This window comes from Nomascus leucogenys, chromosome 11 (genome assembly GCF_006542625.1).
Source record: "Nomascus leucogenys isolate Asia chromosome 11, Asia_NLE_v1, whole genome shotgun sequence".
NCBI lineage: Eukaryota > Metazoa > Chordata > Mammalia > Primates > Hylobatidae > Nomascus > Nomascus leucogenys.
In genome coordinates this window covers 101,931,841-102,003,929 of record NC_044391.1, presented here as the reverse complement: position 1 = coordinate 102,003,929, position 72,089 = coordinate 101,931,841, and the positions used below count along the sequence as shown (strand labels likewise).

At 37.6% G+C, this 72,089-nt stretch overlaps 1 pseudogene; it reads left to right on the top strand.

Annotated features, from left to right (window-relative positions):
- Positions 1-22,733: 22,733 nt before the first annotated feature.
- On the top strand, positions 22,734-61,424 carry LOC100587996 (annotated as a pseudogene).
- The last annotated feature ends 10,665 nt before the right edge of the window (positions 61,425-72,089 follow it).

Here is a 72,089-nt window from a genome sequence, read left to right as displayed (position 1 = left end):
CTGTTATCCCTTCGATTATTTATCACTTATGTTTCCATCAATTTAAAAAGTGTATTTGATATTCAAACATGAAACCTTAGCCTCCAAGTGTAAATCTGTTAATATAAGCAGTGAGTGAGTCTTTGCGGAAATATTATCATAAAAAATTTCTATAAATATTAGTGTCCTGACAAGTTGAACAATTATGAAGACATCTGTACATTGATTTTTAATAACTGAAATACTGTTAAAGTATTTCTATAATGAAAGAAAAATTTTAAGTGGTATATTTTGTTTCAAATAACATTGAGATTTTTTTTTTTTTTTACATAGTAGACGGGTAATACATCTCATTGAGAGCAGATTTTTCTCCTCTATTTTGTTCTGCTGCTGCCATCTAGAGTAAAAGTGAAGCAAAGGAAGCAGACCTCCACCAAATGGTGCAGATTCTAGATTCAGTCAGGAATAGGGAAGAGCTTAAACTATTTTTCTTAATTTTTAATTGAAAAATAATAATTGTATATATTTATGGGGTACAATGTGATGTTTTAATGCATCTATACATTGTGGAGTAAGCAAATTAGGCCAATTAGCATATCCGTCACCTCACATACTTATCACTTTTTTGTGGTAAGAACATTTAAAATCCACCGTTTTAGAAATTTTTGAAATATACAATACGTTATTACTAACTAAAGTCACCCTGCTGTGCAAAACATCACCAGAACTTATTCCTCATGTCTAACTGGAACTTTATACCCTCTCACCAACATTTCCCCTTTCCCCCTCCACCCTTTTCACCCCGCCCAACTTCCAATAACTACCATTCTACTCTGTGATTTTTTTAGATATCAAATGTAAGTGAGACTACATGATATTTGTCTTTCTGTGCCTGGCTTATTTCACTTAACACAGTGTCCTCTAGATTCACTCGTGTTGTTGCAAATTTTTCTGCTTTTTTATGGCTGAGTAGTATTTCACTGTGTGTGTGTGTGTGTGTGTGTGTGTGTGTGTGTGTGTGTGTATAAACCGTTAAAAAAATTCATTTAGCCAGGCGCGGTGGCTCACATCTGTAATCCCTGCACTTTGGGAGGCCGAGGCGGGCGGATCACAAGGTCAGAAGTTCGAGACCAGCCTGGCCAACATGGTGAAACCCCGTCTCTACTAAAAATACACAAAAATTAACCAGGCACAGTGGTGTGCACCTGTAATCCCAGCTACTTGGTAGGCTGAGGCAGAAGAATCACTTGAACCCGGGAGGCAGAGGTTGCAGTGAGCTGAGATCGTGCCATTGCACTCCAGTCTGGGTGACAGGGCAAGACTCTGTCTCAAAATAAAAAATGTATTCATCTGTTGCTGGACACTTAGATTGGTTTCATATCTTGGCTATTGTGAATAGTGTGGCAATAAACACAGGGGTACAGGTATTTCATTTACATATTAATTTCACTTCCTTTAGATATATACCCAGTAGTAGTAATGCGGAATAATATAGTAATTCTATTGTGAGTTTTTGGAGGAACCTCCATACCGTTTCCAAAATGGCTCCACAAATTAACATTCCCACAAAATGTACAAGGGCTCCCTTTCATCCACATCTGCAGCAACACTTACCTTTTTGATAATGTTTGATAATTTTTGATTTGATAATGTTTGATAATGTTTGATAATTAGTCCTATCGTCTTTTTGATAATGTCCACTCTAACAGGTACGAGGTGCTATCTCATTGTGATTTTGATTTGTATTTCCCTGGTGATTCAAGATGTTAAGCATTAAAAAAAATTTTTTTTTTATTTCAATAGGTTTTTGGGGAACAGGTAGTGTTTGATTACATGAATAACTTCTTTAGTGGAGATTTCTGAGATTTTTGTGCACCCATCACCCGAACAGTGTACACTGTACCCAGTGTGTAATCTTTTATCCCTTACCCCCTTCCTACCCTTTCCCCCAAGGCCCCAAACTCCATTGTATCATTCTTATGCCTCTGCACCCTCATAGCTTAGCTCCCACTTATGAGTGAGAACACACAGTGTTTGGTTTTCCATTCCTGAGTCACTTCACTTAGAATAATGGTCTCCTATTATGTCCAGGTTACTGTGAATGCCACTATTTTGTTCCTTTTATGGCAGGGCAGTATTCCATGGTACATATATACCACAATTTCTTTACCCAATCGTTGATTGATGGGCATTTGGGCTGGTTCCATATTTTTGCAATTGCGAATTGTGCTGCTATAAACGTGTGTGCAAGTATATTTTTTGTATAATGACTTCTTTTCCTCTGGGTAAATATCCAAAATGGGATTGCTGAATCAAATGATAGTTCTACTTTTATTTCTTTAAGGAATCTCCGCACTATTTTCCTTAGTGGTTGTACTAGTTTACATTCCCAGCAGCAGTGTAGAAGTGTTCCCTTTTTACCACATCCACGCCAACATCTATTATATTTTAATTTTTTGAGCATGGCTATTCTTGCAGGAGTAAGGTAGTATTGCATTGTGGTTTTGATTTGTTTTTCCCTGATCATTACTGATGTTGAACATTTTTTCATATGTTTGTTGCTGATTTGTATATTTTCTTTTGAGAGTTGTCTATTCATGTCCTTAGCCCACTTTTTGATGGGATTGTTTGTTTTTTTTTTACTGCTGATTTGTTTGAGTTTTGTAGATTCTGGGTATTAGTCCTTTGTCAGATGTATAGATTGTGAAGATTTTCTCCCACTCTGTGGGTTTTTTACTCTACTGACTGTTCCCTTTGCTGTACAGAAGCTTTTTAATTAAGTCCCATCTATTTAATTTTGTTTTTATTGCATTTGCTTTTGGGTTCTTGGTCATGAAGTCTTTGCCTAAGCCAATGTCCAAAAGGGTTTTTCCAAAGTTATCTTCTAAAATTTTTATGGTTTTAGGTCTTAAATTTAAGTCTTTGATCCATCTTGAGTTGATTTTTGTATAAGGTGAGAGATGAGGATCCGGTTTCATCCTTCTACATGTGGCTTGCCAATTATCCCAGCACCACTGGTTGAATAGGGTGTTCTTTCCCTACTTTATGTTTTTGTTTGCTTTGTTGAAGATCAGTTGGCTGTAAGTATTTGGCTTTATTTCTGGATTATCTATTCTGTTCCATTGGTCTGTGTGCCTATTTTTATACCAGTATCATACTGTTTTGGTGACCGTGGCCTTATAGTATAAAGTCAGGTAATGTGATGCCTCCAGATTTGTTCTTTTTGCTTCTTCTTCCTTTCACTATGCAGGCTCTTTTTTGGTTCCAAATGAATTTTAGGATGTTTTTGCTAGTTCTGTGAAGAATGATGGTGGTACTTTGATGGGCATTGCATTGACTTTGTCGATTGCTTTGGGCAGTGTGGTCATTTTCACAATATAGATTCTACCCATCCATGAGCATGAGATGTGTTTCCATTTGTTTGTGTCATCTGTGATTTCTTTCAGCAGTGTTTTGTAGTTTTCCTTGTAGAGGTCTTTCACCTCCTTGGTTAGGTATTTAATATATTCCTAAGTATTTTAGTTTTTTTTTTTTTTTTGGCAGCTATTGTAAAAGGGATTGAGTTCTTGATTCTCAGCTTGTCACTGTTGGTGTATAGCAGAGCTTCTGATTTGTGTGTATTGATTTTGTGTCCTGAAACTTTGCTGAATTCATTTATCAGTTCTAGGAGCTTTTTGCAGAAGTCTTTAGGATTTTCTAGGTATACAGTCATATCATCAGCAAACAGCGACAGTTTGACTTCCTCTTTATCAATTTGGATGCCCTTTCTTTCTTTCTCTTGTCTGTTTGCTCTGGCTAGGAGTTCCAGTACTATGTTAAATATGGTGAGAGTGGGCATCCTTGTCTTGCTCCAGTTCTTAGGGGGAATGCTTTGAACTTTTTTGGTTCCAAATGGATTTTAGGATTTTTTTCTAGCTCTGTGAATAATGATGGTGGTATTTTGATGGAAATTGCATTGAATTTATAGATTGCTTTTGGCAGTATGGTCATTTTCACAATATTGGTTTTACTCATCCATGAGCATGTATGGATGAGTAGAATCAATATTCTGTATTGATTCAGGTGCAGAATCATTCAGTATTAGGTTGATTGTGGGTTTGTCATAGATGGCTTTTATTACATTAAGGTATGTCCTTCTGTGCTGCCTTTGCTGAGGATTTTAATCCTAAAGAGATGCTAGATTTTGTCAAATGCTTTTTCTGTGTCTGTTGAGATGATCATGTAATGTTTGTTTTTAATTCTATTTATGTAGTGTATCATGTTTATTGACTTGTGTATGTTAAAACATCCCTGCATCCCTGGTATGAAACCCACTTGATCATGGTGGATTATCTTTTTGATATGCTGTTTGATTCAGTTAGTATGTTGTTAAGTATTTCTGCATCTATATTCATCAGGAATGTTGGTCTGTAGTTTTAGGTGAGGTGGCATTAGGGTGAGACTGACTTCATAGAATCTCTGTCTTGTGGAATAGTGCCAATAAGATTGTTACTAATTCTTCTATGAATATCCGATAGAATTCAGCTGCGAATCCATCTGGTCCCAAACTTTTTTTTCTTGGTAATTTTTAAATTGCCATTTCAATCTCACTGCTTGTTATTGGTCTGTTCAGAGTTTCTATTTCTTCCTAGTTTAATCTAGGAGGATTGTATATTTCCAGGAACATATATATGTCTTCTAGGTTTTCTAGTTTATGCTCGTTCATAGTAGCCTTGAATGATCTTTTGTATTTTTGTGGCATTGGTTGTAATATCTCCTGTTTTGTTTCTAATTGAGCTCATTTGGATCTTCCCTCTTCCTTGTTAATCTTGCTAATGGTCTATCAATTTTATTTATCTATTCAAAGAAGCAGCTTTTCATTTAATTTATCTTTTGTATTTTTTTTTTTAGTTTCAATTTTATTTAGTTCTGCTCTGATCTTGGTTATTTCTTTTCTACTGCTGGGTTTGGGTTTGGTTTGTTTTTGTTTCTCTAGTTTCTTGAGGTGTATTCTTAGATTGTCTATTTGTGCTCTTTCAGACTTTTTGATGTATGGCTATGAACTTTCCTCTTAGTCCTGCCTTTGTTGTATCCCAGGGGTTTTGATAGGTTGTGTAACTATTATTGTTCAGTTGAAATAATTTTTTTATATTTCCATCTTGATTTCATGTTTGACTCAGTGATTGTTCAGGAGCAGGTTATTTAATTTCCATGTATTTGCATGGTTTTGAGGATTCCTTCTGTAGTTAATTTCCAATTTTATTCCACTGTGGTCTGAGAGAATACTTGATATAATTTTAATTTTCTTAAATTTGTTGAGACTTGTTTTGTGGCCTGTCATATGGTCCATCTTGAAGAATGTCCCATGTGCTGATTAATAGAATGTATATTCTGCAGTTGTGGGGTAGAAATGTTCTGAAATACCTGTTAAGTCCATTTGTTCTAGAGTATAGTTTAAATCCATTATTTCTTTGTTGACAGTCTTAATGACCTGTCTAGTGCTGTCAGTGGAGTATTGAAGTCCCCCACTTTATTGTGTTCCTATCTCATTTCTTAGGTCTAGTAGTAGTTGTTTTATAAATTTTGGGAGCTCTAGTGTTAGGTGCATGTATATATAGAACTGTGATATTTTCCTGTTGGACTAGTCCTCTTATCATTATATAATGTCCCTCTTTGTCTTTTTTAACTGCTCTTGCTTTAAAGTTAGTTTTGTCTGATGGAAGAATAGCTACTCCTGCTCATTTTTGGTGTCCATTTGCATAGAATATCTTTTCCACCCCTTTACCTTAAGTTTATGTGAGTCATTATATGTTAGGTGAGTCTCTTGAAGACAGCATATACTTGGTTGGTGAATTCTTATCCATTCTGCCATTCTGCATTTTTTAAGTGGGACACTTAGGCCATTTACATTCAATGTTAGGATTGAGATGTGAGGTACTATTCTATTCTTCATGATATTTCTTGCTTGAATACCTTTTTTTTTAATTGTGGTTTTGTTGTATAAGTCCTGTGAGATTTATGCTTTCAGGAGGTTCTATTTTGGTGTATTTTGAGGATTTGTTTCAAGATTTAGAGCTCCTTTTAACAGTTCTTATAATGCTGACTTGGTAGTGGTGAATTCTCTCAGCATTTGTTTGTCTGAAAAAACTGTATCTTTCCTTCATTTATGAAGCTTAATTTCACTGGATACAAAATTCTTGGCTGATAATTATTTTGTTTAAGGAGGCTAAAGACAGGGCCCAAATCCTTTCTAGCTTACAGGGTTTCTGCTGAGAAATCTGCTGTTAATGTGATAGGCTTTCCTCTGTGGGTTACCTGGTGCTTTTGCCTCACAGCTCGTAAGATTCTTTCTTTCCTTCATCTTGACTTTAGATAACCTGATGACTATGTGCTTAGGTGACGATCTTTGTGAGATAAATTTCCCAGGTGTTCTTTGAGCTTCTTGTATTTGAATGTCTAGATCTCTAGCAAGGCCAGGGATGTTTTCCTCAATTATTCTCTCAAGTAAGTTTTCCAAACTTTTAGATTTCTCTTCTTCCTCAGGAACACCAATTTTTCTTAGGTTTGGTAATTTAACATAATCCCAAACTCTTGGAGGCTTTGTTCATTTTTTTAAATTCTTTTTTGTCTTTGTTGAATTGGGTTAATTTGAAAACCTTGTCTTTGAGCTCTGAAGTTCTTTGTTTGATTCTATTATGGAGACTTAATAGTGTATTTTGCATTTCTCTAAGTGTGTCTTTCATTTCCAGAAACTGTGATTGTTTTTTATTGATGCCATCTAATTTCACTGAAGGGCTTTACCTTCATATCTTGTATCATTTTCTGTTTTTTTTATTTCATTAAGTTGGACTTCACCTTTCTCTGGTGCCTCCTTGATTAGCCTAATAATCAACCTTCTGAATACTTTTTCTGGCAATTCAGGGATTTCTTCTTGGTTTGGATCCATTGCTCATGAGCTAGTGCGATCTTTTGGGGGTGGTAAAGAGTCTTCTTTTGTCATATTACCAGAATTGTTTTTCTAGTTCCTTCTCATTTGGGTGGACAATGTCAGAGGGAAGATCTGAGACTCAAGCGCTGCTCTTCAGATTCTTTTGTCCCACGAGTGCTTCTTTGATATATTGCTCCTCCCCTTCCCCTAGAGATGTGGCTTCCTGAGAGCCAAACTGCAGTGATTGTTCACACAGCAGAGCTACCAAGTTCCAGGCTAGTACAGGGGAGTGTCTGCACAGAGTACTGTGATGAAAGTCCCATCTTCAAATCTATGAAAAATAATGATAGCTATAGCAACCTGTTAAGAAATAGGTAATATAAAAATAATATAAATTGAGGCAACTAAAAGCCAAAATGTAGGGGGATAGAGTTAAAGTATAGAATTTTTTCTTTTTTAAAAATTTGTTTCTATACCTTTCTTTTGATCTAAGATAAGTTGTCATCACTTTGAAATAACTTGTTATATACATAAGATGTTTTATGTAAGCCTCATGGTAGCCACAATATAAAAACCTATAATAGATTCACTAAAAATAAAAAGCAACAAATTAAAACATACTAGTAGAGAAAAATCACTTAACCACAAAAGAAGACAGTTAAAATGGAAAAGAGGAGTTAAAAAATAACCAAAACCAAGCAACAAAATAGCAGTAGTAGGTCCTTACTTATCAAGAATAATGTTAAATGTAAATGAATTCAGTTTTCGAATTAAAAGGCATACTATGGTTGAAAAATAAACAAGTTTCAACTATATGCTGCCTACAGAAAACCCACTTCACCTATAAAGACATGAATAGTCTGAAAGAAAAAGGGTGGGAAAAGATATTCTATGCAACTGGAAACCAAAAAGGAGCAGAAGTAGATAGACTAAAAATCAAAGACTATTAAAAGAAACAAGGTCACTATAAGATGATCAAGGGGTAAACTCAGCAAAGGATGTAACAATTACAAGTATCTATCCATCTAACACTGGAGCTGCAACTATATAAAGTGAACATTAATAGATAGATTGCACAATGCTAATTTTAGATTTCAACATCCCACTTTCAGCAATGGACAGATCATCCAGACAGAAAATCAGCAAAGAAACATTGGAGTGAAACCCCACACTAGACCTAATAGGCCTAACTGACATATACAGAACAATTAACCCAACTGCTGTAGAATACACATTTTTCTCATCAATTCATGGAACATTCTGCAGAATAGATCATATATTAGGCTACAAAACATTTCTCAAGGAATTCAAAAAAGTAGAACTCATATTAAATATTTTTTCTCAACAATAATGGAATTAAACTAGAAATAAATAACAAGAGGAATGTTGGAAATGACACAAATTAGGCAAAATGCTCCTGAGCAACCAATGGGACAATGAAGAAATTAAGAAGGAAATTAAAAAATTTATTGAAACAAAAGAAACTGGAAATACAACATACTGAAATCTATGGGATATGACAAAAGTAGTTCTAAGAGGGAAATCTATAACAATAAATGCTTAAATTTAAAAACTAGGAAGATTTCAAATAAATAACCTAACAATGTACCACAAGGAACTAGAAAAGCAAGAACCAGCCAAACCCAAAATTAGTAGAAGGAATGAAATAATAAAGATCAGAGCAGAAATAAATAAAATTGAGACTAAAAAAAAATACAGATGATCAACAAAATGAAAAGTTGGGCCTTTTTTAAAAAAAAAAAAAGATACACAAAATTAACAGACTTTTAGCTAAACTAGGAAAAAGAGAAGACCCAAATAAATAAAACAGAAAACAACTGAGACCACAGAAATACAAAGAATGGAGTGGGCGTGGTCACTCATGCCTATGACAGTACTTTGGGAAGCCGAGGCAGGTGGATCATTTGAGGTCAGGAGTTGAAGACCAGCATGCCCAACGTGGTGAAACCCAGTCTCTACTAAAAGTACAAAACTTAGCCGGGTGTGGTGGCATATGCCTGTAGTCCCAGCTACTTGGGAGGCTGAGGCACGACAATCACTCAAACCCGGGAGATGGAGGTTGCAATGAGCCAAGATTGTGCCACTGCACTCCAGCCTACACAACAGAGCTAGACACTTTCTCCTGTCTCAACAACAACAACAACAACAACAAAAAAACAAAAACAAAGAATGATGAGAGACTATTATTGTATTAGTTTGTTTCCATGATGCTGATAAAGGCATACCCAAGGCCCAGCATGGTGGCCCACACCTGTAATCCCAGCACTTTGGGAGGCCGAGGTGGGCAGATCACCTGAGGTCGGGAGTTTGAGACCAACCTGGCTAACATGGTGAAACCCTGTCTCTCTCTACTGAAACAAAACAAAACAAAACAAAAAAACCATACCCAAGACTGGGTAATTTACAAAAGAAAGAGGTTTATTGGACTTACAGCTCCACGTGGCTTGGGAAGCCTCACAATCATGGCAGAAGGTAAAAGGTACGTCTCATATGGTGGCAGACAAGACAAGAGAGCTTGTGCAGGGAAACTCCCGTTTTTTAAAACCATCAGATCTCATGAGGCTTATTCACTCTCACAAGAACAGCACAAGAAATACCCACCACCATAATTCAATTACCTCCCACCAAGTTCCTCCCATGACACGTGGGAATTGTGGGTGTTACAATTCAAGATGATATTGGGTGGGGAAGCCAAACCAAATCAATTATGAACAACAATACACAAAAAAATTGGAAAATCTAGAAGAAATGAATACATTTTTGGACACATACCAACTATCACCATTGAACCATAAATAAATAGAAAACCTCAACAAACCAATAATGAATAATGAGATTGAAATCATAACAAAAAGTCACCCACTAGTGAAAAGCCCATGATCTGATGGCTACACTGCTGAGTTTTATCAAACGTTTAAAGAACTAATAACAATCCTTCTCAAAATCTTCCAAAAAATTGAAAAGAACACTTTCAAACTCATTCTGTGAGGCCAGCATTATTCAGATTTCAAAACCCAGCACACAACAAAAGAAAACTGTAGGACAGGACAACATCACTGATGCACACAGATGAAAAAATAATCAGCAAAACACTAACAAAGTGAATTCAACAATACATTAAAAAGATCATTCACCATGATAAAGTGGGATTCATCCAAGGGATGTGAGGATGGTTTAAAACATATGCAAATCAATAAATGTGATACATCACATGAACAGAAACAAGAACAAAAAACCATATGATTACTTCAGTAGATGACAGAAAAGCATTTAATAAAATTCAACATCCTGGTATGATACAAACCCTCAACAAACCATGTGTAGAAGGAACATACCTCAAAATAAGGAAGACCATATTTGATAAACTCATAGCTAACATCATACTAAATAGGGAAAAATTGAAGGCCTTTCCTCTAAGATCTGGAAGAAGACAAGGATGCCCTCTTTCATCACTTTTATTTGCCACAATACTGGAAGCCCTGGCTAGAGTAATTAAGGAAGAGAAAGAAAAAAAAATGACATTCCGATTGGAAAGGTAGAGTCAACTTAGCCTTGTTCACAGAAAACATGATCTTATACTTAGAAAAACCTAAAGACTCCACCAAAAAAATGGTTAAAATTTATAAATGAATTCAATAAAGTTGTAGGATACAAAATCAACATACAAAAATCAGTAGCATTTATATATGTCAACAACAAACAATCTGAAAGAGAAAGCAATCTCATTTACAATAGCTACAAAGAATATTAAAAAACTAGGATTCAATTTAACCAAAATGAAAGATCTATACAAGGAAAACTATTAGTCCATTCTCACATTACCATAATGAACTACCTAGGCCGGGCACAGTGGCTTATGCCTGTAATCCCAGCACTTTGGGAGGCTGACGTGGGTGGATGATGAGGTCAGGAGTTCAAGACCAGCCTGGTCAGTATGGTGAAACCCTGTCTCTACTAAAAATACAAAAAAAATTAGCCAAGCATGGTGGCGCATGCCTGTAATAACAGCTACTTGGGAGGCTGAGGCAGGAGAATTGCTTAAACCTGGGAGGCAGAGGTTTCAGTGAGCCGAGATCGTGCCACTGCTCTCCAGGCTGGGTGACAGAGCAAGATTCCGTCTCAAAAAACAAACAAACTACCTGAGACCGTGTGATTTATAAAGAAAAGAGGTTTAATTGACTCACACTTCCACAGGCTGTACAAGAAGCATGGCTAGGGAGGCTTTGGGAAATTTACAATCATGGTGGAAGGCAAAGAGGAAGGAGTCATGTCCTACATGGCTGGAGAAGGAGGAAGAGAGAGTGGAGGGGAAAGTGCTAAACACTTTTAAACAACCAGATCTCATGAGAACTCACTCACTATCACAAGAACAGCAAAGGGGAAGTCCACCCCTATGATTAAATCACCTCCCACCAGGCCCCTCCTCCAATACTAGGAATAACAATTCGACGAGATTTAGGTGGGGATACAGAGCCAAACCATATCAACAACTATAAAACAATGATGGAAGAAATTGCAGAGGACATAAAAAATAGATATTCCATGCTCATGGATTGGAAAAATTAATATTGTTAAAATGACACTACTGAAATCAATTTATAGATTCAATGCAATCTCTGTCAAACTACCAATGAAATTCTTCAAAGAGATAGAAAATAAATTCCAAAATTTATATGAAACTACAAGAGACCCTGGATTGCCAAAGCAATCCCGAGCAAAAAGAGCAAAGCTGGAGGCATTACACTACCTGACTTCAAAACCTACTACTATAGTAACCAAATCAGCATGGTACTGGCATTAAAACAGACATGTAGACTAGTGGACCAGATATAAATCCATGTATTTACAGCCAATTCATCTTTGACAGAGGTGCCAAAAACATACAATGGGAAAAGGACAGTGTCTCCAATAAACAGGATTTTATAATTTTCTTTCTTTCTTTTTTTTTTTTTTTTTTTTTTGAGACGGAGTCTCGCTCTGTCACCCAGCCTGGAGTGCAGTGGCACGATCTCGGCTCACTGCAAGCTCCACCTCCCAAGTTCACGCCATTCTCCTGCCTCAGCCTCCTGAGTAGCTGGGACGACAGGCGCCTGCTACCACGCCTGGCTAGTTTTTTTGTTTTTTTAGTAGAGATGGGGTTTCACCATGTTAGCCAGGATGGTCTCAATCTCCTGACCTCGTGATTCACCCGCCTCGGCCTCCCAAAGTGCTGGGATTACAGGCGTGAGCCACTGTGCCCAGACCCGGATTTTATAATTTTCAAATAGACTATATATATATATATACACACATATAAATTTAGTCTGTATGCTGTCTACTTTTCAAATGTTTTGAGATTTTCTAACTGGCCTATATGTGATCACGTATTTTCATTTTTGGCAGTGAAAAGTTTTATATGAAATCATTAGTGCAAACCACTAGTGACATAACCCAAATTTTTTAATATCTTTATTTATTTTCCATCAACTTGATCTGTAGACTTTAAGAGAATCATATTAAGTGCCTCCTTGCATCTCCTTTCTCTTTTTATTACTGAATATTTCAAATATATACGATAGCACAGAGAAAGTATAATGGACACCTGAGTACCCATCATCCTTCCTTTTCATATCTTATCGTTTGTCACATATACTCCTGAAAGTATTGTTTTTATTTTAGCTGTTTATTATGAGTTACACTTACCAAGAGAGCAGGTAGTATGAATGTACAGTTTAAATGGTATTAGCTATTGAATACATATGTATGTAACTACCACTTTGCTGGAGAAATAGAAAATTACCAACAACTATGAAGCCATTTGGGTATCCCTCCTCAATTGTGCCCTCTCTTTTTTCCCTGAGGTACAACTACCCTGGGTTTTGTCTTCATCATTACCTAACTTTTTTTGAAGGTTTATTGCACATGTATGAATAATAAACATTGTATTGTTAAGTTTTGCCTGTTTTTCCACTTTATATAAATGGAGGGTACTTTTTGCACTCTTCTGACTTGGTTTTTTTTTTTTTTTTTTGAGACAGTTTTGCTCTGTCACCCAGGCTGGAATGCAGTGGTGCAATCTTGGCTCGCTACATTCTGGGTTCAAGCGATTCTCCTGCCTTAGCCTCCTGAGTAGCTGGGATTGAAGGTGTGTGTCACTACACCCGGCTAATTTTTGTATTTTTAGTAGAGACAGGGTTTCACCATGTTGGCCAGGCTGGTATCGAACTGCTGACCTCAAGTGATCCACCTGCCTTGGCCTCCCAAAGTGCTGGGATTACAGGCGTGAGCCACTGCACCTGGCCCTGACTTGCCTTTTTCCTCATATGTTTTTGAGATTCTTCCACATCAATGTGTATAGCTGTAATTAATTCATCTTCATTGCTGTATAATATTACAAATATTAACTTCCCGTGATTTATTTTCCACATAATTGTTGATAAACATTGGAGTTGTTTTCTGATTTTCTTCTTTCAGTTGGAGAATTTAGTCCTTTTAGATTTATTGGAATTATTGATATATTTGATTTTTTTTTAATGGACCAAAGTGTGAGTTGGTAAGTATTGGCAGTTTGCACTCCAGAATTTCTCTGCCAATATACTTTCACCATCAGTGCATGTGGATCACCATTTTCCCACATCTTTAACAACATTTGATCTTACCTGAATTTCTAATATTTGCCATTATTTTGGGCATAAAGTCATATGTTGTTTTAATTTGCATTTCTAAGATAACTGGGATGATTGCACCAATATTGTGCTTATTTTAAGAAATACAGCTGATATTGTGTGGATGTGTATATGTAATTATTTTCTGAACTACCTGAGAGTAGGGTGCATATATCATACCTCTTTACCATCTTAAACTGTCTGTAATTTTACTGTGAATGACAATATCTATTTATATGACAGCAATATAGCTATCAAATTATGGGAATTTAATATTGACATAATACTTTAATCTACTGTCTATGTTACAGTTTTGTCAATTCTCAATGTTGTCTTTTATAACATTTTTTTTCCAGGAAAGCATTCAGTCCAGGATTACATATTGCATTTGGTTATCACATCTCCTTGAATTTGAAATAGTTCAGCAGCCTTTCTTTGTCTTTGCTGACATTAATATTTTTGAAGAATATGGGCTAGTTATTTATAACAGAATGCCTCAATTTGAATTTGTGTGAGGCATCCCTTTTTAACTGAGTTTCCTCAGGAGAACTAAGCCCTGAAGCATACATTGTATAGAATGAATTAACCTCTCTCCTATGCATCTAGGATGGAAAATTGAGAAAATAATCACTCAAGTCATTTTCTGTAAGGCTTACATTTGTCATGAAACACTGGGTGAGAAAGTTTCATTGTTTCTTCATGATTTAGTTCAGGTTATACATCACAGACCAGACTACTAAATAAGTGGCATTGTATCCTTCTCAAAATATCACATCTGGGCCAGGCATGGTGGCTCATGCTTGTAATCCCAGCACTTTGGGAGGCTGAGGCAGGAGAATCACTGGAGCCCAAGAGTTCAAGACAAGCCTGGGCAAGTGAGACCTCATCTCTATGAAAAGGTTAAAAAATAAAGTTGGACGATTGCTTGAGCCTGGGAGGTCAAGGCTGCAATGAGCCGTGGTTACTCCACTGCACTTCTGCCTGGGGGATGGGAGTGAGACCCTGTCTCAAAAAAATCACATCTGGTGGCACATAACGTCATTTGTTCCTCATTGATGTTAATTTTGATCATGCAATCGAGGTGTTTTCTAGTTTCTCCGCAATATAGTTACTGCTTTCCTCTTTGCGACTAATACGTAGCCTTGAGAGAAACTTTTTGAGATCATGCAATTATTCAGTTTCGCCTCAAACCTTCCTCTTTTCTAGGTATTCATGAAGGATTCACATTCATTGATGGTAATTGCTCGAACCAGTGATTACCACGATGGTTGCAAAATGGCAAAATATGAAGAAATTACATGGAATACAGCACAGAAAGACAATGATGTAGAAAATAGAAAATATCTGGAAGGTAGCATGTGATCGATCATGTATCCAGTCAGAATTCCTGAAGGAGAGAATAGGGAGGAGGAAGGAAAAGTAATACTAGGAGAGATAATGGCTAAGAATATTTCTAAATGCATGAAAGACGCTTGTCTCAGATATAGGAAGTCTAAGAATATCAAGCAAGACAAATAAAGAGATATCCACACCCAGACACATCATAGTTAAATTACAAACTTCAAACAAAAAGAGAGCATCTTAACAATAGCCAGATAGGAAAGATACGTGCCAGCACCAATTCCTGGCCTCTGGAGGCTCTAGAGGTAAATGCTATTCTGCTTTTTGAGATAATAAATTCTTTGCTTTCAAAAATTTATTTATAATTTTGTTATATGCATTAGTTTCCCAGGATTGCCTTAACAAATATCAGAAACAAAATAATTTTATTTTCTCATAGTTTTGGGTCTGAAATTTAGGTGTTGGCAGAACCATGATATCTCTGAAGCATCTATGGAAGGACCCTTCTTTGCCTTTTCCACCTTCTGGTAGCCCCAGGCATTTCTTGACTTGTGGCAGCATAACTCCAATCCCTGCTTTCATCATAACCTGGTCGTCTTTCTTATGTGTTTTTCTTTTGCTTTTCTAACAAAGACATCAGTCGTATTGGATTATAGTCCACCCTAATGACCTCGTCTTAACTTGATTACATCTGCAAATGTCCCATTTCCAAATAATGTTGCATTCACAGATGCTGGGAGTGAGGACTTCAACAGATACGTTAGGGGAGCAAAATTCAACTCATAACATCATCCTAAGCACTATAGTCTGGTTTTGCCTATTTTTGAACTTTTGATTTCACATAAATAGAATCATATTTTGGACTTGTTTTATGTCGATATTAGGTTTTGTGATTTATTCACATGGTAGTGTGTGGAGTTTCAGTTGTATTCATTTTCATTGTGTTGTAGTATTCAGTTGTATCACTATGCCACAACTTATTCATCAATATTTGATAAGATTTGGGTGGTTTTACAGTTTTTTACTCTTACAGACAATGTTGCTAAGAATATTCTGTACCACTATGTTGGTGCACATACATAAGAATTTCTTTAAAAGATGTATGTAGAAGAAAAACTGCTAGGGCATAGAGTTTGCATATCTTTGACTTTACTAAAATGCTAATTTAATTTTCAAACTTTTGTAGACAATTCACAGACCATCAGCGATGTATAGAATTTCCTTTGTTTCACATCCTTGCCAACCTTTGATATTGTCAGAATTTTTATTTTTGTCAATTTGATGGGTACCCAAAGCTACTTCATACTGGTTTTAATTTGCATATCCTTGATTAACTACTGACACTTAATATTTTGTCATATGTTTATTGATAATTTGGAGTTTCCATTTTGTGAAGTTCTAGACTTTTTCCCATTTTAAAAATTTGTATTTCATTTTTTTCTTACTAATTTTTAGGAGTTCCTTATATTTTCTGAATAGAAGTACTTTTTAGTTATATGTGTTGCAAATATCTTATCCTACTCTGTAGCTTGTATTTTCACTCTTTTATAGTGGCATATGATGAACTGAAGTTTTTAATTTTAATGTGGTCTCACTTCTTAACACTCAAAAAATACTTAGTTCTCTTTGTGTCTTGGTTATGAAAATTTCCCCATTCCAAAATCATGAAGGCATTCTCCTCACTTCTTAGAGCTTTTTAGTTTGTCATTTATGATTGAGTCTTTATTACTCCTGAAGTTGGTGTTTGTGTTTGGTGTGAGATAGAGATACAATTTTACTTTTTTCCATGTGGCTACTCAGTGGGCTCACCACCAAATATCTGTAGTGTGTCTTCAAATATCTGTAGAGTGTGTTTGGGCTCTATTCTGTTCATCAATCTACTTATCCGTTCCTACGCCAATACTTAACATAGCTTTCACTACAGTCATTTTGTAATAAATAAGTCCTGCTATTGGGTAAAGCAAATCTTTCGTCTTCTTTTATAAAGTGTTTGGCTATTCTTGATCCTATATATTTTTTCATTAATTTTAGAATTAGCTTGTCAAGATTCACAAAAAATAAGTTGGGATCTCATATATATATATATATATATATATATATATATGTGTGCATATATATGTGTGTGTGTGTGTGTGTGTGTGTATATATATATATATATATATATATGTTTTTTTTGGTTTTTTTGAGACAGAGTCTCACTCTGTTGCCCAGGCTGGAGTGCAGTGGCATGATCTCGGCTCACTGCCACTCTGCCTCCCAGGTTCAAGCAATTCTCCTGCCTCAGCCTCCCGAGTAGCTGGGATTACAGGCGTGTGCCACCATGCCTGGCTAATTTTTGTATTTTTAGTAGAGACGAGGTCTTGCCATGTTGGCCAGGCTGGTCTTGAACTCCTGACCTCAGGTGATCTGCCCACCTTGGCCTCCCAAAGTGCTGGGATTACAGGTGTGAGCCATTGCACCCAGCAGAGATTCTATATATTTTTGCATTAATCTTAAAATTAACTTGTCAAGATTCACAAAAACAAGTTGAGATTATTGGCTTTTAATTGAATCTAAGTTAAATTAATTGGAGAACATTTACATATTTAAATATTGAGTGTTCTGCTTAATGAGATGATATATCTTTTCATTTATTTAGGACTTATAACCATTAGTAAAATATATATAATAAATTATTATATCCATTAATAAAATTATATAGTTTTCTCCATCGATGTCGCCAAAATTCTTTGTAAGATTTGTTTTTAGGTATTCTGTGTGCTTAATGTTATTAAAAATAACTATTTGTTAAAGGCATATAGAAATATAGCAATTTATTTCTGTAAACTGATTTTATTTCCAGCAATTCTACTAAATTCTCCTACTTATTTTAAAATTATCTGTAGATAGTTTTAGAATTTTTACATCACAATTACATCACGTGTAAGTATCAAGTTTAGTTTCTTCCTTCCAGAACATTAACACTTTTTTTGTGCTTTATTATGCTAGCTAAAATCCTCATACAATGTGGAATTGTAGTGGTGACAGTAGGTATCTTAGTCCATTTGTGTTGCTATACAGGAATATCTGAAGCTGGATAATTTATAAATAAAAGAGGTTTATTTGGCTTATGATTTTTCAGACTGTACAAAAAGCATGGTGTCAGCATTTGTTTCTGGTGAGGGTCTCAGGAAGCTTCCACTCGTGGAAGGCAAAGGGGAGTGGGGATCTCATGGTGAGAGAGGAATAAAGAGAGAGGGAAGGGAGATGCTTGGCTCTTTTCAACAATCAGTTATGGTGGTAATGAATAGTGAGAACTTCCCACTTTGAGAATGACACCAAGCCATTAATAAGGAATCTGCTCCTGGAATCCAAATACCCCCCACCAGGCCTCACCTCTAACACTGGAGGTCAAATTTCAACGTGAGGTCTGATGAGATGTCAAACATCCAAACTACATTAGTAGTCATATTTGTTTTGTTCTTGATTTCAGAGAGAAAGCTTTCAAGAGTTTTATTATGCATAATTTTGCAGCAGCTTTTTGTTTATTTATTCGTAAACATCCATTACTACGTGTATTAGTCAGGGTTCTCTAGAGGGACAGGACAAATAGGATAAGTTCATATATGAAAGGGAGTTTAGCCGGGCGCGGTGGCGCACGCCTATAATCGCAGCACTTTGGGATGCCGAGGTGGGCAGATCACGAGGTCAGAAGATTGAGACCATCCTGGCTAACACGGTGAAACCCCGTCTGTAACTAAAAATACAAAAAAATTAGCTGGGCTTGGTGGCGGGCACCTATAGTCCCAGTTACTCAGGAGGCTGAGGCAGGAGAATGGCGTGAACCCGGAAGGCAGAGCTTGCAGTGAGCCGAGATCACGCCACTGCATTCCAGCCTGGGTGACAGAGTGAGACTCCGTCTCAAAAAAAAAAAAAAAAGAAAAGGAGTTTATTAAGGAGTATTGACTCACATGATCACAAGGTGAAGTACCACAATAGGCTGTCTGCAAGCTGAGAAGCCGTCTCGAGTCCAAAAAACTCAAATGTAGGGAAGCTGACAATGCAGCCTTCAGTCTGTGACCAAAGGCCTGAGGGCTCCTGGCAAACAACTGGTGTAGGTTCAAGAGTCCAAAAGCTGAAGAACTTAGAGTCCAATGTTTGAGGGCAGAAAGCTTCCAGCATGGGAGAAAGATGGAGGCCAGGAGACTTAGCCAGTCTAGTCCTTCCACGTTCCTCTGCCTGCTTTTAGCCTAGCCGTGCTGGCAACTGATTAAATCATGCCCACCCAGATTGAGAGTGGGTCTGCTTCTCCCAGACCACTGATTCAAATGTTAATCTCCTTTGGCAACACCCTCACAGACAGTCCCAGGAACAATGCTTTGCATCCTTCAATCCAATCAAGTTGACAGTATTAACTATCACACTAGGTTAAAGAGATTCTCTTTAATTCTTAGTCAGCCATGAATATATATTATCATGCCTAAATGTTAGATTTTCTGAAGAGCCTTTTTTCTTCACTTAGGCAGAAGATCAAATGCTGTTTCTTTTTTAATCTGCTAATATGGTGAATTACATTAATTGATTTCTTAAGTTAAAACAATCTTTCATTTTTGGAATTAAACCCAACTTACATATAATATATTTTTCATATATTAATGGATCTAGTTTGCTAATATTTAATTTATGGCTTTTATATCTATTTTATGTTATATAAGATGCCATTATTTCATATGTCACTATGAAAGAAAAAAAATACTATCAATGAAACTATGACACAATACTTTTTCACCTTGATTTTTAATTTTATGGAAATAATTTTTGGCTTATTTCAACATAGGTTTTATTATATATCACTCTTATATACAGAAAAATATGTAAGTAAGGAAAATTGGTTGAGATATTCCTAAAACATCTTCACAGCACCCATCATAACTATATTACATTAAATTTAAAATTACACCTTAGTCAATGTCAACTACTGTATTTCAACAAATTGAAGACTCTACCAATTGCCTTAGGTGAAGACATACTCCTCTAATGTGAATTTGCTGTAGCATCTGTCATTGTGAAGACTAGAGTTGTTTTCTCAAATTCTTATTTTATTTTGTTTATTTGAGACAGAGTCTTGCTCTGTCTCCCAGGCTGGAGTGCAGTGGTGCAATCTTGGCTCACTGCAACCTCCACCTCCCGAGTTCAAGTGATTCTCCTGCCTCAGCCTCCCGAGTAGCTGGGATTACAGGTGCACACCACCACGCCCAGCTAATTTTTTGTATCTTTAGTAGAGAGGGAGTTTCATCATGTTGGCAAGGCTGGTCTCAAACTCCTGACCTTGTGATCTGCCTGCCTCAGCCTCCCAAAGTGCTGAGATTACAGGTGTGAGCCAACGTGCCTGGCCCTCAAATTCTTAATGTACATATATTTTAGAATCTTATTTTAGATTCTCTCTTGTTCTATGTATGAATGCTGTGTATTTCTTTTTCAAACTTTAACCTACCTCTAACAATTGTTGGGGAGAGGTGGTATGGGCTGTAGAGTGAGTGAGATATTCTAGGTATGGGGGCTCTTCATACCTTCAGAGAGTTTCCATCTATACTGGGCACTAACCTGCCTCTCAGGACTAAAGATGCTTCACACTCATTGCTTTTGTTTGGGACCTGAGTTCTCTGCTGCTCAGCATTAGATAAATGGGCAGGGTAGGAAAAGTTAGACCTAACTGTCTGCACTTTCCATGGATTCCCCAAAATCACCTTGCTGTTTTCTACAGACCTTCTCCAGCTCCCCATGTATGCTACCTTTGACTTGAAGTACCCTTCAAGCTACTTCTGCACATCTATTAATTTGGAGCTCTGATTTCCTCCTTCAGTAACCTCCCTTGCCTCCTATATTTCAGAGATTTTTTTTATATGCTTTTGAGACTGACACAACAATCCCCTATTGTTATTCTAGGCTGTTGTGGATTTATTAATAGTATTTTTCTATTTCTAGAAATCTGGGTGGGATGTGGGGTTAGAATGTACATTCATTTTGTATTTCTAACAGCATTCAACAATGTTTCTGTCAGGGTAATTTTAAATTTATATTTGGTGTATTTTTAAACTTTTCTATGACATATGTACATTGATTAATTATATTTTTAACTATAAAAGTAAAGTATTCTTGTATAAAATCAAAAGTGAACCTTTCTCTTTTCACCCCCACCTGCAATCCTACTTCTCAGAGTTAACCACTGTCTAGATGATAATTTCACCATCATGGTACTATTGACATATAAGCCAGATGATTCTTTGTTATGGGGAGCTGTCCTATCCGTTGTGAGATGTTTAGCATCATCCTGGACCCCATACCAACTAGATATTATTAGCAACTGCCAAGTTGTGACAACCAAACATATCTTCAGACATCATCAAGTGTCCCTGGGGGGCAAGATGATCTGTGGTTGGAAACTACTGGTCTAGATTTATTTCCATGAATTTGCAAACAAACATGGATATAGAATAACAGTTAAATGGGAAAATAACTCATTATACTGAAATAGTACCTGATAAAACCTGCTGGCTTATGAGCCTTTAAAGTCAGCATTTCCAAAAGTATAGTCTTTGAACACTAGCTTGATGCTAAAGTGTTGTATGAAAAAACAATGTGGTCAAGTAAACTTGGGTAACACCGAGTTAACAAAATTAAACTGTTTTCTTTCTTATATGACTACTCTGAAACTTTAAGACTATGTACAGCAGATTTTAAAACAAGTATAAAGCTGAAACAATAAAAAACAACACAGAACGATTTTATGTTCCCAGTATTCTTCTATCTCCCTACTCTGTCCTAACCCACGCTAAGGAAAATCAAACCATGTGGTTTAGCAGATGAATGAGACAGAAGCAAACAGACTGGCAGGCCCACTTGTCATATAGAAGGTATATGACTCTTTCACTGGTGGGCCAGTTATAATTTAAGGAATGCCACAGGCTGTTGCCAAAGGAATAAAGGATACTAACACCATTTTAGAAGAGGCTTATCTCATGAGAGGCCATAGTAGTTCATATTTCCCCCTCCTCAAGATTCCAGGCCACTATCTTTTTCTCTGTCCTTCTTTGGAAGAGGTGGATAAAGTTACTATTAATATTTTCATCAAAATTATAATGGCACAAATGGCAATTTTATAACCTTCATTGTCTTTCCAATCATTCAATGGAATTTTTTAAATATTAAAACAAGAATCTTTATTAGAGAAAGATAAATAAATAAAAATCTTTTATAATGTTTCCATCAGATTGGTAGTCACTGTTCATTTGTGGTAGCTCTGAGGCATTTGTTGTTGTTGCTAGACAAGACTCAGACTGGACTATAGGGAGTGGGGGAGAGGTGCATTGCAAATAGACGCTATGTATTCATATGAGGGTAGCCTGAGGTCAGTGGGTGTTCTGCAGTATGAAAGAAAGTAGGGATATAAATAAGCACATTTATGTCCTCCTCTCCTTTCCTTTCCTCGTGAAGGAAATAAAAAGATGAAAATAGGCTGAAAAAAAACCACAAAAGCTGAAGATATAAGATGTACAAGGGAATATTCTTGGTATCACTGCATAATTTCCAAGCTGATTATTCAATGTTTATAATTATGAGAAATAGAAACCAATGGAAAAGAGGAGAATATATAAATTCACATGTTTCATTCAGTGGAAAGAGGCCAGGAAGAGTGAAGTCAGTTTCATTCTTATCTAAATAATCTCAATTTCCATTTTCTAAAGAAAAGCAGCATTATGAGAAGAGGAGCCTGTGTTACACATATTTATTCTTATGTATATTGTCACCAGAGGGCACTAGTAAATGTTTATGAAAAGCTAAAACTCCAAAGTTTATAGGAGATGGAGTACAAAGCTGTAAGTATAAATCCTAGTTGTCTATTAGCCACTCTATACTTTTTATTTTTTTATCTATAAATTGAAATATTTATAACTATCCCTAAATGGAGGTCTATAAACTGAACATTTTGTAACTACTCTAAATGAAGGATTCAATTTTCTAATCAAAACTATGTTTTAAAATCAGAGTAATCAAAAACAGGAGCCGACTAGACACAGTCAGGAAGAGCTTCTCCCACCGGGAGACCAGACCAGCAAGAAAACTGGCACCCTCCAAGCAGGTTGTTGAAAGGAAGGCATTGAATGTGGACAGAGGGTGATGCAGACAGTAGGCTGAAGGGTGAAGAAGCTTGGAACCCTGCATTGGGTTACTGAGCACTAGATCTCATTTCTGATCCCGAGTAGCTCCTGGGGAAAATGTGAGTTAAATAGGTATGGAGTGGCCCATTCTCACCAAAGATGTCTGGAATCCTAGCTGCAGGAGACTTTATGGCCCCGTGAACATTTATGCTGGCAGGGAGAGCTGCTTGGAGAGTTGGCAGGAACAGGAGCCCAGCCTGCATGGAGCTCATAGTTTGGCTCAGGAATAGCTGCAGTAGAGTGTGGACAGGGACACCTATCCCCCAAGGCTTCCCATGGTCCTTCAGGTAGCGTTGGCCTTTGTTGACTGTTGGACCTGGACAGAACAAGTCTATCCTGCCACATGGGACAGGGCCAGTCTGATTTGAGTGTCTCTTGTCTGCTAGCCTCTCCCAGGGTTCACACGTGGCTGCACCAATTTGCAACACAGCCTCAGATGCCTAACTGGGGTGCTTCTCAGTGGCTACCACCATAGCTCTTTTGCTGGTAGACACTGCCTAGCCATCAGAGAGCTTTTGCAGATGGACCCCAGCCAGTGCGCATCTGCTTGCAGCCTTCCCCCAGCACTTTGCTGGTGTATGCACATGCGTGTGTGAACTGCACTGCTGCTGTCCTACCACTAGCACATGCATGTGCACAGTCGACCACCCTGCTGCTGCCCTGCTGTTGTCTGCATGTGCTTTGACCGTATTGCCACCCACCCAGTGAAGTGCTTTTGCAGGCACCCCCTGCATCAGAGTGGTGTTGCCAGCAGGGACATCTCAGATCCTTTAGCACAGCAGGTACTTAACCTCAAGGAGCCAGAGAACAAAGCTGTGGGCCTGGTCTCAGCCCCCAGGGTTAGAGCACACAGCCCACGAATGCTGAGCTGAGCCTTGGCCCACTGAAATTATTAAGAAATAAAGCTAGTGAACTAAACCCAACTTATACCACAATCAAACCCTCAAGGGCATCAAAGAATATAAAAGCAAAAAGCCCCATTGGAAGAATGGCACGTTCAAAGATTAAGGAAACATCAGCTCACACAGATGAGAAGGAACCAGCACAAGATCTCTGGCAACTCAAAAAGCCAGTGTCTTCTTACCTCCAAATGACTGCACTAGCTTCCCAGCAATGGTTCTTAACCATAATTAAATGGCTGAAATGACAGACATAGAATTCAAAATCTGGATGGCGATGAAGATCATCGAAATTGAGGAGAAAGTTGAAACCCAATCTAAGGAGTCTAAGAAATCTAGTAAAAGGATTCAAGAGCTGAAAGACAAAATAGCCATTTTAGGAAAGAATCAAATTGATTTGATAGAGCTGAAAAGCTCACTACAAGAATTTCTTAATACAATTAGAAGTATTGGTTGGTGCAAAAGTAATTGCAGTTTTTGTCATTACTTTTAAATAGCAAAAACCACAATTACTTTTGCACCAACCTAATACTAACATCAGAATAGACTAAGCTGAGGAAAGAATCTCAGAGCCTGAATACCAATTCTTTGAATCAACTCAGTCATTTAAACACACAGAAAAAAGAATTTTAAAAAAATGAACAGAATCTCTGAGAAATATGAGATTTTGTGAAGAGACCAAACCTATGACTTATTGGCATCCCTGAGAGAGAAGGAGAGAGAGCAAGCAATTTGGAAAACATACTTAAGAATATTAACCATGAAAATTACCCCAACCTTGCTAGACATGTTGACATTCAAATTCAGGAAATTCAGAGAACCTATCAAGATACTATCCAAGATGACCATCCCCAAGGAAATGGTCATCAGATTCTTCAAGGTCAAAGTAAAAGGAAAAATATTGAGGGCAGCTAGAGAGAGGGGGCAGGTCACCTTCAAAGAGAACCCTATCAGACTAACAGCAGACTTTTAGCAGAAACTCTGTAAGCCAGAAGAGATTAGGGACCTGTATTTAGCATCCTTAAAGACAGTCAATTCCAACCAAGAATTTCCTATCAAGCCAAATTAAGCTTCATAAGTGAAGGAGAAATAAAATCATTTTCAGACAAATGCTAAGGGAATTCATTACCACTAAACTTGCTTTATAAGAGATTCTTAAAGGAATGCTAAACATGGAAACAAAAAGACATTACTGGCCAGCACAAAAACACACTTAAGTACATAGACCATTGATACTATAAAACAACTATAATCAAGTCTACATAGAAACCAAAAACCAATATAATAGGATCAAATCCACATCATATCAATATTAACCTTAATTGTAAACAGGATAAATGTCCCACTTAAAAGGCACAGAGTGGCAAGTTGGATAAAGAAGCAAGGACCAACTGTATGCTGTCTTCAAGAGACCCATCTCACATGCAATGACACCCATAAGCTCAAAGTAAAGAGATGGAGAAAGATCTATCAAGCACATGAAAACAGAAAAGATCAGGAGTTGCTATTTTTATTTCAGGTGAAATAGACTTTAAACCAATAATAATAAAAAAGGACAAAGAAGGGCATTGCATAATGATAAAGGGTTCAACACAACAAGAAGACTTAACTATCTTAAGTATATATGCACCCAACACTGGAGCATCCAGATTCATAAATCAAATTCTTAGAGACCTATGAAGAGATTTAGATAACCACACAATAACAGGAGACTTGAATACCCCAGTGACAGTATTAGATCAGTGAGGCAGAAAATTATCAAAGATATGTGAGATCTAAAACAGATATTTGGGACCTAAACTCACCTGTTGTAAACAGGGATAAGAGGAAAGTTTATAGCACTAATCATCCACATCAAAAAAGGAAGATCTCAAATTAACAACCTAGCATCACTTAGAGGAACTAGAAAAACAAGAGCAAACCACTCCCAAAGCTAGTAGGAGAAAAGAAATAACCAAAATCAGAGGTGAACCGAATGAAATGGAGACATAAAAATCCATACAAAAGACCAATGAAACCAACGGTTGGTTCTTGAAAGAATAAATAAGATTGATAGACTACTAGCTAGATTAATGAAAAAAAGGGAAGACCCAAACAAATGCAATCAGAAATGACAAAGGGGACATTACCACTGACCCTATAGAAGTAAAAAAACCCTCAGAAACTATTAGGAACACCTCTATGCACACAAACTAGAAAACCTAGAAGAAATGAATAAATTCCTGGAAATGTACAGCCTCCTAAGACTGAACCAAGAAGAAATTGAAACCCTGAACAGATCAATAAGGAGTTATGAAATTGAATCAGTAATAAAAATCCTACCAACCAGAAAAGATCCTAGACTAGATGGATTCACAGCTGAATTCTACCAGACATAAAAAGAAGAGCTGATACCAATTCAACAGAAACTATTCCAAATAATTGAGGAGGAGGGTCTCCTCCCTAATGCTTTCTATGAGGCCAACCATCATGCTGATACCAAAGCCTGGTAGAGACACAGCAAAAAAGAAAACTTTAGGCCAATATTCCTGATAAACATAGATGCAAACATTCTCAACAAAATACTAGCAAACCAAGTCCAGCAGCATGTCAAAAAACTAGTCCACCATGATCAAGCAGGCTTTATTCCTGGAATGCAAGGTTGGTTTAACATACACAAATCAATAAATGTGATTAATCAGATAAACAGAACTAAAACCAAAAACCATATGATCATCTTAGTAAATGCAGAAAAGGCTTTTGATAAAATTCAACATTCTTTCATGTTAAAAATCCTCAATAAACTAGGCATACCTCAAAATGAGCCATCTATGACCAACCTACAACTGACATAGTACTGAATAGGTGAAATCTAGAAGCATTCCCCTTGAGAACTGGAACAAGACAAAGATGTCCATTTTCATTACTCCTATTCAACATAGTACCAGATTCCTAGCCAGAGCAATCAGGAAAGAGAACGAAATAAAAGGCATCCAAACAGGAAGAGAGAAAGCCAAACTATTTTTGTTTACAGATGATATGATTCTATACCTAGAAAACACCATAGCCTTTGCTCTAAGGCTCCTAGATCTGACAAACAACTTCAGCAAAGTTTCAAGATACAAAGTCACTGTACAAAAATCTGCAGCATTTCTATACAAGAATAACATCCAAGCTGAGTGCCAAGTGAAGAACACAATCGTATTCACAATAGCCACAAAAAGAATAAAATGCTTAGAAATATAGCTAGCCAGAGAAGTGAAGTATCTCTACAATGAGAATTACAAAACACTGCTGAAAGAAATCAGAGACAACACAAATAAAAAAAATTCCATGCTCATGTACAGGAAGATTCAATATTTTTAAAATGTTTATACTGCCTGATATAGTTTGGCTGTGTCCCCACCCAAGTCTCATCTTGAATTGTAGCTTTCTTAATTCCCATGTGTTGTGGGAGGAACCTGGTGGGAGATAATTAAATCATGGGGCCAGTTTCTGTCAGACTATTCTCATGGTAGTGAATAAGTCTCATGAGGTCTGATGGTTTTATAAGGGATTTCCCCTTTCACATGGCTCTCATTCACTCTTGCCTGCCCCCATGTAAGATGTACCTTTTGCCTTCCACTGTGATTATAAGTCCTTTCCAGCCACGTGGAACTGTGAGTCCACTGAACCTCTTTTTCTTTATAAATTACCCAGTCTCAGGTATGTCTTTATCAGCAGCATGAAAATGAACTAATACAGTAAATTGGTACCAGGAGTGGGGCACTGCTGTAAAGATACCTGAAAATGTGGGAGCAACTTTGGAACTGGGTAACAGGCAGAGGTTGGAACAGTGTGGGGGGCTCAGAAGAAGACAGGAAAATGTGGGAAAGTTTGGAACTCCCTACAGACTTGTTGAATGGCCTTGACCAAAATGCTGATAATGACATGGACAATGAAATCCAGGCTGAGGTAGTCTCAGATGGTGATGAGGAACTTGTTGGGAACTGGAGTAAAGGTGACCCTTGCTATGTTTTAGCAAAGAGACTAGTGACGTTTTACACCTGCCCTAGAGATTTGTGAAACTTTGAACTTGAGGGAGATGATTTACGGTATCTGGTGGAAGACGTTTCTAAGCAGCAAAGCATTCAAGAGGTGATTTGAGTGCTGTTAAAAGCATTCAGTTTTAAAAGGGAAACAGATCATACAAGTTTGGAAAATTTCTAGCCTGATGATGTGGAGGAAAAGAAAAACCCATTTTCTGAGGAGAAATTCAAGCCAGCTATAGATATTTGCATAAGTAATAAGGAGCCAAATGTTAATCACCAAGACAATGGGGAAAATGTCTCCAGGGCATGTCATAGGGCATTCATGGTCTACCCTATCATCACAGGCCTGGAGGCCTAGGAGGATAAAATGGTTTCCTTTGCCAAGCCCAGGCCCCCCGGTGTGTGCAGCCTAGGGACTTTGTGCCCTGCATCCCAGCCACTCTAGCCATGGCTAAAAGGGGCCAAGGTACAGCTCGACCTGTGGCTTCAGAGGATGCAAGCCCCAAGTCTTGGCAGCTTCCATGTGGTGTTGAGCCTATGGGTGCGCAGAGGTCAAAAATTGAGGTTTAGGAACCTCTGCCTAGATTTCAGAGGATGTGTAGAAATGCTTGGATGTCTAGGCAGAAGTCTGCTGCAGGAGCAGGGCCCTCATGGAGAACTTCAGCTAGGGCAATGCAGAAGGGAAATGTGAGCTTGAAGCCCCCACACAGAGTCCCCACTTGGGCACTGGCTAGCAGAGCTGTGAGAAGAGGGCCACCACCCTCCAGACCCCAGAATGGTAGATCCACTGACAGCTTGCATCATGCACCTGGAAAAGCCACTGACACTCAACATCAGCTCATGAAAGCAGCTGGGAGGGAGGCTGTACCCTGCAAAGCCACAGAGGTGGAGCTGCCCAAGACCATGGGAACCCACCTCTTGCATTAGCATGACCCAGATGTGAGACATGGAGTCAAAGGAGATCATTTTGGACTTTAAGGCCCTACTGGATTTCAGACTGCATGGGTACTTTAGCCCATTTGTTTTGGCCAATTTCTCCCATTTGGAATGAGTGTATTTATTCAATGCCTGTACCCCCATTGTATCTAGGAAGTAACTAAACCTGCTTTTGATTTTATAGGCTTATAGGTGGAAGGGACTTGCCTTGTCTCAGATAAGACTTTGGACTGTGGACTTTTGAGTTAATGCTGAAATGAGTTAAGGCTTTGGGGGACTGTTTGGAAGGCATGATTGGCTTTGAAATGTGAGGGCATGAGATTTAGGAGGGGCCAGTCTTAGCTGTGTCCCCACCCAAATCTCATCTTGAATTGGAGCTCCCATAATTCCCATGTGTTGTTGGAGGGACTCAGTGGTAGATAATTGAATCATGGGGGCAGTTTTCTCCGTACTGTTCTCATGGTAGTGAATAAGTCTCACAAGATCTCACAGTTTTATAACTGGTTTCCCCCTTTGCTTGGCTCTCATTTTCTCTTGCTGCTGCCATGTAAGATTTGCCTTTTGCCTTCTCCCATAATTGTGAGGCCTCTCCAGCCATGTAGAACTCTGAGTCCATTAAACTTCTTTTTCTTTATAAATTACCCAGTCTCAGATATGTCTTTATCAGTAGCATGAAAATGGACTAATACACTGCCCAAAGCAATGTACAGTTCAATGCTATTCCTATTAAACAACCAATGACATTTTTTACAGAATTAGAAAAAACTATTCCAAAATACACATAGAACCAAAAAAGAGCCTGAATAGCCAAAGCAATCCTAAGCAAAAAAAAAAAAAAAAAAACCCACCCAAAACCAAAACCAAAGGCATCACACTACCTGATATCAAAGTATACTATAAAACTATAGTAATCAAAACACATGGTAATGGTAAAAAAACAGATGCATAGACCAAAGAAACAAGTGCAAGAACCCAGAAATATAGCTGTATACCTACAATGATCTGATCTTTGACAAAGGTGACAACAATAATCAATGGGGTAAGGAATTCCTACTCAGTAAATGCTGGGATAACTGGCTAGCTATATGCAGAAGATTAAAACTGGAACCCTTCCTTATGTTATATATAAAAATTAACTCAAGATGGATTACAAACTTAAATGTAAAACATAAAGCCATAAAAACTCTAGAAGAAAACCTAGGAAATACCATTCTGGACATAGGCCATTGCAAAGATTTCATGATAAAGACTCCAAAAGCAATTGCAACAAAAACAAAAATTGACAATGGGACCTAATTAAACTAAAGAGCTTCTTCACAACAAAAGAAACTATCAATAAAGTAGACAGACATCCTACAGAATGGGAGAAAATATTTGCAAACTATTCCTCTGACAAAGGTATAATATTCAGAATCCATAAGGAACTTAAATCAATAAGCAAAAAAACAGTCTTATTAAAAAATGGGCAAAGGACATGGACAGACACTTCTCAAAAGAAGACATACATGTGGCCAACCATATGAAAAAATGCTCAACATCACTAATCATCAGAGAAATGAAAATCAAAACCACAATGAGATACTATCTCACACCAGTCAGAATGGCTATTACTAAAAAGTAAAAAAATTAGAGATGTTGGTGAGTTTGCAGTGAAATGGGAAAGTTTATACACTACTAGTGAGAATTAGTTCCTAGCCACTTTGGAAAGCAGTTTGGTGAATTTTCAAAGAGCTCAAAGCAGAATTACCATTTGACCCAACAATCCAATTTTTGGGTATATACCCAAAGGAATATAAACTGTTCTACCAAAAAGACACAGGCACGTGCTTATTGCAGCACTATTCACAAAAGCACAGACATGGAATCCACCCAGATGCCCATCAGTGGGGGACTGGATAAAGAAAATGTGGTACATATGCACCATGGATTTCTACACAGCCATAAAAAAGAACAAAATCATGTCATTTGCAAGATGCAGCTAGAGGCCATCATCCTAACAAATTAACACAAGAGGTGCTGTCGTCCCTGTTACTACTCCAGGCTGTGGGGTCAGTGCAGATATTCAATCATGAAGTCAGGGTAGGGACTTCTCCTGTGATGTGGCCAGCAAGACTGTTTGTGTTCCGGGGGCTGGACTTCCAGGTGATTTTACAACAAGGTGCTGCTCTCCATAGGGATGCTTATGCTGTCAGCCACACAAGTCTACAGCATCTTGGCTGTCCAGCTCTTTGCATTCTTAAACCTACTGCCTGTAGAAGCAGACATTTTAGCATATAACTTTGAAAATACATCTCAGACATTTGATGACCTCCCTGCAAGGTTTGGTTATAGACTTCCAGCTGAAGGTTTAAAGGGTTTTTTGATTAACTCAAAACCAGAGAATGCCTGTGAACCCATAGTGCCTCCACCAGTAAAAAACAATTCGTCTGGCACTTTCATTGTGTTAATTAGATGACTTGATTGTAATTTTGATATGAAGGTTTTAAATGCACAGAGAGCAGAATACAAAGCAGCCATAGTTCACAATGTTGATTCTGATGACCTCATTAGCATTGGATCCAATGACATTGAGGTACTAAAGAAAATTGACATTCTATCTGTCTTTATTGGTGAATCATCAGCTAACTCTCTGAAAGATGAATTCACATATGAAAAAGGGGGCCACCTTATTTTAGTTCCAGAATTTAGTCTTCCTTTGGAATGCTGCCTAATTTCCTTCCTTATTATAGTGGGCATCTGTCTCATCTTGATAGTCATTTTCATGTTTTTGGCTATTACAAATAAAGCTGATATGGACATTTGTTGTATGGAAATATGCTTTCATTTTTATTGGATCACAAAATTTTTCCAGGATAGACATAGAGCTAGAAGAAACAGACTTTGTGAAGATCAACTTAAGAAACTCCCTATACGTAAATTCAAGAAAGGAGATGAGTATGATGTATGTGCCATTTGTTCAGATGAGTAGGAAGATGGAGACAAGCTCAGAATCCTTCCCTGTTCCCATCTTATCAATGCAAGTGTGTAGACCCTTGGCTAACTAAAACCAAAAAAAACTAGTCCAGTGTGCAAGCAAACATTTCCTTCTCAAGGCCATCCAGACTCTGACACAGATGGTAGTCAAGAATAAAATGAAATGACTCTTTACTTAGACCTTTAGCTTCTGTCAGTGCCCAGTCATTTGGGGCTTTGTCAGAATCCCACTCATATCAGAACATGACCAAATCTTCAGACTATGACGAAGATGACAATGAAGATACCAACAGTAGTGATGAAGAAAATGAAACTAATGAACATAATGTTGCAGTCCAGTTGCAGCCTAATTGTGAATGGGATTATAACATAGCTGTTGCAGGAAGTCAGGGACCCCGAACGGGGGGACTGGCTGTAGCCACGGCAGAGGAACATAAATTGTGAAGATTTCATTTTAATATGGATATTTATCAGTTCCCAAATAATACTTTTATAATTTATTATGCATGTCTTTATTTTAATCTCTTAATCCTGTTGTCTTCATAAGCTGAGGATGTACATCACCTTAGGACCACTGTGATAATTGTGTTAACTGTACAAATTGATTGTAAAACGTGTGTTTGAACAATATGAAATCAGTGCACCTTGTAAAAGAACAGAAAAGCAGTGATTTTGGGGGAACAAGGAAAGACAACCATAAGGTCTGATTGCCTGTGGGGTCAGGCAAAAAGAGCCATATTTTTCTTCTTGCAAAGAGCCTATAAACGGACGTGCAAGTAGAGAAGATATCACTAAATTCTTTTCCTAGTAAGGAATGTTAATATTAATACCCTGGGAAAGGAATACATTCCTAGGGGGAGGTCTATAAACAGCCCCTCTGGGAATGTCTGTTTTATGCAGTTGAGATAAGGACTGAGATACGCCCTGGTCTCCTGCAGTACCCTCAGGCTTACTAGGGTGAGGAAAAACTCCGCCCTGGTAAATTTGTGGTCAGACTGGTTCTCTGCTCTCGAACCCTGTTTTCTGTTGTTTAAGATGTTTATCAAGACAATATATGCACTGCTGAACATAGACCCTTATCAGTAGTTCTGCTTTTTGCCCTTTGAAACATGTGATCTTTGTACCTACTCCCTGTGCTTACACCCACGCCCCTTTTCAAACCCTTAATAAAAACTTGCTGGTTTTGAGGCTCAGGTGGGCATCATGGTCCTACCAATACGTGATGTCAACCCCGGCAGCCCAGCTGTAAAATTCCTCTCTTTAAACTGTCTCTCTTTATTTCTCAGCTGGTCAACACTTATGGAAAATAGAACCTACATTGTAATGTTGGGGGTGGGTTCCCCTGATACATAGCCAATACCATCTGACTTTCAGAAGATGATTGATTTCCCTTTAAAATGTTTAAGTATATACTGTAATTTGATTTTTTTTGCTCCCTTCAAAGATTTCTGTAGAAATAACTTATTTTTTAGTATTCTAAAATTTAATCAAATTGCTGAAAAAGGAATTTTGATATGGTATTTATCTGCAAGAGTGTACTTCTTCACTAATAATAATAGACTGGTGCTATAACTCAAGCATCAATTCAGCTCTTCTTTTGGAATGAAAGTATAGCCAAAACAACAACAACAAAAAGTCCTCAGTATAGCTTGCAATTAAGACCTAGATCACAGTATTTAAGTATTTTGCATTTTACACATGAGGTTAGTGCTACAGCCGCCTAGCATGAAATAACCCAGCTTCCACCTCCACAAAGTTACCTAGAGTTGTTGAGTTGGAATATGTTCTGGCATTTACCTGACCTTCCATCATTGGTGAGAGGCAACAAGGTAATTCATTGCCTTTCCTCCTATCAGCACAAAGAAACTCAAAGCTGTCTTTTCTCTTTCTGTTCCAAAGAGTCTTATCCTGACAGGAGCAGTCTATACTAGTGCATATTTCAACACTTCTTTTTTTTTTTTTTAACGTTTTAATTACTATAGTGTTATGTAGAGATTTGACTCAACAGCTAAAGTAATGTCTCTGAACTTTACTTACTAAATTTCAGTATCCTTAAGAGTTTTGTGGTATTGTTATCAAAGCAAAAAGAAAATGCTGCATAAAAATACCAAACCTCAGCAACTGTTAATACTCAGATCATATACCTCTTAATAAATGGCATCTTATGCTAATTAGCCCTGCTAAACTGTGTACAGAGGAAATTATTCAAGTATTGGATTTGAAAGTAAGTGACTTATGTTTAACAGAACTAATGATGTCTTGAAACAATGTATTATGAAGAGCTAAATTATATTATACATCATTGTAACTAGAAAATGTAGACTAATATATAATCAAAATACTAAGAATTTTTATATTGCCTTGTATGAGGGGAGTTTGAATGTTAATAAACATGTTTTCCACTTTAAGATCCAGTTAAAAAAATTAACACAACAACAGAAAACCAAATACTGCATGTTAGCACTTATTAGTGGGAGCTAAACACTGAGTGCACATGGACACAAAGAAAGGAACAATAGACACCAGAGCCTACCTGAGGGTGGAGGGTGGGAGGTAGATGAGAATTGAAAAGCTACCTATTTGGTACTATGCTCACTACCTGGGTGACAAAGTAATTTGTACACCAGACCAGAGACATGCAACTTACTCATATAACAAACCTGCACATGTACCCTAGAACCTAAAAGTTGGAAAGAAAAAAAAAATCACGTCATTTAATAATAAGTACACTTAACAAAAATATAAAATAATTTGTTCATGAAGACTGCAATACAATGGTCAAAGATTTTTCTATCACATGACCAATGGCCCCTGAAATTCGAGAAGGTACATTCAACAAAATGAACTAATAAAAATTCCATGTGAAAACTTTGCTTGAAGAAACTATAAGCCTCAGATTGTTTTTGGTGAAATGTGCTATCTCTTCAATTGCAAATTCCTAGTATCAGCATTTTAAAGTAATTGAGTTATGAAATTAAATTGGATTAAGAAAGAAATAAGTAAAATAATAAATTCAGATGGCTTTTGATGTAATTATTTATAACATGTTGTAATTGTTATGGAAATCTTAATTAAAAAAGGAAGTCTTATTTTTGAGGGTCAGTGGTGGTACCTGTATTAATCTTACAGTGCCATGTTTCTGGAACCTCTCATTTATGTTTCTCATCTATCAGCCTTATGCTATATCCAGACTTCTTTGATGTATCCAATGACAATGTGGCTATTTGGAAAGAAAAAGGTAGAGTGGGGTGAGGCTCAGAGGGTTGAGAATATAAAGCAATATAATATCCTTTGGACAATAAATATAAAAAAAAATTTTCCCTCCATCAAAATAAAAGAGAAAAAGGGTAGATATAGTTGAAATTATGTAACACATGTTTTAAAAGAATATATAGCTGTGTGTTTTGTAATATACTAGATATATATCTAGTATGTATCTATTATATATATATTATCTAATATATATCTTTGTAATCATTTTGTACAAAACTACAGTTAATAAAAATGTTTATTTTGAAATATTAAAAGTATAGTTTGCCTAAACAGTAATGCAAATTTACTAAAGTTACTGATATGGTTTGGCTGTGTCCCCACCCAGATCTCATCTTGAATTCCCATGTGTCATGGGAGGGACCTGGTGGGAGGTAATTGAATCATGAGGGCAGGTTTTTCCCATGCTGTTCTCATGATAGTAAGTCTCTCAAGATCTGATGTTTATTATAAGCGGGAGTTTTCCTGCACAAGCTCTCTCTTTGCCCGCTGTCGTCCATGTAAGACGTGACTTGCTTCTTGCCTTCTGCCATGATTGTGAAGCTTCCCTAGCCATGTGGAACGTAAGTCAAATTAAACCTCTTTCTTTTGTAAATTGCCCAGTCTCGGGCGTGTCTTTATCAGCAGCATGAAAACGGACAAATACAGTTACATATAACTTTATGTATTTATTTATGTTTACAAATGAAGCAAGAAGAAAACGTTAGCATTAAATGTACTAACATTATTTTAATAAAACAGAAGAAAGTAATTCTGTGTTCAAGACTTGCTGTCAAGCAGATTTGGAGAGGACTTGCTTTTCAGAAATGAAGTGAATATGAGGGGGAAGAAAGAAAAATAACTAAAATTGAAAACAAAATCTGTTGCATGCAAACTTTGTCTCAACAGTCTTCGCTGTAGTTAACGCTCTTAGCAATTTCTCCTACCTCTAATTTTTCATTTTTATCATCACAATAGACATTAGAATACTACTAAGGCATTCCCTGAAATGAGTAAAACCTCTCTACTTTTATTTCTCTGATAAAATAAACCTGGTATAAAAGAGGATAAAAGATTATAGCTTTTCAAAATGGTCATTCTCTTTAGAATTATGCATGCCAAAAATGGCAGGCCAATTTCAGCAACCTTAGACTTAAAGATCTTTTTGATCTGAGACATTGAAACAAAAGCAGGATGTTGACTAACCATGTTCATGTGCATAAACTAACTCTGTTTTAGTCAGGAGCTAACCTTAATGCATCCACAAGAAATCCAATAGAGCCAATGCGAATGAGACGTTTGCTTTTATTCCTGAAGATATTTGGGGACACAAAATAAAGTTTTACCCACAAAAACTCAGAATTTCTCCAGAAAAAGCCTTATGAACTATCTCTTCTCCCAGGAACTTCCTCTCAGCCTCTAGTCATCAGGTATGTCTTCTTTTCCATCCGACTCCTGCCCTGATCTGTCTCGAAGAAACACTTAATTTGTCTTTTTCTCTCCCCACCTCTGTTTTATTTTTCAAATTTATTCCAACATTACAAAGGTTATTCTAGCCTTTCTCTTTTTAAAAATTTTAACAAATTTTTATCGTTAAAAATTTCCTCATGCCTCTTTGCACAATCCCCTCTCTTTACCCCCAGCTTCCATGGATCTGATTTCTCTCTATATGCTGTTGTCTTTCCAGAATGTCATATAATTGGCCATAAAGTATGTAGTCTTTTGTGTCTGGCTTCTTTCAGTTAACACAATGCTTTGAAATTCATACATGCTACATGTACTCGTGGTTTGTTCCTTTTTACTGGTGAGTAGTGTTTCATTGCATGGTTGTACTACAATTTGTTTCTCCATTTACCAGTATGTTTATATGTTGCTGTTTTTAGTTTTTGGCTATTATGAATAAAGTTGTCATAAATATTTCCACATAGGTTTTTGTGTGGTCACATATTGTTATTTATTTTGGATAGTTACAAATGAGATTGCTGGTTCATATAATATATTTAACTTTATAGGTACTGTTAGACTATTTTTCACATGAACTGTATTATTTTGCATTCTCACCAATAATGTTTGAGATATCCAGTTGCTCTACATCCCTGTCTTGACATGATAATGTCATTCTTTTGAATTGTAGCAATTCTAGTAAATGTGTCGTATGTCTTTGTGGTTTTAATTTACATTTTCTCAATGATTAATGATGTCTAACATTTTGTCATGTACTTATTTGCCCTCTGTATATCTTCTTTATTTTTTGTTTTTAAATTTGCAAATTTAGCACCAAGACTGGCCAATTTTTGTATTTTTTTGTAGAGACAGAGTTTTGCCGTGTTGCCCAGATTGGTTTTGAACTTCTGGGCTCAAATGATCCACCCGTGTTGGCCTCCCAAAATGCTGGGATTACAGGTGTGAGCTACTGTGCCTGGGCTATATATCTTCTTTCATGAACTGTTATTCAAATGGCTTTTAAAATTAGGTTGTTTGTGTTTTTATTGTTGAGTCGTAAGAGTTCTTATATTCTAAATATTTTTCTAAATTTTTTAAAGTTTTTTTTTATTTCTTAGGAATATCTCTATTGCAATAATGTTGCAAATATTTTTTCCTAGTTTGTCAGTTGTCTTTTTTAAATTAAATTAAATTTTTTTTTTCTGGGAAGAAAAAGTCTCCAGTGTAGACAGAAGGTGCTCTTTCTTCCCCTAGTTTATTGTCTTTTGATGTTACTAACGGTATTTCTTGCAATAAAAAGGTATCTATCTATCTATCTATCTACTTATTTAGAGATGGAGCCTTGCTCTGTCACCCAGGCTGGAGTGCAGTGACACAATCTTAGCTCACTGCAACCTCCACCTCTCAGGCTCAAGCAATTCTCCTTCCTCGGCCTTCTGAGTATTTGGGATTACAGGCACCCACCACCATGCCCAGCTAATTTTTGTATTTTTAGTAGAGATGGGGTTTTACCATGTTGGACCAGGCTGGTCTCAAACTCCTGACCTCAAGTGATCTGGCTGCCTTTGCTGAGACCAGCTCGGTGGAGACCTTAACCCAGCAGCGCTAGAGGAATTAAAGACACACACACAGAAATACAGAGTGTGAAGTTGGAATCAGGGGGCTGACAGCCTTCAGAGCTGAGAGCCACGAGCAGAGTTTTACCCACATATTTATTGATAGCAAGCCAGTGATAAGCATTGTTTCTCTAGATTATAGATTAACTAAAATGGGAAACAAAGGGATGGGTTCTGACTAGTTATCTGCAGCAGGAACATGTCCTTAAGGCACAGATCACTCATGCTATTGTTTGTGGTTCAGGAACGCCTTAAGTGGTTTTCTGCCCTGGGTGGGCCAGGTGTTCCTTGCCCTCATTCCAGTAAACCAACAACCTTCAGCGTGGGCATCATAGCCATCATGAGCATGTCACAGTGCTGCAGAGATTCTGCTTATGGCTAGTTTTGGGGCCTGTTTATGGCCAGATTTGGGGGCCTGTCCCTAATATGCTTTGGCCTCCCAAAGTGCTGGGATTATAGGTGTGAGCCACTGTGCCTGGCAAAAAATGTTTATTTTTAAAACTCTACTCACATTTCTCAATTTAAAAAATTGCCACCGGATTTTGAGTCATAGGAAGCCTCTCTTAACAATGAGGTTTAAAGAGGAATTCACTCATGCTTTCTTCTAGTGAATTGCATTTCTTCTGTCTAATTACATTTTAAAATATTTATATTTGATAATTTGTGAATTTTATTCTTGTATTTGATGTGAAGTCTGCATCTAATTTTATTTTTTTCCATATGATTCATCAATTGACCCAGTGGGAGACAGGACTAGCTGGATTTCCTAGGCCAACTAAGAATTCCTAAGCCTAGCTGGGGAAGGTGACCACACCCACCTTTAAACACGGAGCTTGTAACTCAGCTCACACCTGACCAATCAGGTAGTAAAGAGGGCTCACTAAAATACAAATTAGGCTAAAAGCAGGAGGTAAAGAAATAGTTATATTATATATTGCCTGAGAGCACACAGGGAGGGACAATAATTGGGATATAAACCCCAGGAATTTGAGCTGGGAGTGGGCAACCCCCTTTAGGTCCCCTCCCATTGTATGGGAGCTGTTTTCACTCTGTTAAATCTTGCAACTACACACTCTTCTGTTCCGTGTTTGTTCTGGCTTGAGCTGAAGTTTTGCTCTCTGTCCACCACTGCTGATCGCCACCTTCACAGACCCACCATTGACTTTCACCCCTCCGGATCCGGCAGGGTATCTGCTGCACTTCTGATCCAGCAAGGCGCCCATTGCCATTCCCGTTTGGGCTAGAGGCTCATCATTCTTCCTGCGCAGCTAAGTGCCGGGGTTTGTCCTAATCAAGCTGAACACTAGCTGCTGGGTTCCATGGTTCTCCTCCATGACCCACGGCTTCTAATAGAGCTATAACACTCACTGCATGGCCCAAGGTTCCATTCCTTGGAATCCGTGAGGCCAAGAACCCCAGGTCAGAGAACAAAAGGCTTTCTGCCATCTTGGGAGCGGCTGCCACCATCTTGGGAGCAGCCCATCACCATCTTGGGAGCAGCCCATCACCATCTTGGGAGCTCTAAGAACAAAGACCCGCCCGATAACACCAGCACTATTTATTAAACCTTTGTTCCAGTGATTTGAGATGACATTTTTATCATATATTTAATTTCTACATATATTTGTGTCTACTTCTGGGCTTTCTATTTAATTTCTGTTAGTGTATGCAACAGTACCACATTACTTTAGCTATATATGGTCTATAGTATGTTTTAATGTAGGATTAAATCTAGGCAGGATTAGTATCCCTCATAGATTTACTTTTAGTGTTTTCCTGACAATTTTTGCATATTTGTTTTTTCATATGAACTTTTTAAAGATAAACTTTTTATTTTAGAATAGTTTTAGATATATAAAAAGTAGCAAAAATAGTGCAGAAAATTCCCGATATACTCCACACAGTTTCCCTTTATTATTAACATCTCAAAATAGTATAGTACATTTGTCATGATAATTGAACCAGTAACTACCAATAACAATAATACCTTGTTATTAACTGAAGTTCATACTTTATTCATATTTCTTTGGTTTTGACCTAATGTTCGTTTTCTGTGCTAGGATTCCATCCTGGATACCACATTATATTTATCTGTCATATCTTCTTAGGCTCCACTTGGCTGTGGTAGTTTTTCAGGGTTTCCTTGTTTTTTTGATGACCTTGACAGTTTTTAAGAATTCTTGGTCGGGCATTTTATAGAAGATCTCACAATTGGGATTTCTTTGATGTTTTCCCCATGATTATATTGGGTTTTGGGTTTGAGAGAGGAAAACCAAAGATGGAAAGTGACATACTTATCATATATTGTCAACGTGACATCACTGTTGATGTGAACCTTGAACACTTGGCAGAGAGAGTTTTTATCGTTTCTCCACTGTGAAGTTACCCTCTTCATACTACTCTTGATAAGGAAGTCACTATATATAGACCACACTTAAAGATTGGGGAGTTATGCTTCTCTTCTGTGAGGATCAAGTATCTACATAAATTATTTGAAATTCCATCCTAAAGATTTATCTATTCTTCCCCATATATTTATTCAATTATTTATTTATGTCAGGATAGACTCATGCATATTTATTCTATATTTTGGGCTATAATCTGATATTTCTTTATTTTGTTGCTGAAATTGTTTCAACTTTGGCCCCTGAGGACTCTTTCAGTTGGCTCCTGTGTCCAGTTGACATACCCCCATCATTATGATTTTGTTTGAGAATTTCCTTTTATTCCTATAATACATATATTTTACACCTTTTTAAACTGCCTCACAGTTCTTGAATGTTCTGTTTTTATACTTTTCCTTTCCTCTTTTCTCTTTGCATTTAAATCTGGGAAGTTTCTATTGACCTATCTGCAAGCTCACTGAGACTTGGTTGTGTCCAGTCTCCTGATGAGCCCATCCAAGATGCTCTTCACTTCTGTTACGGTGCTTTTTCTTTCTTTTTTTCTTTTTTTTGAGACAGAGTCTTGCTCTGTTGCCCAGGCTGGAGTACAGTGGCACGATCTTGGCTCACTGCAAGCTCCGCCTCCCAGGTTCACGCCATTCTCCTGCCTCAGCCTCCCGAATAGTTGGGACGACAGGCACCCGCCACCATGCCCGGCTAATTTTTTGTATTTTTAGTAAAGATGGGGTTTCACCGTGTTAGCCAGGATGGTCTTGATCTCCTGACTTCGTGATCTGCCCGCCTCAGCCTCCCGAAGTCCTGGTATTACAGGCATGAGCCACCACGCCCGGCCAGTGCTTTTTACTTTTAACATTTCCCTTTGAGTCTGAGAGTTTCCATCCCTCTGCTTAAATAACCCATCTTTTCTTGAATGTTGTTTCCCTACAGTGCATATTAATCATAATTATTTTAAATTCCCTGTCTGATAATTTCAACATCTGTGTTATATCTGAGTCTGGTTCTTATGCTTGCTTTGTCTCTTCAGACTGATTATTTTCTTGCCTTTTGCCTTTCTTTGCCTTGTCATACCTTAAAAACTGGACATGTTGTATCAGATAATATGAACTGAGGTAAATGGGCCTTTAATGTGAGGATTTATGTTAACCTGCCTAGGAGTGGGGCTATGTTTAATGTTTCCTGTAGCTATAGTTATCAGAGGCTTCAAATATGTCCCTCGTTTTTTTTCTCCCTTCTTGATTTTGGGACTTCCTAAGTACATTTCAGAGTCTGTATCTTGCTGCTCCTTTAGCTGTAATCCAATTGTAATTATACAGTAATCTTGTTTGTGTGGTAGTATGGTGGTAAGGTGTGGAGGGATGGAAGCATTCTGTAATATTCCAGTTAAATCTCAGTGTTTAGTGGTCCTCTCTTTTGGGGCTATGACCTTCACCTGTGTTTCTCTCCTTTCATTCCTGCTCCCTTCTTTAGCTATGACATTCCCAATTTATTGCTTCTAATTCCTGACACCTTTTAACATTATTTTAAACCCCTTTAGGTGAGACAGGAAAGCTAGAGGCTACTGGAGTGGGAGGAATGATTTACTGATAGGAACCCCACAGGTTATCACAGATTAGATCAAGAAAGATTTCATCATGACTCTGGCAATGTTTTTTCCCTTCAGGTAAACCTTTGTTACAAAGAAAGCTCTGGGCATATTTCTGTATTTCACAATGATTACTCTTCCCTCCCCCTATCAGAGGCATGAGGGTGTCTTTCTCAGTCTTCTCTTTGAGAACCTGATAAAGTTCCTAAAAGGAAAGCTCACAGAATTATAGACCCTAAGGCTACTGTCCCCAGGAGTTTCTCATTCCAATTCGAGTTCAAACTTACTCTCCTGCAGTTCATCAAAACTACCATTTGAAAGTTCCTACTAGTTTATGGACCCAGAGACTTCTGTTCCAGGTGAGCGGATCTCAGCTGTGTCTCTCCAGATGAGCTTGCTTCTCCAGATTTGGGGGTAGCAATTTGCCTTATAACCTCAGTTTTCTAATGGGTTAAAGAAAAATAATTGATTTTTCAGTTTGTACCGCTTTTTCTTGTAAACACAGTGTGACAACCTCCAAGCTCTTTACAAGTCAGATTTGAAACTGAAAGTACCCCTATGAACCTTTTTGTCAACTTATCTAGCTTCATAAATAAGCTGTTACTATATTTAATGGGATTTCATCAAATTAATAAATTCACTTTGGGAGAACTGACAGCTTTATGCTGCTGCATTGTAGTATCCAGCAAGAGGAAATGCCTTTTTGTTCATTTACATCTATTTTTGTGACTTTCAGGATTGATTTAAAGCTTTCCTCACAAGTCTTGCACATTTCTTAAGTTTATTTCTAAATATTTAATTTTCTCCATTGATGTCATTATTGGGATTTTGTCTACTATTATTTTCTCTAACTGGTTATTATTTGTGTAGATGAAGACTACTGATTATTGAATGTTAGTTTTATGTCCTGACTTATTCATTCTTTTATTGTTGGGGCCAGCTGTACCTTTAAATTTCTGGGGGTTTTTATGTGCACTAGCATATCATCTACTTAATAGAGGTGGTTTTACTTGTCTTTAACAATTCTCATTCCTTCAGTTGATTCCTCTTGTTTATGTGCATTGACTAATACCTCTACTACCAAGTTGAATAGTAATGGAGATATTTGGCCTTCTTGCCTGTTCCTGAATCTTAGTGAAAAATGCCTCAGGTGTTTCCTCATTAAGACTTTTTAAGGCTAAGGTGTATTGTGTTTTAGGTGGTTAAGAAAATATCCACCAATTTTTATTCTCTGGAGTAACTTTCTTATCAGAAATGAGTGTTGAATTTGTCAAAGTTTTTCTTCAGCATTTATAAAAATAAACACATTTTCCCCTCAGATCTATTAAGATAGTTTATTATATTAGAGGAGTTAATAATGTGGAATACATCTTGCATTTCTGGGGTAAATCTTACTTGATCATGGTGTGTTGTTTTCTTCCTTAGGTTTGGACACTGCTGGCCAACATTTTACTTAGCACTTTTGCATGGATATTCACTGGTCTTTAGTTTTCATTTGTTTGTACTTTTAGATATAATTATCAATGTTTTACTTCCTTCTTTAAAAGAAGTAAGTAGGTTTGCTCATTTTCAATGCTCTGGAATGGTAGTCCCCAACCGTTTTGGCACCAGGAACCAATTTCGTGGAAGACAATTTTTCCACACAAGGGATTGGGGGTTGGGGGAGATGGTTTCCGGATGAACCTGTTCCACCTCAGATCATCAGGGACTAGATTCTCATGAGGAAAACAACCTAGATCCCTCACATGTGGAGTTCACAGTAGGGTTTGCACTCTTATGAGAAGCGAATGCTGCTGATGATCTGACAGAAGGCGAAGCTCAGGCAGTAATGCTCATTCACTTTCTGCTGTGTGGCCCAGTTCCTAACAGGCCATGGGTCAGACTGGTCCATTGCCTGAAGGTTGGGGACCCCTACTCTGGAACAATATATGGAACACTAGTAGTCTCTGTTCTTTAAAGGTTTGGTAAAAATTCCCTGTGAAACTGTCTTAGCCCAGTGCTTTTGGCGGGATAATTCCTTGATAACATTATTTTGTTTAAAGAAATCATTCTATTCAAGCTTTTACTCTCTCTAATGGCATCGGTTTTGGTTATATTGCTCTAGAAATTATCATTCCTTTCTAGGTTTTAAAATTTATTTGCATAGAGGGCTGCAAATTAACATCTTATGAGTTAATTTTTTTTATTTGAATGGTTATTTCCTCCTTGTAATTTTTTTTTTTTGAGATGGAGTCTCACTCTGTCACCTAGGCTGAAGTGCAGTGGCATGATCCCAGCTCACTGCAACCTCCACTTCCCAGGTTCAAGCAATTCTCCTGTCTCAGTCTCCTGAGTAGCTGGGATTACAGACACCCATCACCATGCTTGACTAATTTGTGTATTTTTAGTAGAGACAGGGTTTCACCATGTTGGCCAGGCTGGTCTCGAACTCCTGACCTCAAGTGATCCACCTGCCTCGGCCTCCCAAAGTGCTGGGATTACAGGCGTGCGCCACTGTGCCTGGACCCTCATTGTAATTTCTTATTCTGTATATTTATGTATGATTTTTCTCTACCAATGGAACTAGCCATTTGTTTTGTTCATTTTTTTCTCAAGAGGCAGGATTTGGATATATTAATTAGTTCTACTGTTTTTCTATTCTCCACCTACGAATTTTTGCATACTTTCCTGATTTTCCTGTTTATAAATTCTTTTGGTTTATTCTGTTGCTTTTTCTACCTCATTTGTGAGTTGGAAATATAACTTACTTATTTTCATTCTTCTGTTTTTATTGATAAGTGTTTAGTGCTATGAATTCCTCTGGTTACTACTGTAAATGTGTTCAAACAAATCATGCTATGAAGTGTTTCCATTTTTATTATTTTTTAAACATTCTGTAATTTTGGATTATATTTTCTCTTTTACCCAAGAGTTGCTAAATAGGTGTTTCTTTTTAAAGTTCCAGGTGGAAGGATCTTCCTTTTTTTACCTTATAAGTAATTTCTAATTTGATTTTATGATCATAGATTATTGCTTTAATATCTCTACTTTATGGAAGCTACTGATGTTTTCTTTGCAGCTTAATATTTAATTAATTTTATGGTGTTTAGTAAGCACTTGAAAAAAAGTGCTATTCTCTCTAATCAGTGTACAAATTTTGATTTATAGCTATCAGATCAAACTTACTGACTGTGTTGTTTAGGTCTTCTATATCCATACTGATAGGACAGTACTTGATGTGCTTTATGTTGATAATAGTGTGTTAGTCTTCTATTATTAGTGTTTTAATCTCTGTCTCATTGAATCTCTATAGCTTTTGCTTTATAAAGGTGATTGCTATACTATTTGGTTATAAGAAATACAAATTATAAGAAATTTATCACATATATTCTTGTGAATGTTGGCTTTTAGCATGTGCATGTAAACATTCTCTTCTTTGTTATGTATCCTGCTTTCTTGGCTTGAATTCTGATATCAGAGTTGCTACTATAGCTTTCTTATTGTTTCCATTTGCCTGGTTCATTTATCCATCCTTTTATTAGTTCTGAATCACTTTGTCTTAATGTGACTTTTATATACAGCACATTGCTGGGTATTGCTTTGTGAGCCAAATTGAAAATATTTTTCTTTTAGTAGGGGAGTTCAGCCTATTTACATTTATTGATGTGACTGATATGTTTTCTCTCAATTTTGATATAATATATACATAATTATTTGTGTTGTATAATGTTTGTTTCTCTATGAGGTATGTGTTCTTTGCTCTTTTATATTTACTTTCAGTATTTACAAAGATATTTATTTTTGTTCTGGTGATTACCTTTGTACTTTGTACTATCTTTTATAATACCTATTCATCTCTATTTCCTCATGTAATCTTTTACTATCTGATTTATTAGGTTTTAATAGTCTCCTTTAACTCTTCTACCTATTACCTATACAACAGTGATTCTCAACTGGGGTGATTTTGCCCCATAGGAAGCATTTGGCAATGGAGACATTTTTGGTAGTCACACTAAGGGGTATTACTGGCACCTAGTGGGTAGAGGTTGGAGATGCTCCTAAATATCTTATAATAAACAGGACAGCTCTCAAAACAAAGAATTATCTGACACAAAATTTTAAAACTGCTGAGATCAAAAGACCCTGCTGCATAGAAATTTTTTCTCTTTCTCTTTCTTTTTCTCCCATTTTTGTAATAATTATTTTCACAATATATAGTATTTGTACATTATTCCTCCTTTTTTGTTTGTAATACTCCATAATTATGCATATATGTATACACACACACACACACACACATATACACTCATTTTTTGCTGATATTTTCTCAGTTATCTCTTGGTTGTATGAAACTCATCCTTTAGTACTATGTTGTCTAGTAAGTTAGTCACTAGCTACATGTGACACTGAGAACTGGACATATGGCTAGAACAAATTAGATGTGGTATGAGTATAAAATACACTGAATTCAAAAATTTTAGTACAAGGAAAAAATGTAAAATATCTCATTTTTTATATTGATCTATCTATATATATATGAACATATATCAAAACTGCAATATTTTATGTATATTGGGTTAAATGATATATATTATTAAAATTAATTTTACCTCGTTTTACTTTTTAACAAATGGTTAAGACAAGACATCAAATATTTTTTGGAAACTATCTGATTGTTTCATTGTGTGTTAAATACAGGAAAGACTGTAGAAAGCTAGGGAAAGAGTTCTCCATTGTTGGACTCCTAAGACAAAAAGGGTGACATGGTTGGGTTTTTGAATCATTTTCAAGTTGCCTGTTTTATATAACATGTTGTGTGTGCTGATTATTAAGCTGTTGTCATTCAGCTCCAAACCCTCCCTTTGCTTTGTGATACTAGGGCTGAAGACTCTGCAGTTACATTTCTGCTTGAACAAATGCTTTCCTGTTAGGCTCTCCCAGTAGGCAGTGCTAGTGGGAGATAGGCAGACTGGAAGAGGAAGATGGGACTTGACCTTTCTTGGATTGCTTCCTATTCTGCCTTTGCTTCCTATTCCTGTCAGTTGGTTTCAGCAGCAGTTTAAAAAAAAAAAAAAAAGGCTGTTGGCTCTAGTTCGTTCCTTCCTTCCTTCCTTCCTTCCTTCCTTCCTTCCTTCCTTCCTTCCTTCCTTCCTTCCTTCCTTCTCTCTCTCTCTTTCTTTCTTTCTCTTCCTTTCCTTTTCTTCTTTCTTTCCTTCCCCTTCCCTTTCTCTCTCCTTCCTTCCTTCCTTCCTTCCTTCCTTCCTTCCTTCCTTCCTTCCTTCCTCTTTCTTTCTTTTCTTTCTTCCTCTCACTCTGTCACCCAGGCTGGAGTGCAGTGGCATGATCTCGGCTTACTGTAACCTCTGCCTCCCAGATTCAAGCAATTCTCCTGCCTCAGCCTCCTGAGTAGCTGGGTTTACAGGTACCCACCACCACACCTGGCTAATTTTTTGTATTTTTGGAAGAGACAGGGTTTCACCATGTTGGCAAGGCTGGTCTCAAACTTCCTGAGCTCAAGTGATTCACCCGCCTTGGCCTCCCAAAGTGCTGGGATTGCAAGCGTGAGCCACTGCACCAAGCCCTAGTTTGCAGCTTTTCTGGAATCAGCCCTAATGCAGACTCTCAGAGATAACAGCATCTACTGCCCTCTGCGTTCTCCTCACAGGTACAAGACCCAGTTCTCATGGTCCCTCCTCTAGGCTCTCAAGTTTTAGGAATTGCATCCAATTTTCCATTTACAGTTTTCTGGAAGAGATTCTAAACAGTGTTCGTTCTTTTAGAGGGCAAATTACTGCACAGTGCACTAAATAAGGTTACTTCTTTTTTTAAATTACTTTTTTTTTTTTTTTGAGATGGAGTCTCGCTCTGTCGCCCAGGCTGGAGTGCAGTGGCGCAATCTTGGCTCACTGCAAGCTCCATCTCCCAGGTTCATGCCATTCTCCTGCCTCAGCATCCCGAGTAGCTGGGACTACAGGCACCCGCCACGATGCCTGGCTAATTTTGTTTTGTATTTTTAGTAGAGACGGGTAGGTGGGATTATATGCCTGCGCCACCAAGCCTGGCTAATTTTTTTTTTTTTTTGTATTTTTAGTAGAGATGGGGTTTTGCCATATTGGCTAGGCTAGTCTTGAACTCCTGGCCTCAAGTGATCTGCCCACCTCAGCCTCCCAAAGTGCTAGGATTATAGGCTTGAGCCACCAAGCCTGGCCTAGATAAGGTTACGTCTCTGCGGAACACTTCCTGGTAAATTTTTAAAAATGAAATTTATTTTATGTTTATGATTTATGTTATGTTTTCTATTTATGAAAGGTATTTACTTTCATGTCAGATGTCTTCAGAAAGTGTTCTGCCAATTTCTAGTCCCATTTGTAATGTATAAGAGTGTCTATCTCAAACTGGTAGAATTTTAAAAGAATAATGCTCAGATTATGTTTATATGAGGAGTACACATTTGTAAGAAAGAATAAGATTGAAGACAAATATTAAAGTTACTCCAAATTTTATTCCTTACATATAAGCACTATTAAGTTTTGGGTTTTTTTTTTTATATTCTTAAGGCTGTTTTTAATCTCACTTTTTAAAAAATTGTCAAAATAATGCATGTTGTTTGTAACAAAAAATCCTAACAGTTTAAAACTTAAAAGTAAAAGGCGATTTGCCTCCTTTTCTCCTCTCCCTAATTCCTATTCATGATAACTATCTTTGCTTTTAAAATTAGCATTACAATGTGTTTTTTGTGCTATTATAAATTTTAGTATAAATACCTAATACTACATTATATGAATATACACTAATTTATTTACACACTCTCAGAGGTTTAGGTTCCCTATTAAAAGTTTACAGGCCAGGCGTGGTGGCTCACGCCTGTAATCCCAGCACTTTGGGAGGCTGAGGTGGGCGGATCACGAGGTCAGGAGATTAAGACCATCCTGGCTAACACAGTGAAACCCCGTCTCTACTAAAAATACAAAAAATTAGCTGGGCATGGTGGCGGGCACCTGTAGTCCCAGCTACTCGGGAGGCTGAGACAGGAAAATGGTGTGAACCCAGGAGGTGAAGCTTGCAGTGAGCTGAGATCACACCACTGCACTCCAGCCTGGGCAACAGAGCGAGACTCTGTCTCAAAAAAAAAAAAAAAAAAAAAAAAAAAGGTTACAGTTAACTTATTTGTATGAAAAGTTTTTTTCTGAATTTAAGTGTTTTTTCCCAGAAGTAGAATCACTAAGTTAAAGCCATTTTATATTTTCGAGTCTCTTGACATCTAATGTAAAATAGCTTTTGAGAAAAGTTATTTCAATTTATACTTCCAAGAACAATGGAATTTCTGATATTGAAATTCTGACTGCCATGACTGATGACAAGAGATTTTTCAACCAGAGCCCTTTCTGTGTTTCTGTAAAGTCACTTTGCAGAGCACCTTTTGCGTTACACTTACTTGACTATATGTCCTCTACAGAATGATTCCTAGTAAAGGATATTTTTATCTTTAAAAAATGTGTCCATTCTATCCCAGAAAACAGCACCCACCAATTTTACAACCTTGGGATATCCTATTGGATAACAGGTCAGTGGCTGCCATGCTTCATGTCCATAATAATCCCAGGGATGGGGAGAGTGTCACTATGCAGAATGGGCTCTTACTCCTCAGGCTGTGAGTGAGTCTGGGGTCGGGGTCCTGGAATTTGTATTGTTAACAGGGGGTTCTGATGCAGTGAATGATCTCTCAGCAGTCAAAGAGAATCTCTACTCTGTAGATTAAATTACTGATTCTTGATGTTTGCTGATTAACAGTGGTTGATTGCAAAAAAAAAAAGCCATATAGTAAAAATGAATGTGGGAAATACTGACTTAAACATATTAAACAGGTTTAAATGTATTTCTCAGGATTTTTAATATGCCGATGCTCTCTAACTTTTCAATATGCTGTTGCTCTCTGACTTTGCAAGGAGGGCTTATTTTTTTGCAGCCAAATTTATATAACAAACAGAATTCATTTTATTGTTTATTGTTTATTCATTTATTTATTTTTTTGAGGCAGGGTCTCACTCTGTCACCCAGGCTTGAGTGCAGTGGTATGATCTCGGCTCATTGCCATCTCTGCCTCCTGGGTTCAGGTGATTCTCCTGCCTCAGCCTCCTGAGTAGCTAGGCTTACAGGTGCATGCCATCCTGGCTTTCCAATTTTTGTTATTTTCAGTAGAGACACAGTTTCGCCATGTTGGCCAGGCTGGTCTCGAACTCCTGACCTCAAGTGATCTGCCCACTTGGCCTTCCAAAGTGCTGGGATTATAGGCGTGAACCGCTGCACCTGGCCTGTTTATTTTCTTTAGTTTGTTTTGTTTGGGTGTGAGCCAACTGTTAACATCTGATGTTCCTAGGAACAAAGTTTGAAAATCCTGGATTAAGTGATCTTTTCTATTACAGTATTTCCCATCATTCCCTTAGTACCTTAAAAAATTTAATGAACTTCCCTAGGCACATGGCTTTTATTATATAGTTTAGGCAAAGTAAAAATTTCACATTTTGTAAATCTAAATTTTCAAGGCTAGATTGACTTCCTAGCAGACATGCTTAACTTTTTTTCTTTATATTCAAATGCCTTTTTTGTTCATTCCCTTAATAAAAAGTGTACCAAAGAAACCTGTTTTGAAGCCCTCCATTTCCTATTAGTGCCTATTAACTAAAGTAAGATGTGATCTAGAAGAACTTCATATAATAGAAATAAAACCCACGTGACCAAAAATTTAACCCTCATCCAACAACAACTGCTTTAGAAGTGGCAGGGTCTTTATTGTTTAGAATTTCTAATGTTGGGGTTTATTCAAAGGATTATAAAAAGGTCTTTTGAAACACTTCTGTAGCAAATTATTTTGGCTGAATTACAAATCCTCAAAAGTGGGGCTTTATTATAATGGAAACAGAGTTAGAATAAACTCTAACAACATTTGTAGGCAGCACTGTGTAATGAGGGTTGAGTGCATTGCTATATTATGACTAGAGGCATATCTTTTCACTATCTCAGTAAAGCACTCCTAGTTTTATACACAGTGTTATTGGTCAAGTGTTCTGTAAGTTTCCCTGTTTCTTTTTATCCAATTGTTTCACTCATCTTCTGCATATGAAGCACCGCAATCTCAGGTGACCCTGTCAGGTTTAAATTATTAGCCCTGGATCATTCTCCTGTTAGAAATGTTCTACATATTCATCTATAGAAGTAAATAACAGCTTCAACTTAACATGTCAACAACTCTATAGAACATTCTAGCTAACTTCAATGAGCTTTAATCTTGTTAATAACACCCTCTGAAGTTTGGTTGGTCAATAATTAGGAAGGAAAATAAAGGTTAACTCACTAATTTTGTACTGGTGTTTTGTAATTTGCAAAGCAAGTAATATACCTGAACAAATGAGAGAAAGCTTGAAACGCTCCTGTGAGGCAGATATTGTTATAACCTCTTCCCCACAAAGGTGGGGAAGCTGAGACTCAACTAAATTAAGTAACTCACCCAAAATTTCTTCCTCAGGAAATGATGCAGCTAGGACTCACAGCCAGGTAGTTTGATGTGTAAATCTGTATTTTTTTCTATCACATAAGTTTCATTTCTCCAAGTCACCTTCCACTTAAGACTATATAAACTACAAGATAATTTGATTGTTTACATTCACGCTTTAATGATCTCCAAGGAACCAACCAACTTTCCAGTTACAAATATTTTCCATGTAACTTTGATGAAAGCAGTACAGTGTTGAGAACTGAGTGAATTACAAAGAATTGAATTTGAGTAAATTCTGTGTTCACTTACTAGTCTTGTGACATTGAGAATGTTACCTCCTTGAGCTAGTTTCTATTTATGAAAATGAGGACTGACTATAGCATGTACTTTATGGGATTGTTATAAAATATTTATGGAATATGCACAACACAATACTGAAGGTACCCAGTAACTAACTTTAACCTTATTTGCAAAATTTCACAATGTTTAATTTCACCTGAGGGTAAGAAATCCCCCCACTCTTTGTGTTCTGGAAAACGACTTAATAAGACTTACAGAGGCCAGGCATGGTGGCTCACGCCTGTAATCCCAGCACTTTGGGAGGCTGAGGTGGGTGGATCATTTGAGGTCAGGAGTTTGAGACCAGCCTGGCCAACATGGTGAAACCTGGTCTCTACTGAAAATACAAAAGTGAGCTGGGCGTGATGGTGTGTGCCTGTAATCCCAGCTACATGGGAGGCTGAGGCACGAGAATTGCTTGAACCAGGGAGGTGGAGGTTGCAGTAAGCTGAGACTGTGCCACAGCACTCCAGCCTGAGCGACAGAGCAAGACTCTGTTTAAAAGAAAAATAATAATAGGCTGGGCACGGTGGCTCACGCCTGTAATCCCAGCACTTTGAGAGGCCGAGGAGGGCAGATCATGAGGTCAGGAGATGGAGACCATCCTGGTTAACTCGGTGAAACCCCGTCTCTACTAAAAATAGAAAAAATTAGCTGGGCGTGGTGGCAGGTGCCTGTAGTCCCAGCTACTCCAGAGGCTGAGGCAGGAGAATGGCATGAACCCGGGAGGTGGAGCTTGCAGTGAGCCAAGATCGTGCCACTGCACTCTAGCCTGGGCAACGGAGTGAGACTCTGTCTCAAAAATAATAATAATAATAATAATAATAATAATAATAATAATAATAATAATAATAATATAAAAAGACTTACGGATGCCTCCTTTGTTTACCTATAACAAGGCCCAACATAGATCCTCAAAATTTCTTTTTTTAGCCTCATAAATGATTAGCTAAACTGCTTGTCCCATTGATCAACTGGAACAAAAGTCTTGGTATTCAAACTTCGGTTAAGCTTCTTTCCTTCCTCCAGGACGCTGAACTTTGACCCACCCTCAGCCTGGGCTAGCATACAATGCCCCTTTAGAATAAGCTTGTCTCGAGGTCAGACATTCTCTCACATACTATCTGATTGCACCATCTTTTATTCTACTTTCTCACACCTGGCTCTTCCTAGCTTTGTTTATTCCTCTCTGAAAAAGAAAAAAATCTTTTTCTTTTTCTTTTTTTTTTTTTTTTTGCCTAACTTTTGAGATGCTTGCAAATCTCAAGGTCAGAGCATTCTTCCCGTTACAATAGTCCTCCTCCCCCTATTGCAATAGTTTCCTTACAAAAATCTCCCCTTACAATAATCTTTTTGAATAAAGTCTCTTCTTACTAAGTCCGGATTTGTTTTTATTTGACAAATGTGTAGAAGGATATTCTATGAAAGAGATCTGCAACCACTAGCATATTATCAAGAAGATTCATAGAGTGAATGATTTTCTTTTGGTGGCTGCTTATGACATTGTCCTATAGCTCATCACTGGTCACTTGGAGGGAGGGAGATCAGGGTAAGGTCTAGAAAAGTTGCAGGAGGGTGGGAAATAGAACTTTCGTGACCAGCAAATTAATAGTCTCTTCTTTCTATTTAAAATAAGCTATAGTATATCCATCTGTCTTAGTCCATTTTGTGTTGCTATAACAGAATACCTGAGACTGGGTAATCCATAATGAACAGAAATTTAGTGGCTTATGTATTTTTTTCTATCACATAAGTTTCTGGGAGGTCCATGATTGAAGGGCCTGCATTTAGCAAGGGCCTTCTTGCTGCATCATCCCGTGGTGGAAGGGCGAAAAGAGGATGAGAAAGAGCAAGAGACTGAACCCGCAGCCTCAAGCTATTTTATAATTGGCATTAATCCATTCATGAGTGTGGAGCTCTCATGACCTAAATAGTTTCCATTAGGCCTCACCTCTCAATGGTGTTGCACTTGAGGATTAAATTTCCAACACATACTGTTTTGGGGACACATTCAAGCCAAAGCACCATTCTATATGCTTCTCTGTATATAGAACATACAAAAATAATGTTAGACAAGAATATTAAAAGAATGGAAAGTTGTGATAATATTTTTTTCTTACAGCAAAAGTTAAAATGGTATGAACTGTATGGTCTCATGGTGGTAAAATATATATATATATATGTTTGTATGCACAGAGGAAAGACGAGAAGGTTCTGTACCTGTTAACAGTGGCTGATCCTAGAAGAGTGAAATTTAGGGTAAGATTTTTCATTTTTTTCCCCAAAATGTCTACAATGTACAAGGATTGTTTTTAAAAACTAGTTGTTCTTTATTTCTGTATTTCAAAGGAAATATATTGTCTTAGTCTGTTTGAGCTGTTTAACAGAATTATGCAGACTGGGTGGCTTAAACAACAGAAATTGATTTTCTCACAGGTCTGGAAGCTAGACAGTCCAAGATCAAGGTTCTGGCAGGGTTTGATTTCTGATGAGGGCTTTCTTCCTAACTTGTCAACAGCTGCCTTTTCTGTGTGTTTTCACAGAACACTTCCTTGGTGTATGCACAAGGAGAGAGGGAGAGGGTGAGTTCTCTGGTCTCTCTTCTTATGAGGTCACTAATCCTATCAAATCAGGACCCCACACTTATGATGTCATTTGAACGTAATTATTTTCTTACTCCAGATATGACCACACTGGGGTTAGGGTCTCAACAAATGAATTTTATGGTGGGCACATACATTCAGTTCACAGCACATATACTTACTATAACAGAGACAACCACTGTTCTAGTCTTTTTTTCTATGACCACACAAACATACATGGGGAGAGGATAATACATGTACACTTATACATGCATGCACACAGCCACATAGTTTCTTTTTGCTTTGTTGGGATCATACACTCCATATTGTTCAGTATTTTGCTTTTTCCACTTCGCTACATATCCTAGACAACTTTACAAGTCACTTCATACAGATCTGTTTTATTATTTTTAATAGCTACTTAGATTCCTTATGAGTACCGTCATTTGTTGAAAGACATTTAGTTTTTCACTGTTTTTGCCTGTGTTATCTTTAAAATTTTTAAAGCAAACACAAAAATCAGTTAGTATAGTAAGAGCCTAATTGCAAACAAAGAAAACATTCACATTTTAAAAAGCTAGAAGGAAATAAAATGTAAAGAGTACTTATTTCTGAATGTGTGGATATAGATAATTTTGTGGGTTTTTTTAAACAAAATAATTTGCTTTATTTTCTACCTTACAGTTGGTAAGGTTGCTGAACATTACTTTTCCCCAGTCTCCATGCAGAGTCTGGCTTGAGTTCTGCTCTGTCTCTCTGCCACAGAGGACAAAACTTCAGCTACTCTGGAAGTTACTCTGTTTAGCGATAAATAATAGCCAAAATTGGCCGGGCGTGGTGGCTCACGCTTGTAATCCCAGCACTTTGGGAGGCCGAGGTGGGCGGATCACGAGGTCAGGAGATCGAGACCGCGGTGAAACCTCGTCTCTACTAAAAAATACAAAAAATTAGCCGGGCGTGGTGGCGGGCGCCTGTAGTCCCAGCTACTCGGAGAGGCTGAGGCAGGAGAATGGCGTGAACCCGGGAGGCGGAGCTTGCAGTGAGCCGAGATTGCGCCACTGCACTCCAGCCTGGGCGACAGAGCAAGACTCTGTCTCAAGAAAAAAAAAAAAAAAAAAATAGCCAAAATTACAGTTAATTGCATCATCATCATAATTTTCACTTTATTTACATAAAGCAGTAGCTTCCTTTTGGAGAAATTGTGTGTGGAGGAGAATGTGTATGGGATTTGTGTTTGACAGACTTTTGTTTTAAACTAGTTGAACTGTATGTGACTTGAAAAAGTTGCTTTTACTTTCTCTTAACAGCTCTCTTAGCTGCTAAACAGAGTTGTGAGAATTAGAGATCAAAGGATTGAAACAAAAATGCTGACACAACTATTTATTTCTCACTTATAAATACCAATGACAAGTGGAACTTATAATCTGTGTAGTGTCCTTTCAGCCCTCCTTTTAATGTGTGTGAAATATATAAGAAATACATTGGAGTTCTCTTCCTGCAACCAGTGCACACAATGTTTAAGCCAGTGCTATGTAATTTCTCCCTTAGCTGGTTTTTATTCTGTGCACACTTGCCTTCTTTCTGTTATGCAAGCATTTTAAAAGTTGTTTTGAAGACAGGGATATTGCTCACTCCAGGCTGTTTGTTAAGAGAAGGTCAGGGCAGCTTTTGGTGGGTTAGGTCAATTCCTCTGGCATCACTGAGTGTCCCTGCAGTGCCTTTTTTGTTCTGCACAGCGGAAGCAGTGGGGTCCCTGTTCCAGGCTCCAGCCAGGTCTGTCCCCAGGTTCTAACTCTGGGTTAGGCCTACAGAAGCAGGGAAAGAGGTGGTATCATACCACTTTGGACCAAAAAAATATTAACTGTATACATATAACCAGATAGAGTTAAGGATGTGCGTGCATACATATAATATAGTTATATATAGAAATATGTGTAGGTTTGTGTGTGTATGCATGTGTAAAACCCTATATATAGGATTAAAGATATAGATATAAATATAGATATACAGTACAGATCTAGATGTGCACATTGACCTAGTGATGGGGAGAGGAGCAAATATGGAAGACTTCCTAGGGTTTTTATTTTAACATTTTGGCTTGTATTATTAGCCTACAATGTCTATGCTTTACATGTATAACATAGTGTAGCTGATGCAAGGGTGGCTGAAGCACTTTTGGCTTCCATTCCTTTAACAGTAATTCCACACACCTAAACCTCCTTCCCTCTCCCTGCCCAGTAGGTACCCTAGCAGGTTGGTCTTGGAAAGCCACATTGATATCTTTTCCTTGAGACTTGCCAATAGTTGCATTGGTGACAAAGTTTTGCCTAGAGTATAGTTAGTACAGGAAAACTCTCATACTTGCCTGGATATTATCTTTGTCATTTCCTTTCCTTACTTCCTCCACTCCTTGAGAGACTAGTAAATAAAAGGGAAATTAAAAAAATAAAAGAAATAATTTGTTCAGAAAGTTTTTCATCCTAGCCTGTTGGCTTTGTGTCTAATCAAACAATCTGGGGTTCAAGTTGAGAGATGCAGTCCTTGTCACAGTGTTTACTGAGTTCAACCCCTCCCCACAGTCCACTGTAGCCAGGCGTCGTAATAATTCCATTTTAAAAATATTTCTAAAACAAGTTACTTATGCCACAATTTAATGCTTATGTCTTTTTGTTCTCTGAGGATACACAGAGCAGTTATTTGTGCTCACAGTTCTTCTGATTAAGCTAATAACTGGAAAATAATCACATCCAAATGGGCTTCAGGATCTTAAGTGGTACTTGTGCTTGGAACTAACAGATATTTCTCCTTTGGAAGCAAGCAGTTGGAAAGAACACAGCACAGAAAGCTTTAAGATGAATTTTCCTAGCAGCCATTCTGTATCGTCAAAGATGAGTTGCAGAGGAGAACTGGCAGGGAGTGCTTTAGTCCCACAGCTTGGAACAAACACAGAAACACAGAAGGGATTCTGGAACTCTGCCAAATTGTTTGACCTCAGGGAAACTTGCCGGGCCTTATAAAAAATACATAGTTCAGTTCTAACTTTTGCCTAGTTCCCGTTTGACCCTTTACCCAGATCTGTCTTTCCCAACCAGCCTTCAATCCCTGAGGAGAGAGTTAATGGCACACAGGAGTGGGCTGATTTGGGCAATGAGTGCTTCTTCCTTTCAACCTGTTGCTACCTAACACAAGGACAATTGGTCTTCCACCCTCTTCACAGTTCATTCAGTCATTGTCCCTGTCTCCCAGGTGAGTTGAGGTGAGCAGCAGTGATGAAAGCAAAGCCACACTTTGTAATGATTTTTGCATCTAAATTGGACTTCTTCATAAAGAAGTGACAATGGGTGTGGCATGCTCAAAAAGCCACATAATGTTCCTCCGTATATTGTGTTTTAAAGTCCTCTTAATCCTTCTTTAAAACAATGTTAAAGTTATTATTGCTACTTGTTTCTATGTTTTATAGGCTCAATGAGGGAAGAACTTTGTTTTATTCACTGCTATACCCCCAGCACCTAGAAAAGTTCCTGGCACCCAGTAGACCCTCAATAAATATTTGTAGAATGTTTGTAGAATGACAATAGTTATTGTTACTTCACAGTTTTCAAAGGCCTCAATCATAAGAAAGAGACTTTAATATTATGTGTAGTAAGTGGTAGGTTCTTTTTGAGACAGAGTCTTGCTCTGTCACCAGGCTGGAGTGCAGTGGTGTGATCTTAGCTCACTGCAACCTCTGCCTCCTGCGTTCAAGTGATTCTCCTGCCTCAGCTGGGACTACAGGCATGTGCCACCACACCCAGCTAATTTTTGTATTTTTAGTAGAGACAAGGTTTCGCCAAGTTGGCAGGATGGTCTCAATCTCTTGACCTCGTGATCCGCCCGCCTTGGCCTCCCAAAGTGCTGGGCTTATAGGAGTGAGCCACAGCACTCGACCAGTAGGTTCTTTTTAAAATCACCAACAGAGATCCTTAGTTCAGATTTTTTAAAAGTAAGAAACATGTCTCTTGTGTTATTTATGCACTACCCCGAAGTGCCCAGAAAAGGAGCACTCCATAGGTCCAGTGAAGGCTACTGACTACAAATGCCTTTCTAATGACACTTGGCTGAGAAACCATTCAAACTCAGAACCCTCTCCTGAGATGGCTAATAAGAGCAACAATGGTTCATGTGGAACCAGGGCACACGAACTTTGGTTTAACCGTTTTCTTGTATTGTTATCAAATGAAATGATCTCTAGTTACCTGCAGTGCAGTCAAAGAACCACACACATAAACAACCAGTATAGAAACATCCCATTGTGACTGCCACTATTTGTTGCTCTGTACATCTCCTGCTTTGTACCAGAAAAGGCTTTGAATGCCTGTCTGTGCCATTGTGGCACTTCTGACAAGATGCAGAAGATTAGGAACGGGGAACTGAAATAGGAAAAAAGATGCCAAGCAGGAACTGGGATAGGAATTATTATCGTCTTAGGAAAAGTCATGTATAAAGTGTTGGTTGTGTGGAAACTGTAGCATGAAAAGTTTAAGAATGGAATTAAGCTAATAAAATTCATCTAAAAATGGAATGAACGAAAAAGTGGGTAAAGGGACAAATAAATGGTTAATCTAAAACCCATGTGTTTGGTACAGTTTCTAGATCTCAGGAATCATGTTCCTGTTCTTATTTCGGTTTTGGCATCACATGTAAACCACTTGTTTTAAAATGCTGTATACTATGATTTTCTTCCTATATTAATATGCATCTTATAATATTACCATAGGAAGAACAGCCCATGTTTCATAAATTTCACTGAAAAAGTACTAAGGAAAATGTGATTTGTAAAAATTGCTTTCCCCAATCATTCATTTATTTATCTTTTGTGTTCAATCATTCATTTATCTTATTTCCATAAAGGATGTGAGGCTCTGGAAATACACTGAGGAAGAAAGTGCAATCTTTGAAGATGCAATAGAAAATTTTCCACTAAGAGTATTGTTAAAATAATGCTTTCATCATGACAGATTTGGGAATTTTGTTTTGTTTTGTTTTGTTTTAAGACGTAGTCTTGCTCTGTCACCCAGGCTGGAGTGCAGCGGCACGATCTCAGGATTTGGGAATTCTGATGTCAAAGTCCAGTTAATTTCTTGAAAGGCACAACTGTGTTGTCTACTTTACCAAGGTCACTAAAGCTGGTGTATTCAAATACCATGTCCCGGAAGCCAAATGGATTCTTGTCCTTCTGAGGTGTTTCTGATAAGGCAATATGTCCAGGAGCACCTAGTTCAGAGTAAATGCCTGTCTACTCCTCTTTTTCCTTCAATAACTTATCTAAATATGATCTGTAGTTTTCTTCAGAAATTACCATTTCCCACCATCAAAAACTGAAAACAGACTTCTGAGAGCAAATTTAATCTACTTTTGAGAAATATGAGAAGGATTCCTTAAAGAGTCCCAGATTTTGTTTCTTTTTCTTAGTGCAATGCTTTTAATTTCTAATGTGTTTTTTTTGTTGTTGTTGTTGTTTGTTTGTTTTGAGAACTCACTCTGTCACCAAGGCTGGGGTGGCAGTGGCTTGATCTTGGCTCACTATAACCTTTGCTGCCCTGGTTCAAGCAATTCTCCTGCCTCAGCCTCCCTAGTAGCTGGGATTACAGGCTCATGCCACCATGCCCGGCTAATTTTTGTATTTTTAGTAGAGATGGGGGTTTCACCATCTTGGCCAGGTTGGTCTTGAACTCCTGACCTTGTGATCCACCTCCCCCCCCCCTTGGCCTCCCAAAGTGCTGGGATTATAGGTGTGAGCCACTGTGCCCGGCCTAATGTGTGTTTTTAATAAAAAGAAAAGTCGAACCTAGAAGGGAATCCATCATAACATGCCTCAGTCATAGGAAAAGGTAAAAACATCCTGAAGATAAGAGGAAAAATTATATCACAAAGCAAGGAAAAAAAAACCAACACCCAATGCACACTGAATTTAGAACACTTCAACACTCTGTTGCATGCAAATACCTTACTCTTATTCCACATTACTAAAAATACTTGTAGTTGCCCAACTGAGAAGGATTTGTTTAGCACAAATTTCTGGAGATGGCTAATTTCAATAACATTTAAAAATATACATTCTTACATATATACATTTATACATATTCATTTAAGATTACTCTTTTTCCTCTAGGAATGACTTATATTGTAAACTACATTGCTGAGTAGCTTGTGTTTCTATATAATGAAGTACCACTGGAGAGAACAGTCACTTGTGGCAGGTAGCAAAGAAATTTCAATAAAGTAAACTCAGGATTATTAAAATTATACATTTGGGGCTGTTAGCATGGCCTAGAAAAAGATGAGGACAGGCTCATCTCATTAAAAGAGAAGAAATAGTGGAATTAGCTTGAATCTAATTACAAGCCACACTATCTAATGTAAAAACATGACTGTTTTTTCACTCCCATTCATTTTGACTAGTAATTAGTTTTGGCCTCTAAAATGCCACCCTTTAATCATCCAAACACAGATGTGATTTGCCGTGCAATTTAATCTTGCTTTAATGAAGAACTAATGGACGCATCGCAAATTACTTTCCCTGTTGGAGAAAAATTCTATTTCCTGCTTTTCAAAAGATCAAGAGTATCTTGTGATAATAGCCCAAGCGGCCCTGGCAGCCTCACCGCACAGAGCAAACAAGCTCTTTTACTCAACTCCCAATTCAATGGAGAAAAAGAGGCTACAATTAGCAACAAAGCAGGGGAAACGCAGCATTACAGCCGAATCACTTTCTGTAGCTCAACCCCCAGTAACCACTGGCTTGTTAGAGCCAGGTCTAAAGTGTCAGGCACGAACAATGCGCTGTGATAAATTACTCTCTTCAAACAGCTGCACTGCTAATTTTCAATTATACACACAAATGGCTCTCAGATTGGAAGAAAATGGAGTGCATGGGGAGAACAGTAGTAGATTTCTATGTTTGTTTGGTAGTGAGTGTGGAGGCGGTAGAATGACATCCTGAAAAGAAAGCCGTAGTGAGGAGTCAGTGTTTGAACTTCAGAAGATGAGCCATCCCGAATCTTTAGGAGACCTGTGGTTTCCTCGCTTAGCTCTGGGTTCTAAAAGGACTGAAATTACGAGTTACTTTCCTTCGTGGGTTTGTTTTTTTGGTTTGTTTGTTTTGACCTGTCACCCGCTTTATACTGATCTCACTGCTCTGTCTTGGTAAGCCCATTGGGATTCATGAAGGCTCTGTTCCCCTAGGTACCCTTGCCATCTTTGTACCAAATCCCTCCAACCCTTCCACCTCCTTCCTTCCTTAGTTCCTCACCAACCTAACTGTGCTTGAACCTTCTACTCTTTCACTCTCCTTCACCCCATCAACTGCTAGTCCTCATCGCCAGAGTTCAATGCTTTCTGCGTAGACTCTGAAGAGACACCTCCTCCAGCCAAATACAAAACATTCACCCTTATAGACTGAGAGAAAAATTTTAGAAATCTCAGTTGTTTTTTCTGAACTAGATTTTGCCTAAAGGGATATTAAAATTTGGTCGGTCTTTTCTCTCAAATAAGAACGGGTGTCATGAAATATTCCTTAATGCTTAATGCAGAGATAAACCATAAATCAACACACATTATTATTCTTGTTTCTTTACCTATGTGTTATCCATGTATCCTAAGTGGCAGCTTATTTGGGGGTTGATTTTTAAATTAGAGTTTGGGGAGGTACATGCTGCTGGACCATCTCTGATTCTTTCAGGACGGATTCATGGTGGACTTGAGCTCAAACCCACTCCACCCCAGACTGTTAGCACCTTTGTGGAACATATGTTTCCCCACTTCCTTATTTTTCAGTTGTGGCTATTTCCCCCAAAACCAAAGGGAAGAGTTTGCTTTTTCATAAAAAGACACTTGCTAAAGATCTGAAGGGCGGCATGAATTGATTTTCTTGTAGAAAACACGAAGGCAATTCTTGTTGAATCTATTTCTGTCCTGTTCCAAGCAGGAGATTACAGCCACAAGTGTGTGACACAGAATTGTTCCTTTAGCTCACTCTCTTGGAAATCAGTTTGTGACCAGAGTAGCTGCTCTTTTGTCTCTCAGCGGGGGTGGTGTTGATGTTACTGCATTTTTCATCTTGAAGACGCCACAAATCTTTTGCCTCCATCAGTGTTTGTTCATTATGTTCACTGACAAGGAGGCACTCATCTTTTGGGGAGCAGTCTTGGTAGATGGTCCTTCCCCCCCCTTTTTTTAACCATACTAGTTCAAGCAGGGAGCCTTTTTTGACTTCAACAGCGGGGAAGAAGACAATAAGTGGGCCTCATCTGCTTAAGGGCCACACATTAAGTACGACACAATCATTTGGCCAGATGAGGATAATGGCCATTAAAATGTTCTGATTTCTAACCATTTTCTAGACGAGTGAATGTAATGTAAATTAATGTTCAAAAAAGGGGCTTCTAGAAGGGAATTTGTTTTAAAAAGAGCAATCATTTTAGAAGGATGGGGTGGGGAAACCTCTTTTAGAGCAGTTCTCCTTACCAAGGAAAAACTGTGAGCATTATATATTTGAATTAGAAATACTACCATTTAGAAAAGACTATGTAGAAAATTTAAAATGCCAGTCCATTAAAAGTTACTTTTTTTTCATGCAGCGGGGGAAGGCTACTGGGAGGTGGGGGAGGGTTGTGATACCGAGAGGAAATGCAGTACTTTTTTTTTTTTTTTTTTTTTTGCTGAAGTGGGATTTTACTCCTTCTACTTTATAATCGTTACAGAAATTTAAACCTCAAACCATTTCAGCCCAAGCTTATACTAAGCTTGTTAGTGGTTTCTGATGCTGTGGACGATAATGCTGCAGCATTACCATAAATCAGCAGAATTAACTATGATCTTCAGAAGCATGCTTGAAAGTGGGTGACAGAAGTCTGCAATTTGGCGCTCTGAATATTATGATAACATTCTATATTAAATGTTCATAATCTACTTAAAGCTGAGCTTCAAGTACATTTTGTATTTGTGCTTTGCCCAATATTAAAAGCCAGTAACAATTATTACAACCCATGTCAGCTTTCATTATTTGCAAATGCAAAATATAAAAATATATGGTCATGCATGTACCAAGTGACCTTTTTATTAATTTTATAAAAAGTGTTCTGTTTTTATTTAAATATGGTTATTGCTTTGTCCACTTAAGAATTGGCTTTAAATTGTATTTTTATTACATTGTCATCCACAAAACAAATGATCGCAGATGATCTATAGATTCAAATGCAATTCCAATACTATATTGCAAACTTCTGAAATACGTATTATTCGCTCTGCCTTTTCCATCTGATGTCAGCTTTCATATAATCTTATGACTCAAAAGACAAGGATCCTTATTGGACATTAAGTCCCAGAAAGTAATACTCTACTTTTAAATACACAATAATTAAGGCACATAGCATGTTTTTTGCACCTCCCTCCCCAAAAGACATATTCTCTGACTGGGTCTCAGAATAACCTAATTATGAGCAAATCAAGGTTTATTTTTTTTATTGCCTTTGTTATTCTATGCTAACTTGCATACATACCAGAGCAGATTGATCAATGCTCTAGAGGTACAAAGAAAAGATCTAGGCAAGTCATTCTTAGCAAATAGATAGGAAATGAATTTTTTTTACAATGTTAAAAAAAATACAGTTGTTCACTGCTTGAACTGAAAGCATCAGCTGGCCATTTAATCTTACTCCTAAGTGGCACCTACAAAAAAGTTTGCATATCGCAAGCAATTGTCTAATTTAGCAGGTAAGCGAATTAGACACACTGAGGATTTTTTAATCTGTAACTTATTGGGCTAAAACGAAGATCAAATAAATGATGCAAAATGTAAATGCATCTTTATTTCCCACTGATTTTGTGCAAATGTAAGGGGAAGATAGAATTTTGATAGTACTTTTCATTCACAATGGTTATATAGAAAAGCTCATCTAAACCAGATCCTAAATGGGATTAAATATGATCTATTTTAAGTGGATAATCTTATAAAAACTTCATAAATTTCTGGCACTCAAATGCTCTCAAAGAAGCTCTGCCTCTCAGATCTTGACTAGGGGTGCAGAAGGAAGCTGAGTCCTTGAGATTCCTCAGTGTACAGTGCTTTCTCAGGCTCATCCTCTCTTCCTTCAATAGAAATGAACAATTGCCAGCAGCCCTCCCTTTTAGTGTCCCTCTGCCCATATTTCACCTGTAAAAGGAACATGAAGAGAAAAGATCTATGAAAGCACTTTGAAAAAACTGCTATATGCATGCAAGATATACAACAGAGAAACCTATTAGCAATAACAATCACAATTTATTAGGTACCTCCTAAGTGATGCAATATGTAAATGATTTGTACATAATATTTTTAATCCATACAAATGATAAAGTAGGCAATTTAACCTTAGGTAGATGAGGAAATCAAGTCTCTAGAGAAGTTAAATATCACTATTTAGGATTTGAATTCAATTGTCTGATTCTAAAGCCCATAATTTAAATCACTGGACTACTCCGGCTCTAATTACTTAAATATGTCGATTATATATCATTATTTTTAAATAATGTTCCAAATTATATGGCCAGTGTGTTATATTGTATGAAAAATCAGGATTTTTAATCAGTTTTCTTCCTCTCCAAAGGAACAAGATTTGAGAAACATCTATCTCTTATCATATGATTGGGAAAAGGGGGAAAGATGTAGAGGACTGGAGTTCTCTGGATCACTCAATCAGGGATATAAATGACTTTACCATGATGATGTAATGCTTGAATTTGCTACTTTAGATAGCTTCAAAAACAGTCGTGGTTTTTTTTTTTCTTTTTTCATTTTTGGCATGATACGCATTAATGATGTTCTCATCAAAAGCAGCACAATTTTAAAAATGAATTTGGCAAAGCTCTAAAACTAAATGGGCATGTAGGATGTATATGGGCACCTTGGCATTATTACTTAAAATAGCTAAGAAAATTTAGGAAGAGAACATGTTTAGAGATTTGCCTTACCAGGAGCAAAGAGTATTATGAAGATGTGCTAGTGAAGATATGCTAAAATGCAAAGGGGTATTCATGCAGGAATAAACAAAACAATCAATGGAGCAGAATACAAAGTCTAGAACAAGTTCAATATACAGATCGGAATGTAGTTATGATAAAAACATTTTAAATCAGTGTAATAGATGTGCTATTGATTGCCCATTTGGGGAAAAAAATGCAATTACGTCTTTACTGTTCACAAAAAAGTCCAGAAGGATTAATGATTTAATGTAACAAACAAACAAAAAACAGTGCTACCAAGTTAATACCAGAAAAATCCTAGAAGAAAATACAAGAGAATTTTTTTTTGTGGTCTATAACTAGGGAAGATGTTTCTAAGCAAAACAAAAAACTGCCAAGTCATAAATGAAAGAATTGACAAGTTTACTTGCAAATAAAAATCTTTTCTCTAAAGATCCATTTCTAAAAAGTTAAAATACAGAAAAGAGGCTGGGAGAACGTATCTGCAATGCATACAATATTCAAAGGAGTAATAGCCACAATATGTAAGTTCTCCTACAAATCCAATAATAAAAAGAAAAAAAATATTTCAATAGAAAACTGAGCAAAGGATATGGAGAGGCAATTCATTCTTGGAAGATGAAATCAAACTAGGCAGTAAACATAAGTGCATAATCTCACTAGCACTCAGGGAAACGCAAGTAAGAGCAAGTTACCATTTTCTATCCATCAAACTAGCAGAAATTTAAAAGCCTGCTCATGTCTAGTATCCATGAAGATGTGGAGAAAAGGATACACCCCTACACTGTGGTGAAATATAGATTGATATGATACCCATCAAAAAAATGTTTATAATACTATTATTTATTTATTTAACTTTTTTTTTTTTTTTTTTTTTTTTTGAGACGGAGTCTCGCTGTCGCCCAGGCTGGAGTGCAGTGGCGCAATCTCGGCTCACTGCAAGCTCCACCTCCCGGGTTCACGCCATTCTCCTGCCTCAGCCTCTCCGAGTAGCTGGGACTACAGGCGCCCGCCACCACGCCCGGCTAATTTTTTTGTATTTTTAGTAGAGACGGGGTTTCACCGTGGTCTCGATCTCCCGACCTCGTGATCCGCCCGCCTCGGTTAACTTTTTAACCTTATTTTAGGTTTGGGGGTACATGTGAAGGTTTGTTACATAGGTAAACGTGTCATGGGGGCTTGTTTTACATTTTATTTAATCACCCAGGTATTAAACCCAGTACCCAATAGTTATCTTTTCTGCTTCTCTCCCTCCTCTCACTCTCCCCACTCAAGTAGACCCCAGTGTCTGTGTTTCCTTCTTTGTGCTCATAAGTTCTCATCATTTAGCTTCCATTCATAAGTAAGAACATGCAGTACCCATCAAAATTAAAAATATACAAACTACCTGGCCCAGTAATTCATTTCTAAAAACAATTCTATAGAAATACTTTGCATGTGAACCCAAAGATACAGTCATGCATGACTTAAGGATGCAGATACATTCTGAGAAATGCATTGCTAGGTGATTTGGCATCATGCAAACATCACAGAATACATGTACACAAACCCAGATATATAGCCTACCACATATCTAGGCCATATGTGGTAAATATGACTATTGCTCCTAGGCTACAAACTGATACAGCATGTTACCGTACTGAGTACTGTAGGCATTTCTAACACGATGGTAAGTATTTGTGTATCTAAACATGGAAAAGGAATGGTAAACATATAGTATTATACTCGTAATTACATATGTGGTCTGTTCACTGAAATGTTATGCAGTGCATGACTGTATACGTATGATGGTGCTCATTATAACATCTCTTATAATAACAGTTGGAAACATACTAAGAGTTCCTCAATATTGGGATGATAAATATGATACATCATACTATGCAGCCATTAATATGAATGAGATAGATCTATAAATGGAAAGAGGGCCACTGATGAGTGAAAAACAGGCAAATCTCAGAATAATACATGTAGTGTAATTGTATTTGTGAAAGCCACGCTTTATATGTATATGTGTAGTATGTGGAAAAGCAAAATTGAGATTAGCAGGTTGCAGTGTGTGAGTGTGTTTGTGTGGTGTGTGTGTGTGTGTGTGTGTGTGTGAGAGAGAGAGAGTTTTTTCTGTTTCTCTCAGATTAAGGTATAATTGACAAACTAAAATCATATATATTTACAATGTAAAACAACATGCTTTGATATATGTAGTATACATTGTGAAATAAAACTAACATGTTCATCACCTCACATACTTATTTTTTTGTGATGAGAACATTTAAAATCTATTCTCTGAGAAATTTTCAAGTCTACAATATGTTATTATTAACTGTAGTCACCATATTATATGATAGATCTCAAAGCTTATTCATCCTGTCTAACTGAAACTTTGTATCCTTTGACCAGCATGTACCCATCTCCCTTCTCTCCTCCTCCCCGGCCCCTGGAAACCACCATTCTACTCTCTGCTTCTACGCATTCAATGAAGTTTTTACTCTTTATGCTTTTGTATTGTTTAATTTTTTTTTAACAGTTGTCTTGTTTTTTCTTCTGCAGTGAAAATAGGTGACAAGAAGCCCACTGCCTGATTCACATAAGCAAGGCATGCTGCAGGGAAGACAGGGTTCTTATCAATATTTCCTTTCATGTGCTTACATATGAGTTATAGTTGCTAATCCTTTCCCACAGTTTAGCACCTAGTTAAAAGAAAGGGTTTTGCAATCAGGTAAGTGTAGATTAAAGTTATAACGGCAAATTGCTGAACCTTTGGAAGCCTCAGTTTTTCCATCTGGAAAATGGATTTTTATCTTATAGGACTGTCGTGAGGATTGATGAGCTAACATTCCTAAATCAGGGAGTTTGAAGTCTGGCCCAGGGTAAGAATTTAATGAATGATGGCTTTTATTTTGTAGCTTTACAAGAACTCTGCAGTGCAGTAAGACATATTTTAGCACTAATTTTTTTTATAGATGGAGAAGTTCAGGCTCAGAGAGGTTAAATGGCTTCTATGAGATCAGACAGGAATTGGACTAGAGTTTGGATCTAACCACCATTATTCTGACTTCTGGTTCTTTTTCTTAGAAACCGAAGAAATTGAAGGTCACATAATTTTTTCTTCAAACATTGCCAGTTTTTATCTACATTTTGGAGACTATATACTTTGACCTGTGAAATGAAAAAAAAAAAAAAAAAAAAAACACCTAACTTGCAGTGGAAATTGGCATTGAGGGAACAAATACAACAATAAAACCTCCATTAGTTCTACATAACTTCCTATCAAGTGCCTGGCCTGTAATGTAGAAATGTCTGTCATTACCAGGACTCTAAGGCAATGAAAGAGACAGATTCCTACTCCATTCTGATTCAAAAGATCTCTCCTCCTAACCTCCCTTCTCACCCCAAGAAGCCTGCCCCATTCTGGAATCTCAGCTTTTCCTTTCAGTTAACAAAATCCTCTGGCCTCCCGCTTGTTCCTCTGTCACCCTGGTGCAGCTCCTTTTCCTCAGCACCTCTCTCACAGCTTTTCTGTCCTCACTCACCCTTGTTGCTTTTCCCATATTTGGGGCTCTCCTAATAACTCAGCCCCAAGAACAGATAACTTGTGGCAATTTATAAAATAAGGACAGGTAGAGCTTTGAGATACTGCTAGAGATATACAAAAAAAAATTAAAATATGCCAGGTGTTATGGTGCGTGCCTGTAGTCCCAGCTACTCGGGAGGCTGAAGAGGGAGGATTTCTTGAGCCCAGGAGTTCTGAGCTGCAGTGTGCTATGCTGATCCTGTGCTATGCACTAAGTTAGGCATCAATATGGTGACCTACCGGGAGGCGGGACCATCAGGTTGCATAAGGAGGGGTGAAATGGCTCAGGTCAGAAGGAGAGTAGGTCAAAACTTTCATACTGATCAGCAGTGGGATTGCACCTGTGAATAGCCACTGTACTTTAGTGGCAAGACCCCATCCCTAGAAAATAAATAAATAAATAAACAAACAAACAAATATTAAAATATAAAACTTAAGAAATCAGTGCTAGGACTGGAGGTTGGTGGATAGCTTAGAGTTTGGCCAGGCGGGGCAGAGAGGACCTGGAAAGCCTATACGCCCTTGGAATGATTCAGGCACTCGGAAAAAGTCTAGCTGGACGCGCCACAATGTTCAGAAAGAATGGAGACTTAAAACAGGTGATAGTCTGACTAGACAGCAACATTAGGTGGTACAGCAAGAGGTAGGTTCTCAAAGACAAACAGAGGTTCCCAGACTAGGAACTACATGGAGATTCAGGTGCAAGCTTAAGGCAAAAGAGGAAGCAGGTGGCTGGCCCCGATCTCCAGGCTGACATTCAGGAACAAGCCTCCAGGGCCTCAGATAATTGGGGAGAACCAAGCAGGGTGTGGAGTCAAGAATACAGCACAACCCATGGAGTCAGGGCCCAGCTCAGGGGTTCTAAGGAGAGGCCTGGTCCTAGAAACAAGATAGAAGGGCAGTTGCTACACAGTGAGCCCAAGGTCAGAGAATTAAGTACTTAAGATAATGAACTAAGACTTTCAAGTTGCTCTTACCTAGACCAACCTTCGGATGAGTTCTAAAACAGGCTTAGCCCTGATTTTTGCCAGGAAGCGTTTAAGGAATCCTGTTTCTATAGTTGATAGCCAGGTGGGGCATTATATTGAGTGATAAGATCATATAGAAAACATTTTTTAAAGTAATTGAAAGACACACATCTAACTTATGAAAAATGTTTGCTGTTTTTTCTCCCAAATTTGTTAGGGTTTTTGTTGGTGAAATTTAATTTAATTTTACATTGAGAACATTTAGAGAAGCAGTAACATTCCTTCTGTTTTTTGGTTTGCTTTGTTTTTCAGTAATTATTTCCAACTATCCCTTTACTATGAAACTATTTTTTCTGCTAAGATTATTTGCTTAAAAGTTACGCTTATGCAGATAGAGGGAAAAATTGCACATTGGTTAATAATAGTTACAAATTATCATTAGCACTATGCAGTTTTAATGAATCATTATCTATTTTAAGTTAATATTTATGCGATGTGGATCTGACAATCCTATTTTTATAAAATAATCTGACTAATCAGGATGTTCTAATCAGGGCAGAAAATAAAATGCAGAAACTTGGGGTCTTCAGGCCTTCCCTTGGCCATGGGACTAAAACCGTGTCCCTAATAAAAGCATTCTGAAAGACCCAGAGATGGTATGAGGTTTCTTTTGGCTGGCTACCAAAAGACCTGAAGGAAGACTTGCTTCCCTTCTGGAGACAGTTTTCTTCAAGACCGTGGTCCAGGGAGCCAGCAGGGCAACACACATGTTTTACAAGGGCTTTTGATTTCCATTAAGTCTCCTGCACACTTCTGAGCAAAGGACAGGAGGGGGCATTTTCCATGAGGAGATCTGTTGAGTTTTTGTGCCAACTGAAGACTATGAATTAATACTTTTCTGATATTCCTAAAATTAAAACCCCATGAACTAACCATTTTAGGGTATTAAGCTTTGCTTCAAAATGCATTCTCCACAGATGAATCAAAGGGCCTAATGTATTTGCTATTTGGGAATAATAAAGCGTGAAATGGGGTGTGGGACTTATATATTTACATAAGAAGAAAGCTGGAAAACTTAAGGGAAAACAACAACAGAGGAAGGTGCTACTGTGAGACTTGCTCTGAAAACACAGACATGCCAACTGCTTCTCCTCAAACCACTTCAATTGCCTAGTCTATGGCAATTGACGAGCACATTTGAAAACCTCAATCCTTTTTTTCCCTTGGGTTTCCTAGAACTTCTAGATTTTGGCATTCTCCTTGTCTTTGCTGTGTACCCCTGGGAGAAACAAAGGGTGAGAAGAAACAAGGGAAAGGAGAAACATTTGTGTTTTCCAAGTTTTCAGTGTTGATCAGGTATGACCATTGCTATAAGGAAATAGACATTGGGGATTACTATAGCATGAGGGAGCGGGGAAAGGGTTGAAAAACTAACTGTTGGGTACTATGATCACTACCTGCATATGGGATCATTTGTACCCCAAACCTTAGCATCAAGCAATATACTCGTGTAACAAACCTGCACATGTACTCCCTGAATCTAAAATAAAACTTGAATTTAAAAAATAAATAAAATGAAAAAGAAAAAGTCAGGATATAGAAACTTTAGAAATAACAGTCATCTAGTTTTAACTTAAAATTGAGCAATTTAGACTTTGCTCTATTTGAGAAAAAGTCGCCTAAGTCACGTATAAATGTGCACGGTTTCTTGCAATCTCCTGTACCACTCGTGGCCCTCATGTAATTTCACTGAAGAATCATGGAATCACACAGCTTTGTAGCTGTGAGTTGAACATCTTAAGATAACTAGGATTTAAAATATTTGAACAAAAACTTCATTATTGATAGAATCACTTTGATTTTATTTACATCAAAACAAATTCAGGATTAGAGTCATGCTGTCTGCAGTCCTCGAGTGAACAGAGGCTGTGTCAGTATAGGGTCAGCTGCATA